Here is a 72089-nt window from a genome sequence, read left to right on the forward strand (position 1 = left end):
GCCTGGCAGAGGCGGGGCCAGCAGTGTGGGGGGCGGGCGGCAGAGCCTGAGCCAGCAGGGCGGGGCAGGGAGGGCGGCAGAGCCTGAGCCAGCATGGCGGGGGAGCCCGGGAGAACTGGGGCTAGCAGTGCAGGGGAGCATGGCAGAAGCAGGAAGGCCGGCGGGTGGGGCTGCCTGGCAGCGGGGGAAGCCCAGCAGAATCGGGGCCAGCAGCGTGGGGGAGCCTGGCGGTGCGGGGGCCTGCAGTGCCGGCCAGGGCGAGGAAACGCGGCGGCGGTGCAGACGGGAGGGGGCGGCCGGCGAGCCTGGTGGCGGCGGCGGCAGCCCTGCCGGCGGGGCGAGCGAAAGCGGCGCTCGCGAAAGCGGCGCTCGGCGAGCGAAAGCGGCGCTCGCGAAAGCGACGCTCGTGAAAGCGGCGCTCGCGAGGCGCGGCGCTCGCGAGGCGCGGCGCAGGGCGAGCGAAAGCGGCAGCGGGGCGAGCGAAAGCGGCAGCGGGGCGGGCGGCGAGCCCGGCGGCGGCAGCCCTGCCAGCCGGGCGAGCGAACGCGGCAGCGGGGCGGTGCTGACGGGAGAGGGGGGCCAGCGAGCCCGGCGGCGGTGGCAGCACCACCCGGCCAGCCCCGCCGAGCCGTGGCGCTGAGCTGGGCCACCCGGCCCCGTCGGCAACCATGAGCGGGCCGAGCCTTCCTGGCCCCGCCCCGAGCCAGTAAAGCCCGCTATGCTGCGATCCTGTTACTAATTGGCCAATTTGTGAAAGCTGCGCACGGATTCTCGCGACGAACGAAAGTGCGGCTAATATTCGGGGTGCGGCTTATCTATTGACAAAGACAGCAACATTGTCGAGGCACCGGGGGTGCGGCTTATAATCCGTGCGGCTTGTATTCGTGAAACTACTGTACTTTTAGGTCATGTGTAGTCTGAAATGTTTTGGACCTACTATAAAATATGCATCAGGAGATGCATCTGTTCACCTTTATGGGCATAAGAGACGACCTTGGGAGTTCTAGGTGCTTTGTGTTGCCCAAGGTCACAGATAAACCTCATGGAATATAAGCACAGCACAACATGGCAATTGCATGACGTTTTATGACATGCAGATAAACATTAAGTAGTCCTTTTCCCAAGTGTTATCTGCTCTTACAAGCTATGCCTTCCCCATTTTATAGATAGGAAACCAAAGCTGTTAGAGATTAAATCTCTGTAATTCTCTGATGTAGGCCACACTTTGAGTACACACTACTTGAATCTAAAGCTTCAGCCAGCAGTTCTGCTTCCACCTAGGTCACAGGATAATATGTGTTTTAGTGGCAATATTAACAGACGTAATGGTATGTTGTAAATGCACTGTAAAAAATGCTTATTTGAATGAAACAGTGTAGCTCATTTCTCTCACTTTTTTTCTTTCTTTCTTAAAAACCATTTTACTTTGGATCCCTGGCCAATTAATTAATTAATTAATTACAGTGTCACTGTCACTACTGCTGTTTAAAGGCTAGTTAGCCATGGCCTTCTTAATACACTGAATAAGGCATAGTTAGCAATGAGTTAATTTTTTTTAAGTTTTGTTTTGTTTTGTTTTTAACTGGCTCTTCCAATTTGTGGAAATGTAGAATTTGTTTCCATGGTAACTTTCAGACTTCAAGGCTTGTGGGAAGAAGACTGGTAGGTGTATGATTTAGATTATACTTGCTGGGTTTCATTGTGTTTTAAATGTATTTAAGTTGGAACAATTCAGAACGGTGAGCTTTGGAAGGCCTGACTGTAATATTTTGCTAGTATCTTTTTTTTAATTCTCAGGTAGAAATAATGCCAATGAAAATTTGACTCAGACTAGATTTCGTTGGGTTTTTTTGATAGTTTCAGTTTTTAATGAAGGGTGCTTATTAACCAATAGTTGCATTTGTGTACCAAAATATTATTTGCATGCTGCTATTTCAGAAAATAAATCACCCTTTATTTTAGGAAAACTGAACTTTTTACAAATAAATATTGAACCTGAGGCTCAATTAAATATCTTGTATTTATTGTTATTAGTTTTATATATAAGATATTTATTTCTTTACTACTAATTGAATTGTCCAAATTACCAACCCCTGGATATTCTTATAGCATTTCCCCTCAAGGTTAAAGTAGTCTAAAGGAAGATCTTGAAATCTAAAAATAGGGCTACAGGCCCACAGTGATTTCAGTATTATTAAATAAAAACCTGAACCTGTTTTTTATTGAGCTTAAACTATGTTTTTTGAGTATGGTTACTATGTATTTAAACTTTATTTTCTTCTATTGTAGGCATTTTTAATACCAAACCCACGTAGTGGCCATCAAGATCATGCATGCATATATGTACTGCTGGTCTTCCAGGCAGGCTTCAGTTTATCTTCATTCAGGGAGCACCTTGCATCTCTGGTGTTTAAAAAAATTATGAGCAATTTCCAGAGATGACAGGGATTTAGGATTCAAAATGTTAAAGACCCATGATGTATGTGGACTATTGGTTATTTTCATTATTCTTATGTAAGAGATTTTCTCTGACTGAACAACTTGATCAGACCCAAACACAGCATCTGAACTGTTGTAGTAGGAGAAATGTTTGTTTTGCTGTAGTTTACTTTTCTTTGTTTAGGCTAATTTTTAATGGTTTTCTTTAGTTTTCATGAGAAAAAAACTTGTACTTAAATGCATTTGTTTGTGGTTTGGAAAACATTTATTCATAAAACTGAAAGCCTTGTGAAGAGTAAGAAAACATAACATATTAAGATTTTGGAAGAGAAATCATTCTGCTGAGGAGGATTTGGCATTGCCTGGAGTTAATGAGTCATGCAATCTTACTTCTAATTTTGTTTAGATCCTCTTCATAGAATATCTTTACTTTCTCAGGTTTTTGCAGTCATGAATATGCATGTGAATCTATAGAATGGATACCAAATCAGTCTCCTTGCTACTGAAACATACAAGATTAGGACAACTAATAGACAACTACTTAGATAGGATTAAATATGTCTAATTGTATGTTTTCGTGGGTTGATCTTGGCTGGATGACAAGTGCCCACCAAAGCTGCTTTATCACTCTACTCCTCAACTGGACAGGGGAGAGAAAATACAACCAAAGGTTTATGGGTTGAAATAAGAACAGGGACAGGTCACTCACTCATTGCTATCACGGCCAAAAGAGACTGGACCCGGAGGAAATTAATTTATTGCCCACCAGCTCAGAGTGGAATAATGAGAAGTAAAACTGAAACTCCAAACAGCTTTCCCTCACCCCTTCCTTGTTCCTCAGGTCAGCTTCAGTCATGTTACTTTATCTCCTCCACCCCAGCAGTGGAGGGGGACAGGTGGATGGGCTGTGCCGGTTCATCACACATGGTCTCTGCTGCTCCTTCCTCACACCCTTCCCTTGCTCCAGCATGGATCCCTTCCAGGAGGTGCAGTTCTTCCGGAACAGGCTGCTCCAGTACAGAGTCCATGTGAGGCCACAAGTCTTGTCAGCAAACTTGCTCCCACATGGGGTCCTCTCTCCATGGCTCACAAGCCCTGCAGAAGCCTGCTCCAGGGTGGGCTTCCCACAGGGTCACAGCCTTCTGTCAGGCATCCACCCGCTCTGGAATGGGCTGCAGGTGGATCTCTGCCTTCCCAGGGTCCTCTATGGCTGCAGGGACACAGCTCCCTCACCATGGTCTGTACCACGAACTGCAGGGGAATCTCTGCTCCAGTACTTGAGCACCTCCTCCCCTTTTATGGCAATTTGTTATATGTTTTAGTGGGCATGGGAATATGGTGTCAAAAGTTGGACTTGATGATCTTGGAGATATTTGCAGCCTTAATGATTCTACAATTCTATGATTCACTGACCTTGGTATTCACAGGGCTGTGGCTCTCTCACTCTTCTCTGGCTGCAATTGCTTCTGCACATTAAATTCTTACCCTTCTTAAATATGTTATCCCAAAGGTGCTGCCACTGTCACTGAGGGGCTTGGCTTGGAGAAGGTTGGCATTGGCTCCATCAGACATGGATACAGCTTCTGGAGTCTTCTGGAGTCATGGAATCACAGAATCAACTAGGTTGGAAAAGACCTTTGAGGTCATCAACTCTAACCTCTGACCTAACATCGTCATATCAACTGAACCATGGCACTGAGTACCACGTCCAGTCTATTTTTAAACACCTCCAGGGACAGTGACTCCAGCACCTCCCTGGGTAGCTCGATCCAATGCCCAGCCACTCTTTTCTTTATGAATTTTTTTATGACCTCTAGCTTAAACTTTCCCTGGTGAAGCTGAAGACTGTGTCCTCTCCTCCTGTTGCTGGTTGCCTGGAGGGACAATAGGAAGACACCAGGTATGGAAGTGAAATTTGATATGATGTATTTGGAATGAAATGTAATAAGTTTTTAATTGTTTGAGGCTTTTTGTTACAATCAGAAGCATCAATGATGTTATTTTAATTTCTTTCAAATTCTTTAGACTTGAGAAACTCTTATTACTGTAACTGTGTGATGTGCTGTCCTCTTTGCTCTTAGAGTAAGGGAATAAAGATAAATCACCATAATATGGTAGATTGTGTGTCAAAATCAGTAGGTCTCTGAACCAGATCTCTGAATTTTCAGTATCTCCCAATCCAGCGTTACTTCTCTATTCCTTTCCTTCTTTTCCTCATGTTAGTACGGCATTAACTTTTAAGGCTATAGTTTTCATTTTACTGTTCAAGTAGACGGAAAAAATAGCTAAAAGAAATGAATAATTTCTACTGTTAACAATAAATTAGCTGTCCAACTTAATTCTTTTGTGTAATTTGCTTGCTCTAGAATCAAAATACACATGCAATTAAGAGAAAGGAGGCTGTGACAGAGATGGTTAGTTATAGATGTTTCCAACTTAGTTTCACATCAGCAAATAGTGTTATTTTGTGGTTATGGAAAATATTGGTGGATAATGATTTTTTTGGGTGGATAGTCCTATCTTAATTTACTGAACACTTGAGGGAATGTCAGAAGTAAAAGTCAGTTCCTAAGGGTTGGTTTTCTGTTTTTGGTGGGGTTTTAATGGTTGTGGGGCTTTTTGTGCTGATGTTCTGTTTTTATTGATAGATCAAATTTCTGGGAGAAAGGAGGCTTCAATGTAAGTAATGGATTCTTTCAAATTGAAAAATATGAAATGTGGTAAAAGTTTCCGGGGACCCGGCTATGAATAATCAGTAACAGGAGCTCTGCCTCTCTGTAAGACCCAGATTTGCTTCCCTGTAAGAGTCTATTGGTTATTAGGGCCTAAAAGAAGCAAATGTTGACAGCATGCTTAGATCAATGTGGTGTTTATTACTTCAGGCGTGTTTTTTTTAACTTTGCAGAGGCATAATGGTCATGCTGCTCTATAAGTTTTTCTGTTCTTGTCATACATTAGATTTTCCAGGTGAATAGGACTTCAGGCACTCAATTGACACAACATTCACCCAAGAAATTATATAAACAAGTTGGACTCCTCTTTGAACAATTGCAAAAGAAACTCAGTTTCTCAATAAAAGCTTCCTGCCAGTAAACACTTTCATGCTATTGTTGCACAAACAGTAATGGATCATGCTGTCCAAGTTTATGTCATGTTGGTGGCAGATGGCACGTAATAAACAACCCACTGTTTTGATTTCTGCATGCTTTGATTGTTTGTCCAAATGAGCAATAAGTGTAGCTAATGTTTAGGCTCCAAAATATCTTTGACTGTGAGTGGAGAATGCTTCACTTGCTCTGCTGAAGTAGGTATTCTCTATTCTTGTTTTCCTGTCAGAGTTCACTAAACAATTATACTCTTGGAATAGCTGCAATATTTGGTTCTCTGACCACTTGACAGCATATTAGGTGCATGCTAATAAAGTATTCAGTGTCTCATGTCAAAGCTAGAAGGAAAGATTAAGTCAAGGAGACTGCTATTTCACTTTTTTCTCCTTCTTCCTACTTCCAATCAAGAAAAAAGATAAAATTACTTTTTATTCTTGTTCTTTCTGAAATAATAACCAAATCTATACTTTAAAAAGTCTTTGGATTATCCTGACCCGTTCTTTTTCTTCTGCTTTATTCCAAAATCAACGAACAGGGAAATTTAATTGTACTATTATTTGACTTCCAGATAAAAAATTACCTTGTAAAAGCCAATTCCAGTGGGTGCTGATGTGTTTGCTTTTTGAAATATTGAACATATGAATGTTTGATTGCTCAGGATCAGATTGGATGCAATTTCCTTGGCTTCTTTGATCTTTAAAGACAGCAGGAGTCTACCTTTTTGAATGGCACTTGAATATAGGTTAAAAAACGAAAAAGAAAAGTAGCATGTGTGAATATCAGGACAAATTATATCATTATATCCTGAATGACATGCCTTGGTATTACAATGCTAAGCACAACTCTCTCTGTTCTCAATAAATAGAGTTATTTAATTCAAATATGTATATGAAAATTGCCATTTGTACGATTTAACTCATGACCATTTAACTATTGTAATTGGAATTGATTGTCCAAGTCTTTGTAACTCGGTTCCATGGTAACAGTTTGGATATTAGTGTGCTACAATAAAATTGCCATGACTGCACTGACTGAAACCTTGATCTTAAAATGAACTTCACATGAAAACAGGGATTTGCACTTGTCTAACCACTGTCATTTTCATACCCTGTTGAAATCAGTGTGCAAAACACTTGCGCATGAAACACTTAAATCTTAGTTACTGTGCTTTAGCGTCAGATTAAGGTGTTTTTTGGAATAGTTTTGTAAAAAGTTAAGAAATTTAGTAGTGGCTAAATTGAGCATTGAGCTGATGCTTGTGTTTGTAATAAGTAATGACTGAGAGCTAAAAGGGCAAACCTTTTTGCCTAATATGAATGAGCAAGATTTCTGAGATCTATAGGCTTCCACAGACTGTAGATGGCCATTGATGGAGCCTCCACCACAGCAAATGTGTTCTTTCCTAGGCTGCTATCACAGGGTGTGAAGTCCTCAAAGATCTCCCTTTCTGACATTCAGCCCAATTTTTCGTGGCTAGGAAGGTGAGACATTTGTTAAGGATGAGTGAATATACAACAATCGGGTAATCAGAATCTATAAGGAGTCTTTCAAAGTGGCACTTGGTAAGGTTCCTAAAGGAGACAGTTACAGTCTGAAATGTTGGCTTACCACTTCTTGCTGGTGTCAGCATTTGATATAGGAAATGATATATGATAACCCCTGAAGATGGAATAGGATAAAAATTTAAGCAATCATTTAATATATATGTATGTTTAGCAATTGCTGGTTAGTTAGGTCTAGTTATCTTTGCCTAGATTAATGCAAACACAATGACCATGGGATGTGAGGTACGAGAGTTAAGGTGAAGCTTTACATAGGCAAGGATTGGATGAAACAGCTTCAGTGTGAAGATAACAAGATTAATTTTTTGGGATCTTGTTTGGTTTAGAACATTGCAGGCTTGCATCTGACTACCTTATATAGGTATTGGACATCTTTTAAGACAGGAAGGTAAGATCCAGCTTTAAGAGAATGGTGCTTCAAAAAGCCTTATTGAGTAGCTTGGGAATGAAGGGATTTGATTCCTTCAAAAGGAAAGCTACAACTGGTAAGAGCTTTGGTTGGAGGAGTAGGACAGGTAGAAGGTAGAGGGGGTGTGTGTGTGTATTCTACATTTGTGATTGTGATGCTATGATGCATAATTCAGTGTCGTGTTAAGCAAAAAAAAGTGAGTTAATCTAAGTCCTGTAAATTTTACAGCTGCATCAACAGTGTTTAATCAGTACTGTTGAGCCAATTATTCCTTCTTCTCAGGGTGAATACAATTACTGCAAACCGAGCTGCCTTCTCTGCCTACCGGTATTCTCTGCCTTGTAAGTATATACTCATGTGCCTAGACAGGTATACCAGTATACTTTTGCATGGTGTGCACTGGCATGAAAGATTACATATCCTTGATAATGATCTTGCCATGGGAATAATGATTGAGAACATAAACTCCTGAGCTGAAGAAAGATTCTCCCATCCCATCATGCAAAGACCTTTAAGAGGAGGTTAAGAGAAACTCCTAAGAGGTTATACATATGATTCAAAAAATTGTTTTAATTTCTGTTTCCTCACTATTTAATTCTAATGCAAGAATCTTACAAGTTTTATTTGACTGAAATAATATCCTTTAAATTTAATCTCTGCAATTTATGAGCTTGTTAGCCACATTCACTTTTCTGAAAATTTACAAGCTGACTCAAGTCAGTCACCATTTGAAGTAATGGCATTGCATGTGAAACATCATTTTTAGATGTCCCCAAAGCCTCAGTGACTGTTAAGTGACTGTTAAGTGACTTATTAGCAGACTATCTTGTTGGCTGGTGTAGAGTTGCTTGTAATACTTTTAGATTTCCTGTCAAGTTATAGCTTATACCATTAACAACATGTAGAAAATAAGAATAAAAAAACCCTGAAGTTATTTCAGAAGTAGTTCGCAATGACAAGCTGATAACAATTGTCACTGTTTCGCAACTAAAAAAATTCCTTAAAACCCTGTTTTTTCACCATTTTCTGGAAAACACTATTGTCTTTGAGCATCAAAATTAATCTTTCTGTGCATCAACACAACAAAGTGCTTGCCAGGAGTAACAGCAAGTCAAAACATTAACTGTAAATAAAAGGGAATATTTAAATTTTTGCAAGTAAAACCTTCCAACACTCTACAACATTAAGTGTGGTTGTGCATGGTATTAAATCTCATTGACATGTTATGTTGAAGTCAAACTTAAGTGATTTCCTCTGTTCAAGTGAACATAGGGAGCTGTTTATTCAAAAAGGCTGCAGACTTTCTGGATTACAGACTTACACTGTGCAAGTGCATCAGATCTATTGATCTATTATTGATCTATTTGATCTAGAGATCAAACTATGCTTTTCCCTTTGCTGGGATGCCATCAAGCAAGTCTTTAGGCTTAGATCACAGGAAAGGGAAGAGGTAGTCTTCTGCACCTATGAGTTTCTCAGGGGATTTGGTGTCCATCCCCATTCTTTACTCGCTGAACAGAGCTCACACAGCCTTTACTGACTAAAGGCCTTTTCCCAGTTCGAGGGGCAAGAACACGGATTAATGCAAGAGAAAGAATTTTTTTTGAAAGATGATCAGCTAGGATCCTTCAACTTTCATGTTGAGAGCTGAGATTAATATCTACCCATCTGGTTAACTTCAACTTTGAAAGATTAAGTTTGGGCCTAATTATGTTCTCTCTCTGCTCCAAAATCAAATTAAATTTATGCAGCCAGATATACTTTGTTATCTCAAGGCTTTTTTACTTTTTTGGTCTAGCTGATCAAAAGTGATAGGAAGAACTCAATGAAAAGCTGACCTAGACCTTTCAAAGTCAAGGACTCCTTATCCTCCTATCACAAGTTATAAGCATTTTGCAGAGAGGTGGGAGGATTCCTTTTGAAGCAAGAGGAAACAATTTGTCAAGATGATTTCCAGAAGTCCTCTTGGTTTAGCACAACAGTTTGACAACAGCAAGGTCAGTAACAGTGCCTTGCCAAGTGACTCTGCATCTACTGTGGCTGAAAATGAGTGACGAATTATGGAAATTAGTAATTCAAAACTTGATGTCTACAGTGCGTAAATATATTTCTTCTCAAGATAAAAATAGGATGTGAATATAGAATGCAAAACTAGCTCAAGCTGAATATAAACATGCAAATATTTAGTTTAGAAAGAGAAGTGACAGGAAAGTTTAGTAAGGAATGGAAAATCAAGAGTTGCTTCATATCATTCAGTACATTCATATTTGTGAATGTATACCCTTTCAGTGTTGGATCATTTTACAGTGATTTTCTTTTAAAATGTTAGTCCTGTATTTTATCAGTGGATCAAACACAGGAAAGTCTGATTCAAATCTTGTCAGCAATTTTTTCAAATAATGGATTTGACAACTCAATTTTCCCATTATTGATTTGCTTTAAGAACTTTCAAGTCACCAAAGTGTATTTGTTATTCCTGTGTTTGTTTTGACCCATATTTTAGTTGTCAAAATGCAAGCAGATTCACAATCTTAGTTACATTTCAACACAGTAATTGCTAAATCATTTAGGAAGGAGGAAATAAAAAAGTCCCATAAGCAGTTGTTATTATGCACGTGTATTTTTAATATCTGATCTTCAGCATAACCTTAGATTACAATGCAGGTTAAATTTCCCTTGCTGATTTGTAAGTATAATGTAAACTCTAGGCTCAGCTAATGATATTGCAATATAAAACTGTTCTGCTGCAAAGTAAAGACCTTGCTTAGCACTGCAAAGCTCTGGGTTCATTTCAATGTGATCATTCAGGCGCTATGGAGGGATTATGCTTTTATTGTATTTTGTTTCATGAATACATGAATGAATAATAAGTTCAACAAACAAGAGTTCCCTACTGGCTATCTCAAAGAAATCATTTTGCAACATGTTATGAATTTCAATCAATCATCCTCAACAGTCCTTGTCCTGCTGAGGTCTGTGCTTTAATAAAGTCAGCATTTTGGAACTATTGTAAATAGCTTGAGATCTGATCAGAATGTCCAAGATCAGGAAGTTGAAAAGGAGTGCTAGAGAGGAAGGAAGCATCCTGTGTATATTGCAGATTTTTTTTGTACCTACCTTTCCACATTTTACAAATATTGATTATGTTGTTGTTGCATGTCCAGGACTTGTGCTTGTTTTGTGTGACTTCTCTTTCAATGAACCATTTCCCTTAAGAAAGAACTAAAAAAGTAATAAACCAAAAATACACGTAAATGCATACACATACATGTAAGCTTGTGATTCAGAAAAAGCAGGAGGAAAATGCACCAGAATGTGAACTGTGTTTAAAAGAGTACTGTTTTATTCCATCTCTCTGGAACTTTATCTGTTTAATAAGGTAAGGGTAAAATATTAATTTAGATTTTGACAGGAAGAGTAAGCTCATTGATAAGAAGGTCAGAACTTTGCAATATTTGCATGGAGGATGGTATCAGTATCAAATTATCATATCTGATTTGTTTATATCTTTTACAATAAGTAGTAAAATAAATAACACAGTACTTGATAATACAGTACAATGTATGCCTTGTTCCTGGGGCTAAGTGTACTGTGGATACATCAATTAAGAACTGAAAAAACCTGAAGTGTTTGTAGGATTTCTGAAAGGAGAGATGGGCAAAAACAAAGATCTATTCTGATGGAATCCACACTCTAGTATAATGCATTTAATTCTGTGCCTTGTCCCAACTTCATCCCATCTCTTTTTCTGAGAGGGATAATATTTTTTTCTCTCTTCATCCTCTATACTTCTCCCTGCCTTTCCTTTTTCAGGTTATTACTGAAGTACCTTTCTTGGTGTTTATTGTTATTTTATAAGAACAAAACCAACTTACACATCATAGTTTTGCTTTAAATATACATTTGCAAACTTTTGTAGCTATTCTTAAAAAAAACACTTTGCCATGTAAGTACCAGCTGTAACTCTGCAAGTTGAAAATGTTGGCTTAACCTTTACACTTATCATAGACAAACTACACCAACAAGTAGTTATTTGGTGGCTTGCTGCTGTTTACAGGTTGTTTTCTCTCCTTAGCTGGTAAGTATTTCTCTTGTCTTCTCTTATTTTATTAAGAAGTGAGTATGGGCCACAGATCCATTCTTTAAACACTTTTATAGAGTCATATAATTTGGAAAGGCCTCCAAGTTCATCGAGCCCAATGGTTAGCCCAGCACTGCCAAACTAAACTAAGTGCAATATTTACATGTCTTCTAAATTACCTTCAGAGATGATGACTCCCTGGATAGCTTGTTAAAGGGCTTGAGAACCCTTTTAGTGAAGAAATTTTCCCTAATATGCAATCTAACCCTATCCTGGAGACACTTGAGGCTATTTCCTCTTATCCTGTCAGCTGTTACTTGGGAAATGTGGCTGACCTCCACCTCGCTACAACTTCCTTTCCGGCAGCTGTAGAGAACAGAAGCTTCACCAGCTCCATTGCCCTGGATTCGCTTGAATATCTGAATGTCCAGAACTGAGCAAAGGACTTGAGGTGTGCCCTCAGTAGTGCCCAGTACAGGGGTATGGTCCTGCTGATGCAGGCCAGATGCCCTTGGCCTCCTTGGCCGCCTGGGCACAGCTGACTCATATTCAGCCACTGTTGATCAGCAGCCCCAGATCATTTTCCACCAGGCAGCTTTTCAGCCACTCTGAACACTGCCTGGGGTTGTTGTGACCTCACTGAACCCCATCCACTTGCCCTCAGATATCAATCCAGCCTGCCCAGATCCCTCTGAAGAGCCTTCCTGCCTTCCAGCAGATCAACATTCCATCCCAACTTACTGTCACCTCCAAACTGACAGAGGGGGCACTCTATCCTCTCATCCAAGTCGTGGATAAAGATATTAAACAACACTTGCCTGATACTGAGCAACACGACCATTGACCGGTTGCCAATGGGATGTGGCACCCCTTCTGTGGCATCTCTACTCTCTGGAGTGGTTTCACCCAGTGGACAGTGCACTTGTCCAAGCTGTGAGCAGCCAGTTTCTGCTGGGGAGTGTTGTGGGAAGTGAAGTCAGAGGAATCAGCAAAGCCCAAGTATACACATTCATAGTCTGTCCTCCACAGCCTTTCTGTCATCCATTAAATGAGATACCTTGTCGTAGAGGGAGGTGAATTTGGTCAATCATGACCCACCTTTCACAAACCCCTTCTGGCTTATCCTGATCTTCTGGTTGTCCTGTTATGCTGCATAATGGCACTCAAGGTGTCTGCTCTGGGATCTTCCCTAGCACTGAGGTCAGGCTGACAGGCCATCTGTCTCTCCTTGTAAATGGAGGTCATGTTTGCTAACCTTCAATTGGCTACACCCTCCCCTTTCAAAATGTCTTGGCAAACACTTTCTCCAGCTACGCCAGTACCCCTTAAGCCGGAGAGGTCAGTTAAACTAGATAGTGAAAATGTTGACTTTATTTATAGGCTGTATAACACTTGTGTGTGAATGCCAAGAATGGAACTTCACATGAAGACTGTCTTGTCTTTATAATCTAAGCTCCAGTGACAATGCTCTTGTTTATATTTATGTAGTAAACCATGAGGATGGCCTTAAGATCTAGTTCTAAAATTCTGGTTCTTAGGTGTAAATGCTGCTAGCTTTTTGAGTTCCTTTGTCTCATCTTAGGCAATTTAAAAACATGTGGGTGTTTGCTTGGAAATGTTCTGGCAGATAAAGCATGTAAACCCAATGTTTTGGATGTACATGTTTGACCTGCACTGAAGTATTTGCAAAGAGGTCCTTACAGGTGATACAGTCATATTGTCTGAATAATGAGTAGTGTGTTTGTCTTTCTGATATGACTTCTATTTTTTTCTTGCTTATGTTGTAGAGTTGATGTTTTGGTACCTACTTGGCCGAGAGCATTATGGACTCATGAAAAAAACATCATTTACTGAGACATTGACTAATTTAGTCTCGTCAAAATTGTCAACTCCTCTTCAAAGTGATTATCACCACCTCTTTGATTTGGCACTCTGTTCCATATACAGCCACTGTTCATGTAAATGGTGTCACATGATGCTTTTTTTCCCTCTGCCATTTAACTCCAAAATATCTACTTTGGCTTAATTAGTGATCAGTCAATTTTATAGGTTGACCTCATTTCATGTTCTCATAAAGTTTGCCACCTGTGTCGTTCCCCTTAATTGTAGAAAACCTCTTATATTCTTTAATATTTTTGGAGCTGTTTCCAATCTTATTGTTATCCTTTTTGCAATATATTGACCAAAACAGGTAAATTAATTCCAGAACACATTAATCATTACAATAGGATTTTCTTCAAAGGATGTCCTTCCCTTTGGTAATTTCTTAGCCTTGTTTACTGATAAACTCCTCTATTCAAGAATAATGCAGAAAGAGGATTTCTTCCCAGTAGGGGAAAAAGATGATATATGCTGGTAGGTAATACTCTTAGGTGTTACAAAAAACTGCACACATGCCCACTGGGTGTGCTGTGATTTTAACCTCATTAGAAACATCTTTTCCTCAATTTTACATGGCTTGTATAAATCCATAGTACTGGAGGAAGAGCCACTAGAATTGTGGGGTACATTTGCTGATTGAATTTATTCTTCTTCTCTTATGTAGACCATCTAAAAGGAATCACATCTTAACACTTGTCAGTCCTTTTAAAGCACTAGCTAGTCACATAAGTCCTTGAAGACTTGGGCCCTTCTCTCTACAAAAACTTCATTTCCCCCAGAATATTTCAGTGAGTTGTGTCATGCACTTTGAGATTTGAACATCTTCTTGGCAAATGGATTAATACTGCCAATGTTTATTTTTTCCATCTAACAATAGAATCATAGAATGGTTGGGATGAAAAGGAATGTAAAGACCATCTTCTAACAAACTCCCTGTCATGGAAAGGGACACCATGCACTGTAACACGTTGCTCAAAACCCCATCCAACCTGGCATTGAACACATCATGGATGGGACAGCCACAATTTCTCTGGGAACATGTTTCCCACCAACCCCATGCTCAAGAATTTATTAGTGATATCTAATCTGAGCTTCTTCTGGGAGTAGGTTTAAAATAATTTAAACCAAAAATAGTTTAAAACAATTCAAACCAAAAATAGTTTAAAACAATTCTTTCTAGTCTTGTCACCATATGCTCTTGCAAAAGGTGTCTCCCCAGCTGTCCTGTAAATTCCCTTCTGGAAGGCCACAATTTGGTCACCATGAAGCCTTCTCTTCTCTAGGCTGAACAATCTTTATTCACTCAGCCTTTCCTCATAGTAGAAGTACTCCATCCCTCTAATCATCTTCCTGGTTGTCCTCTGGAGTCACTAAAACAGGTCAATGTCTTTCATCTGCTAGGGACCCCAGCACTGTACACAGCCCTCCAGGTGGGGTGTCACCAGAGCAGAGCAGAGGGGTAGAACCCCCTCCCTCCCCTGCTGCCCACACTGCTTTGGATGTAGCCCAGGACACGTTTGGCTCTCTGGGCTGTGAGTGCCCATGGCTGGGTCATGTCCAGCCTCTCACCCACCAGCACCCTCAAGTCCTTCCAACTGGACAATACCTTGCACTTGGCCTTGTTAAACCACATGAACTTCCCATGGACTCACTTCTTTTCCAGGTCCCTCTGGATGACATCTTTTCCTTCAGGTGTGTCACCGCACCACTCAGCTCAGTGTGATCTGCAAATCTGCTGGGAGTGCACTCTGTCCCTTTGTCTATGTCATTAATGAAGATATTGAATAACACTGGTCCCTGTGCAGACCCCTGAAGGCACCACTTACCGCTGATGTCCACTGGGACTCTGAGCCATTGACCACTACCCTCTGGATGTGACCACCTATCCAAGATCTCCAGGATATCCCATTTACTGTTTCCTTGAAGAGATGGAAGTTTACTTTGTTGAAGTTCAGGGATATATCTTTACTTGACTTATAAGCCTGAGGACTGCAAATTCCACCTGTCATCACTGCAGGCCAGGCTGTCTCCAATCTTGATGTCGCCAATTAGCTCACTTACACTGCCAACCATCAGATCTGGAAACGCATGCCTTCTGCTAGGACTGTGTACTCTATGACCTCAGAAGATATCCTCCATGGAATCCAGGACTCAGCTGCATTTCCTAATCCTTGCCATGGTCATGTCTCATTACCTTATGCAAAACTAAGTGCCTTGTGTTGCTGTATTGAAGAGTTCACAGCCTTGTGGATATGCCACTGAATGGAATAAGAGCATTAGTGTTATATGGAGGAGGAAGGAGCTGACGAAAATGGAGATTAAATGACTCTCAGTAAGAAATCTATCATAAAATTTTTTAAACTGGATAAAATTCTTCCTGAATAAGGCAATCTCACAGGCCAAATATGCTTCAAATTGTTTTCCCTTAGAAAAAGGTACCAAATACTTGTTGGTTATAGGCTCCCCTTTAAACCACTTGATATAACAACTGCTTCTGGATAATGCCCTGGTGGATTCATGCAGATGACTCCTTTTTTGCAAGGTGCATAGGGTATACTGTACTAATTTACGAGCATGGGGTTAATTAGATTAAAGTACCTTTTTGCACTGATCGTTTTTGAACTCATCTTCTGGTTCATTGAATTACATATTTGTTTGTTTTTGTGGCTTGAGAAATCCATCTATTCTTTTTCATATCTGAAATGGTTCATACTAAAACTCTCATAATACCCTTCAGTTTCTGTGTTAAATTGATGTTTAAATTAGAATGAAAGTAGGAATCTTGGCAGTTTAGATAATTTACTTCATCTGGTGGCCAGCTATGTTAACAATCACATCATATGCCAGCATTTACACTAGATGAAAGAAGTCCCTGGGGCACTAGAACTGCATTTTAGAAGCAGACTGAAAATACAGTTATGGTCTTTGTTTCATTATTTTATTCTGTAAAATAGAAAATTATTTTAACTGGAATTTTTAAGTGTTAAAAGCTTAATGTAAAGGTTATATTGAGCCTGATTTGGGTGTATTTGCCTTGGAAGCTGAATGACAATTGATCAGTATTCTGGACAGGAAGTGTTCAGCACAATGTCAGCAAATTATGCCTTTTTATTCTGATGTATCAAGCACTTGGAGGAAATGGTGTATTGTTAGCATATGAATAACATCAAAGCCCCACATTGCAAGATGTATTTCAGTCTTCTGGAATAAAATGCATGACCTCTCCTTTATTTATTTAAGTGCATTGTAATATAGTGCATGCTTGAACCTGAAAGCTATTTCTTGTCAAACATGGACAAACTGAATTTCAGGATTCAATTGCTGGCGCATGACTGCACATTCCATCACTTGGCAAAAAAACTGTAATATCAAATTGGCTTCCTGCTTGAAGAGTAAAATGTGTTTGATTAAAAATAAAGTTCTTACAGGGAAATTGTCTGTAGTTTTTTTTTTTTTCCTTTTTTTTTTGTTTCTTTTAGGAGCAATTCTCAAAGAATGCATTTGTCTTCTGTATTTCCTTGATACTAGTAGTGACTATAAGTACAGTAATTTCACGACCATAAGGCTCACCAGATTATAAGGCACACCTCTGGGAGCCGGTAAATTTCGCAACTTTGTACATTATATAAGGTGCACTGGACTATAAGATGCACTTTTTTTGCAGCAAGGAGCTGCACTGTGCGCAGCAAAGTAATGAATTACTGGCAGGTGCTCAATTTGCAAACATTTTTCACAGATTGGTGTAGCTTTTAAACACAGCCCCAGGCGTCCTCCTCGTGCCGTGGGCCTCGGCACTCCTGCCTGCCTCTGGCGCCAGCTGGTGAGGCGCAGCTCGAGGCGGCTGCGGCTCACAGTGGTTCGGAGCCAGTGGCTCCCTCCCTCCCCGCGTGGCTCGTGCCAGGCCGGGGCCAGCGGCGGCTCCCTCCCTCCCTCCCTGCATGGCTCGTGCTGGGCTGGGGCCGGGGCTGGCTTCTTCTTTCCCCCGGGCTGGTGGCAGCACTGCCTGGTTTCTTCTTCCCCCCACGCCCGGGCTGGGGCCAGTGGCAGCTCCCTCCCTCCCTGCACAGTGGCCGGGGCCGGGGCCGGTGGCAGCTCCCTCCCTCCCCATGCAGCTCCTGCTCGCTGCGACCGCCCACTCCCACCCCCTCTTGTGACTCCACGCTCCCGTGACACTGCCCACCCATTGCAGCTCAAACTTCCGGTTTGGCAAATTTCACAACTTTGTCCATTATATAAGGCGCACTAGACTATAAGGCGCACTTCCGGGTTTGTGTCAATATTTTAGTCAAAAGGGTGAGCCTTATAGTCGTGAAATTACTGTACCCTGCATGAAAAGTGTGAATTTAAACAGTACATTACATCTGAGCTTATTCTGGTTTTGCCTTCACTATTGTCTCCTGTGATTACATTTCCTAAATTAACTTGAATTAAGAAAATAACTAAAAATAAATCCCAGAGATTTGCTATACTACTGTTCTTAAGGAATATGCTTGTCCTTCTTTTCATTGTCCTCTAATAAAAACAAGCAAGCACTTTTTTGCATTACTGTGCACCAAATAAATTCTTCTAACTTGAAAATCTCAGCTATAATGTAATTGTGGGATAAGTACTTGTCTGGCAGTCTTTCACAGACAAAGAATTTTCAAACACTTGAACTATTTAGTCCATAGTTTAAAACCTATAGCTAAGGAAGTTTGTTTACAGTAACCATCAACTACTTATTTAAAGATATGTTTGGTTTGTGAAAATTTCGCTATTTTTCCATAGTAACTTTGTTGACTGGCAGTCTAGAAAAGCCCTTGTAAATGAGGTTGGTAGAGATTGGAGGTTACACACTAATTAGGAAATTTTCAATATTCTGAATCTATTCCAGTTCACATCAAGGGTGTTTCTTGCTCTGATAACTTTGTGTATCAAGTTGATTTTGGTCTCTCTGCTTTTTAGAATGAGTTACTTCAAATTTCCTATTATTTTAATTATACTTTTTAAATTAACAACCTGATGTATTTCACAATTCCCTTTGCACTCAAATTTATTGTTAAAAAGTTCAAAAACCATTGTACCTGAAAAAACTATATTACAGTAATTTTACGATTATAAGCCGCACTGAGTAAAAGCCGCATCTCCGGGTGTCGGTAACTTTTCGTTCTTTGTCCATACATAAGCCGCACCTGATTATAAGCTGCACGTTAAAATACAGAGTGTGATAAAAGGTATCTATTCTATCAGCATCTGTTGAGGGTGGGGGCAGTGATCCTTATCTCCATGGGAGATATTCTGCTAATGAGCCATCCATTGAAACCAGGTGGGGCATTGTTCTTTATCTTTTCACAACCCATCATTCCTGCAGCGAGTCATTTTCTGCTGATGGCCATTGAGTCCCACTGTGTGACTGATAAAATTAATTGATCCCATTGGAAGTTGCTCCAGCCAGGGGGAAGAGCCCAACAATTCTTACCAAGATGAAAACAGAAGTTTTGGGACACTAAGGTAGCCCCTTTCTCCACTGGACTCCAGAGGAAAACTGGATTTCTCCACATCACCACTGGACCTTTAGAGGGAAACTGCACCTTCTGCAGGAGCACTGCTTCAACTCAATCACATCTGTCACTGCAAGATGACTACAGCCACCATTTAATGAGACTGCTACCAACACCCTGCCTGATGGGGTGTCAGGCTGTACTCTGACTTTGTCAGACTTTGGAGTCCGTTTCTTTGTAGTATTGTATTTCTATTTTAATTTTCCTAGTAAAGAACTGTTATTCCTAATTCCCATATTTTTGCCTGAAAGCCCCTTGATTTCAAAATTCTAATAATTTGGAGGGAGGGCGTTTACATTCTCCATTTCAAAGAGAAGTTCTTGCTTTTCTCAGCAGACACCTGTCCTCCAAACTAAAACAGCAACTTTACATTCTTTGTCCGTATGTAAGCCGCACCTTGATTATAAGCCGCACTTTGGGTTCGGACCAAAATTTTAGTCAAAATGGTTTGGCCTATAATCGTGAAATTACTGTACTACTATGCAACATTTCCAGCACTAGAGGCTCTGGCTAGGTTCTGCTTTGCTGCCCTTGCTCAGCAGCGCCCTGAACCACCAGAAACACTTGAGTACGTTTCATGTTGGGTCCATGAAGAATAGCGCTACTGAAGTCAGGGAGACTGCAAAATTTTAAATGCTTTGTTGGACAGGAGAAAACTGTGTCCTTCACTTAAAATGACAGTACAGACAAAAGAACAGAGGATTGATTTGTAACATGGCTACTAAAAATAGTGTTGCTTAAACTATCACCTATTTACCCATTTGAAACACCACTGAGATACTTAAGAAATACTTATTAAATGAGTATTTTGAAAGAAAGTATAGGTTTTTTTTCCCAAAACTGTTACCACATGATGCATATTTTAAACTTACAACTAGACACTTGTAAAACTAAACAACTGCTGTAGTCGCACACACAAAATATCCAGTTCTTGTTTCATGCAAGGCAAATAGAGTGAAAGAAAGAAAATTAAATACGGAAAATCCATTAATTTGCTGTCCACATCAATTTACTGCCATGCTTTAAAATAAGGTTTTAACAGGCACTTTTGTTTTCTCAAGTATTTCTCCATCACTTAACTGATGAAGAGATAATAAACCTTTTTTATTTTTTTAAAAGGACACTTGGGAAAAATAGTTCCTTGAAATGAATATATAATTTTAAAGGGTGAATCAGCCAATAGTGTGATGACTGCATATTTGGGATTATTTCTGGTCTTGTGGCAGTTAAACATGTGCTGAAGATTTAAAGACATCCCCGGTGGTCTAAAATTCTTACCACCCAGTCTGACTTTCATTTTGGTATACTATAAATATCTGTCAGAAACCACACATTGTTATTAAGCAGTGCTGCAGTAACTCTTAGAACTGGCAATAACTAAGTTGGTGGAAATGGTGTGTTAAAATGAATGAAAATAAGACAAATAGACTCATGCTTTTAACAGAATATCTCCCCATCACAGAAGCACAACACTACCTCTGTACATCATTTGTTTAGGAAAGGTGTGATTAAAGATTATGCTAATTGGCTGTCAAGTGTTAGCAACGCTTGAAATTCACATGAAAGCAGCAAATGAAAATACACAAGATAAAGTCCTCTTTAGAATTAGAAACATATAATATTATTTGCATTGATTTCCAAATCAGATTTGTGGCATAGGCTCCTGCAAGAAATGTACAGGTATTTTCAACATGATCTTGAAAATTGTTAGAGATGGTTTTAGCTTTAAAAGGGTTGTAAGCTGTTAAACAGTTACTTTTCCTAACAAATCCCAGTCCCGGAAACACCTGTGCTGAAGAGGTTTGTGCAGATTTCCTGTGAGAATTGGCAGAACACTCCTATATTTGCTGAGTAAAACCGGGGTGAAAATCTTTCCAATTAATTATTGAGGCAATTTCTTTGAGGTATAATGCAACAATTCTCATAGCATTTGCTAAATGGAAATAGATAAAATACTGCAATTGAATTACTGATAAAATGAATATAATAGGATGAAAAGGGAACTAAGAACTTTACTTGTCTTCAGAAGAAATAGAAATAACTGTGCAGACTCCTTATGCATGTTTAGTATATGCCAAAGATTACTGAAGGAAGAGTTACGGATTAGAAAAGGTACATAGGGCTACCAGGAGCATCTACACTTTGCTGATGGAAATGCTTATTTGTGCTAAAAGTTTACAGAAGAAAAGGAGATGACAATACTTTTCACTGAGTTTGGGGACCAGTTTCTATTTACCATTTGTTTAAACCCCAAAGTACCAAGCTGGAGGAAGGGGGAGATGGGAACAGACAACAAAGACGAGTTCATACCACCTAATTTTTATGTGTAACCACACTCCAGACTCCTCCTCTCTCTGTGTTTACTTGCTCACTCAGAAGGAAAAGAGTTTTCCTTAAATTCTGTTGAGAGCATGAAAAGCCTGAAGGAGACTGCAATCTTGTTAAGCTTGTTGGTGTAGAGTACCTAACAATCACCCCAAGGATTCTGTATTTGTTGCAGTCATTCATATGATCTTTGAACTATTCTTTCTATTGGTTCCTGTTATTTGAACCAGCAGGAGACTGAAAAGGACAAGACTATAACTTACTACTTACTGATGTGTTCGGAGGGCTACAATCTTGTGAATACTGTTTCACGCTGACATGAAGAATAGGAAGAGAAGAGCAGAGTAGCAGTACAATATATCATGATGGTATCAAACCTCTGTGCTCTGGATGGTTTGTTTGATCACCTTTTAAAGGATCTGTAAATTTAACATTATTGTGAACCCCTTCTGTAGGTCAGTTGAAGAAGACTTCTGTCCTTGCTCCTACCCTCTTATCCTTCACTGTTATCCAAATGCAATGGATTTTTTCAGGAGTGAAGCTAATGAAAGCAAAGCTCTAACAGGGAAAAAGGTAGTGAGAAGTTGGGAAGAAAATAAATTAGAAAAACTCCACAAATTATATTAGAGAAACTCAAAGGTTTCGTCCTTTCCATTATATTATAGTCAAAAAGTGTATTACTTGTGATGAAAGATCTGATTAGGCTTGCAACCTTTCCAGCTTCATGGGCCTAGGAAAAACAAAAAATACAGACTTTTTTTATAATCTGAAAATATTCTTAATAGTAAAGTGCATCAAAATTGGTATTCATTAATAGAGTTCCCTTTAGATCTCAAGTATGGCCTTTTCATTACTTTAATTTGACTGTATTCATATCGATAACCTACACATAAGATCATGAAGGAAAGCAACACTGAATCACTATCTCACTTCTTAATTCTTGGCAGTTAACTCTTCTCATATGTGCTGTAATCTTGGGTCTCAGCCTTGCACAGAAAGCATAAGCATTTCTTGATAAAATCTTCAGGTGCACTAGATAGTTCAGAGCAAGCAGGGGAATTTAATTCCCAAATTGTGAATGTTTCCTTATGGTCATCATGTTGCTATGGCAGACAAGACCAAGCATATAGAAAAAAGATTCAATATTGTAAAATTGTAGATATTCTGAAGACTGTTTTTGGCTTCACTGTATGTATTTATGAGTAAAAATAATATGCAGGGAATCTTAGAGTCATTGTAGCTCCTCTAGTGCTGAACTTTGCTTATGCCAAAGCATAACTCAGTGGAGGCCATATTATGAAATATTTTGAGTCTTGAGATAGTCATAAGGTATTTGTTCTTTGTATAACATTTCATTAAAGCATTTTGCTGGGTTTGTCCTAGGTAAACATTTAGCTGAGTAAGTTCTTCCTGTGGCTCTTACTTGTGTTCTTGAACAACTTTTTACAGAGAGAAATGTTAGCTATGTGACAGAAATCTGAATTTTGACTTGCATACTCTGTCTGCAAGTCATGATTTTATTGAATAGAATTTAGTTGCTGCATCTGTAACTACTGCTTGCATTTTATTTATTTCTGCTGCTGGTGTGTAAACTACAGGTTTTTTAGTAGAATCAATCAGTAATGGGACAAATGGGAGTAAAATATGTGTTGTGATCTTTCCCTGTCAGTTAGTCCTGTGTACTTGGAATATGTTTGTTGTTGCAGGTGATTTGCAATTACCATGTGATCTTTTAAAAGTTTATTATATTATTACAGGAATATGCAGGTAAGTTGATTTTTAGAAAGCATTCTAAAAGGAGTCATATTCACTTTGCAGGTAATTGAATTGGTGCAACAACTTACTTTTTTTTCTCTTTGAACTTTTCAGTTGATATTTATTTCTCACATGCTCCAGTATGCTGCTGATGGTGTGCGGTCTTGTAGAACTAGTTCCTGAAGTTGCTTTATTTCCTGAAGAGAAAATAGAAATAATTTTTCACAGATATCAGGTATTTTATTGCTAACTACAGTCTAAGGGGTGTTTTTTCATACCAGTTTTCTTTAATGAAGTTTGCTATTGATAGCTAATAATTTTTTGTTTGTTTGGAAGTTTTTTGTGTTTTTTTGGTTGTTAGTTCAGTTTGGCTTTTTTGTTGTTGTAATTTTGTTTTGTTTTAGCTTTTGCTGGATTAAATAACTGTCTTACTAAATTGTTAAGGCTGGGTCCCATAGCCATGAACTTACTGACTTGTATGTGTGTGTGTTAACAAACAGAACATGTTAATCAATTAAAGAAGTTGGTTTGATGACGTATTGGTTGCTTTACTGATAGTTAAATGACTTTCAGAAGGACAATTTTGGCCACTGGTTAATTTGGCAGGTATATTTTGATAAGTCTTCTTTTAAATCTGCTTAAAAATCTTGAGGAAAGTGACTCAGCGACTGTAAATTTTGGAAGAGGTAAGAAGAAATGTTGCTGAAATAAAAGTAAAAGGCCTATGTATCAGGTGGCTCACATCACTATGTATGATGAAGTAGCTGAGCACTGGATTTTATTGCATGCAATATTGTATGAAAAGTACACCACTAAAAGACAGCAGTTAAGGCATATATTTCACTACTGGTAACACATACAAAATGCAGGAGCTCAAATGTTACAAGGTGGAAATTCACATGTATTGGTGATCTTCAGACAATGGTGGTACTGTGTCTAATAAAGTCTGGAGTTTCTGCTGTGAACTTCCATAAAGCCTATTGGTCTTTCACGCAGTGTGTCCATAAATCAGTGTGGTTTAAATAGTGCTGCCCTCTTGAACACCTGCTTATTTGCCTTGAAAAAATTCTGCAGCATTTTAAACATCACTTTATGACACTGTAAGTAATGCCTGCTCTAGAAACACTTGCAAGAGCCATTAAAGTTAAGGGTCTATCAGCATTTCATTATAAAGCTTGATTTCAAGGGGTTTATAACTGCCATTTGAAAACACATTTGACTGAAACTTGTTATATAACTTATTGTGTTTTGTAGTGTTGGACAAATCATTTCAGGTGGTCTTTTTACTTGTGGAAGGAGGAGTGGGCAAAGACTGTAGGCATAAATAATTTTTCTTACAGAAGAATATTTTTCTTATAGAAAACAACCTTTAAATGTAGTTACTTTGTTTCCATCTAAATTATGGAAATGGTCTTTCTGATTATGTACTTTGAAAGATCTTGTAATATCAGCTTTCAGTTATTGCACTCTATAAGTGCATCCTTAATGAATATGAAATTTCTTTTCAAAGAAAATTTTAACTGACCTTATTTCTTGCTTTTGGTTTTAGCAAATGGTATTATGTTCTTTGTGTAATGAAACACTAGATTGAACTTCTAAGTTAGGGCTTCTCATGGTTTTGTTTATAAACTTCACTGTTGGTTTAAAAAAAATGCATCTATCAAGCAACATCTTTATTGGCTGCCAAGTACCTCAGTACTATACTTTGCTCACTACCCATCTAGGCAGGAGATTGAAAGATGACATGTGAAACACACAGGCTCACTTTTTTGAGGACAACAAATCAGAGGTAACTTTGTGAAGGAATTGGTTAACAGATTTTTGTAAAATCCAACAAAATGAAATGAAATTTTTCTTACTGCTCTTTTATTGAGTTTAATGTAAAGGTAATGCATACTATTTGGGAAGGCATGCAAAATGGAATAGTGGAAGAAACAACTTTGCTCTGAGGTGCTGGTAAATATTCTAAACTTTAGAGATAAAACAGCATTTGAAATCCGGCAGTAAACTTACTGAGGGTGGTTGTTGTTCCAAGATGTAAGTATAATATACCTGCAATAGATTTGTATGCCATCTTCAGTGTCAAAATTGTCTGGAAATCTCTTGAAGGTAGTACAAAAAGTCTTATATGGGGATTCCTCACCTGAAGCATAAAGAAAAATTTTCTTTTTAATGAGGTATTTTGTTGTACTGTTACTTATGACTCCATGTTCCTTAATATGATATGTTGACAAGTGACCCTGATTATGCATGAATGGGAAGACTTTTTTTAGTTTAGCTTGGTGAAAGTTGATTTAAAACTTGCTTAGTATTCATTCTCTCTTTTATTTGCTCTTTAAACTTAAAATCTAGGTAATTACAAGTCAAAGCAGATATTTTATCTTTATGCATGAAAGCGAATTACTTAAAGGATACTGTAAGGATTTTGCATTCCCTAATGGCGACAAAAGGAATGTGAAGGGGAAGTGGTGACTTAAGTTGATCTGAATTTGTGTTTGAATTCAGTAAGCTGGATGCAGAGCTTTAATTCAGCCAATAATATTTTGCCTTGTTTTAGCTTCCATAGAACACATCCAAATCTTACAAAATCTAAGATTAGGGAGAGGCTTTGGTACATATTTTGTCTAATATCAGTACTCCTAGGAAGTTTCTGGTAAACATATCAGATGGGACCTGATTCTGGATTGAGAAGATATTTTGTTTTCTCTTTTGTGCAGTATCAGAAGATGAAAGTTCCAGCACAAAATGACACAGATGTGTGGGTGGATGCATGCATACGTGTTTATATGTATTTCTAGGTAGTACAGAGCTATATTACGCATAGTATAAATATGCCTCGTTTGTATAATGCAATTTTTAAATTATCATAGCTCCTTTCTTGCTGAGCTATTTTTGCACATGACTCTGACCATTCATCCAGATTCAACTTTGCAGTCAGCACCTGTAGAGGTTGAAAAAAGAAATCATTCCTTAGAGGTTAGAGATTGCTTGTGTTTTTCTCTACTGGTCTTATATTTTTGACAGTCCAACTGAAATCAACTCGTGTTCTCTCATTCATCTGTTGAATCTACCTGTCATATTGTTGTATCATGCATTGATTACAGAGATTATCAAGGCTATAGAACAATGGTGCCCCTATATCCCAGAGTCCTGTCCATTTAGAGACAGGCATTCAGTGTTGCTGCTTCTTGTGGCCTGTGGTGTTTTGCACTGCACAGTCCAGCTGAGCTTGAACACAAAATGTGTCATTGCTTCTTGACTAGGGAGATGTTCTAAATGATCTCCAGAAAACTGTTTAGTCCTTTATCACTGTGAGCTCACTGTTTGCCTGTGAAGGGTGCACATAAATTGAGTCAATGGGAACCAGATCAAAGTAAAGGACACTGAAAACACACTACCGTTTCCATATTGACCTGCACTGGTACATGGCCTTTCACATTCCCAGAAACAGAACTGTGTACCTCAGTTGCCAAGTGAACGAAATACAAATTTTGTTTATTTATTTATGTTAAAAAAATCTCTTTATGTAAATCATATTTTAATCCAGATCATGACAACCGATGTATGAATGACCTCAAGCAAATGACACAATTAACATTTAAGTGATGCTAGGTTAATATCTAGGGTTAGATTGAAGCTAATACTACTGTTGGATATAAGGCTAGCAATAAATCTGTGGGAGAGGGAATTAAGAATAAGAATTAACTGGTTGCTACTAGCAAACATACTTAAAACTGGGATTACAGGCTTAGCAAAAGCATGAATGCATAGCTAAATATATATCAGCTGCTTAGTGTTTATAACTGTGATATTGCCACTAGCATTGCAGCAGTGTCCCAGACAGAAAGTGTTATAAATTCTCCATTACACTAAATGTAAAGAGGTCTTTAGTGCTGGCAGTGATTGCCTTTACATATACTTTCTTCATAGCTCTTCCTCATTTAGGAGGAGGGAGAAGTAAAAAATGCTAATTCAGCAATCTGTTGTTGGTTATATGACATAATAGCTGTTCTTGTTCTTGACCAGTGAGATTTTCCTCTGCATATTCAGCAAAGGCAACAGTAATATATTTGATGCCTACCCTTCTAACTTTCTTTTAAGTTCTTACTCCTAAATCATCTACAGTTAATGATTTTCTGTTCAGTCCTCGGGCACTGAAGTATCTTGGGCTGAGGTTGTCCATTTTCTACTGTGGGTCTGGAAGTGAAGTCATGCTCACCTACCATGGGCTTCAGACTGGAGTGTTTGCTGCCACTGCAGCTCTCTCAGTGCAAGACCACAGTACAATCTGGCTGTATATTTTTCCTGAAAAGGCAAAGGGGAATGGAAAGCTAACCAGTTTCTGTGTGTTGGTGGCTAGGATTGACATGGTTTCTGATCAGGAAATGCATAGAGGTGAAATACAGGTTTAGGTGTCTGAAGTTATAATTCTTGTCTTTGTGCCATTGAATGCAAGATGAAAAGAAATAATAATGATAAATGCTCTGTCATTGTCTTACCATTGACTTATTCTCTGTAACACTGGGAGGGAAAAGACACATCATTAACTGCCAATTAGGCTGATGCAAGGCATTGGAAAAATTTCCAGTGGCCAATGACATATTCTGGTTTTCATATTTAGAAGCTCTTAGTATGAAGACTCACTTTTGGAAGCTATACATATGAGCCAGTACTTGGTCCTCAGCACCATTTACTCCTCTGCAAATATCAAATTCCGTTGACATGGAAGCTAAAGTCCCTGTGACAAAGATTCATTGTAGTTCCTATTTTTCAGTACCTATAATTTTGCTGCCAGCTGTTTTTATCTCATCCTTAATTGTAAGGTGAGTGTTTACACTCAAAAATGGAACAAGTCAATTATTATCTAACTCAAATCACTGAACTGCCTTCACTGACATGCAAAACTGATCCATTTTTCATAAATCTTTTTCCTGAGATTGGAGTGCAAAAAATACCTTCAATATCCATCTGAGTGAAGTGTCTGACTACTCTGGTTAAGTTCTTCCTTTTCTGTCATAAAAAATCATCTGACTTCAGTTCAGACATTTATTTGTCAGCTAACAGTTATGCCCCATTTTCAGAAACATTAAGAACAGTCACAAATGGGAGTCTGAGAAGGCTATAGAAAGATGAAGGAATGGACTGTATTTATATTTTTCTTGTCCAGCATAAAATTGGAAATGCTTCAAGTCAGCACTTTAAACAAAAACCCTATTTGGAATGGTGATGTGCTCAGCAGCAGTTCAGGAAAGGTGCAAATGAAAATGTACCAGACGGCAGAAGTTGCTGAATACTGAATTCTGAATTTACTTCATTGTATGCATATGCATTCACAGGTCATTCTATAATTTTATAAATAATGGAGGAAATTACGTATGTTTCCTTACATAGCACACCAAGAACATGGAATAGTCATTACATCATCTGACTTTCTGAGTGCAAAGCACTTTATAAAAATAAATGTGCCCGTGGGAGACTCCCACTTTATACAGGCCCTTTTAAGGGGTTTTCCAGTTGCTTTTGCAGAAATGTATTTGGCTTTTTTTGAAAGAAAATGGTAATTTATTAAAAAAAAAAAAAAAAGACAAACAGAGACAGTGAAGGTAGGAACAGAAGACTCAGTTCTCATTGTTAAGGATAAGACATGCACTGGGTCATGCAAAATGGATAAAGCTTTTATGACTTGCTGGGAAGATGATGCAGATACATGAATGTGATATGTATGCAAAAATTGCAAAGTCTTATATGTCAACTATGTACTTTACTCTCTTATTCAATGAATACTTCTAATTGTGGATCCAGAGGACTTATCCCTACTGCTTTTCTTGCCAAGGTGAAGTACAGTAATTTCATGATTACAAGTGGCAATGACTATAAGCCACATCTCTGGGTGTTGGCAAATATTTCATTCTTTGTCCATAAATAAGCCGCACCTGAGTATAAGCTGTTCTGTCGTTCGCAGCGAGGACCTGTGTGCAACAAAGTTACCAAATAGTAACAGAATCACGGCAGGGTGGGGTTTACTGGCTCGGCTTGGGCCATGAGGGCTCGGGGCTGCCGACAGGGCTGGGTGGCCCAGCTCGGCGCTGCCACTCAGCGGGGCCGTTCGGGGCTGGCTGCCGCTGCCGCTGGGCTCACTTGCCCCGGCCTGGCGCTGCACCGTGGTGGCAGGGGGGCATGGAGCCCACCGACACCCACGGCAGCGGTGGCAGGAGGGGACGGGAGTCCCCGCCTCCCCCTGAGCCGCGGGGCCAGCAGGACGGAGCCCCTGCCTCTCCCCTGTGCTGCACTGCCTGAAGGAGGGAGCTCCCCTGCCTTCCCCACCCCCCGCACTGCCTCCATGTAGCCTGGCTCCACCTGCAGCGCAACGGAGTAACCAGTGTGTAACAATTGGGTAAAGCCGGGTTTTACTGGCAGGTTGTTCGACTCAGCACCTCGATTTGCACTTCCGGGGTTGGAAATGTCAGAAAATTATTCACATATTAGCAGCTCCTGAGCGTAAGCCGCATTTCGAGTGTGGGAGCAAAATTTTAGTCAAAATGGTGCGGCTTGTAATCGTGAAATTACTGTACTCAAAAAATGGCCCAGAGGAGCCCTGGTAAGGAGCATTGTCAATGCTGGAGAGAAAGACCAAAAAACCGCAGGGTCATAAAGTACTAGAATGCCCAAATTTCTTTTCATCCTTACTTATCTTAGATGGCATATCAGAAAGTGGACAAAGCCCTGACCCACATCAGGTTCTTGCCCCTCTTTCTGCTCTTCACACCCTGTTGAGCCCTGAGACTCTTCCCTCCTATGCCATCTCAGCTCCCAGGGGAGTAGAGCGAAACAAGAAAGAATCTTCCCTATGACTTCTCCATCCTGGAGCTCTCAAGATGATTTTTGTGCAGTAGGGACAAGCAGAAGCCCCAAAGAAAACAAGTTCAGGCATTTATTTGGCATCATCGTTGCAACTTTGTGCAAGGTGGTAGTTGGCAAAGGGACTGACCTGTCTCCTCAGGATGGCTTTTCTTTGCAAGGACCAAGGTGTCAGCTGTCCCCTGCTGTAGTTTGTTGCTTGGAGTGCTGCACTGAAGAGTAGCAGCCCTCCACAGCCAACCTGGCTGCCCTCCCTGCAGAAAACACAGACATTGGCTGGGAAGGTGACCCTGCAGAAGTGTGAGCCTGATGGGGTTGCCGGAGGCAGACTCTGGGACAGCACAAGGAGTGACAGTGTGCAAGTGAGGGTCTGCTCTAAGCTGCACCAAAGTGAGGGTCTGCTCTAAGCTGCACCAAATCTAGTGGAGAGCATTTAAAGTGCTTGTACACCATCACCCACAGCATGATGAGTTAGAAAGAGGAACTGGAAGTTTTGGCTCTCTCCCAAACCTACAACGCTGGGTTAACTGAGATTTCGTAGAAGAGTCCTCTGGCTGCAGTGCTGGGGTGGGCTTCAGGAGAGACAGGCAAGACAGGCAGGGCAGAGGGGTTGGACTGCACGGTGTTTGCAGCTGGGAGTGACACAGTCGAGAACTGTGGGGTAAGGATTAAAGGAAAAGCAAATAAAGCAGATGTTGTTGGAGTTTACTACAGATCAGCCAGCCAGGATGCTGATTTACTAGTCTATAAGGACTCAAACTCCAGCTCTAAATCAATTGTCCTTGTTCTGCCACTGCAGACCTTGGTTAAATTCTCTCTTCCTTCTTCTTATGAGCCCCTTTTAAGTATTTAGTCACAATAAGGTCTTCCAGGAACCTTCTCTTCTCCAGGCTTAGCAACTTCAGTTCTCAGCATTTCCTCCTCTCTATAATCATAGTCCTGGTTGTGCTCTGGACTCACTCCAACAGGTCTGTGTCTTTCCTGTGCTAAGAATGCCAGAACTGGACACAGCATTCCAGGTGGGGTCTCATCAGGGCAGAACAGAGGGGCAGAATCCTGTCGCTCACCAGACTGCCCACACTGCTTTGGATGCAGCCCAGGACATGTTTGGCTTTCTGGGCTATGAGCACACATTTCCAGTCATGTCTAATTTTTCATTCACTGGCATCCCCAATTTCTTTACCTTCTCTGGTCTCAAATCCTTCATCCACCAGCCTGTACTTAGGCTGGGGATTCCCTTGGGCCAGGCACAAGATGTTGAAGTTGTCTTTTCTGACCTTCAGAAAGTGCATGAGGCTAGTCCTCTTGTACAGGTCCAGAAGAAGTCTGTATGAAAGATAACTTTTGATAAAGGTGCTAAGGGAACTGAATAGGGAAAATGCACTCCTATGTCTGTTGTTTTTAACTGGAAATCTCATGGGTGAAGTGAGGATTGGTGGCTGTCTTGGCCACCGTGATTATGAATCTGTTAAGATAGTTGGTGCTGCGAAAAAAACTGTCAGCGGAGATGCTACTAAGAACAGGCTTTTGGCTGATCAAGGAACTAGTTAGTAGGGAATCTGCTCTCAAAGGTTTCTGAGTCCATGAATACTGGGGACTTTTTAAGAGCCACCTTTAAAAAGATCCAAGGAGAAGGGAATTCCAGTCTTTCAGAAATCAAGGATATGCAGCAGAAGGTTGGGTAGGTTAAATGGGCAATTGAACACTGAACACTGGATACTGATTCTGAATATTTGGGTGGAAAAGAAACTTCAAAAGTGTGATCAGGTTACACAGGAGGATTACAGAGGTGCTATTTGTCACTAGGGAGAAAATTTGTATGATGAAAGCTCAGTTGGAATTGAAATCAGTCAAAAAACGTAAAAAAAGAGGCTTGAACATTCTATGTGTTCGTTATCATGAACATTCTAAAGGCATGTTTGTGTAAAAGGAGGGCTAAATAAAAGATTGGTCCGTTACCAGATGATATTGGTTTCCACCTCACAAACATGGGTGAATGAAGATAAAACTGAGCTACAGTAAATTCACGAATACAAGCCGCACGGAGTATAAGCCGCATATCCGGTGTGTTGGCAACATTGATGTCTTTGTCAATAAATAAGCCGTACCCGGAATATTAGCCGCACTTTAGTTCGCTGCGAACTTTCACAAAGTCGTCATTTAGTAACACAATCGCAGGATCGCCGGGGCTTACTGGCTTACTGCTGACCTCGGAAACATTGTTTCCAAGTGAAAAAAGACACACCCTTTATTTACAAGCCAAAAAAGACAGGAACAATAGTGTGGTCATTTTGCGAGCATTCCCAATGGATCCGCGTTGCCTTTAAACAGCCGTTCAGCCACGCGGGCAGGCAGCTGAGCTCCGAGCGGAGCCACATCTCCGTGCTGGCACAGGAGCGGCCGCTCTGGCCCTCGCAGCCCCGCAGGGGGAGTGGCCGTTGTAGCCCTCGTGGCCCGCGGGGCGAGCGGCCGTTGTAGCCCTCTCCCTGCGAGCCGAGTGGCCGGTCTACCCCTCTCCCTGCGGGCTGAGCGGCTACCCCAGCCCTCTCCCTGCGAGCCGATCGCCCACTTCATCCCTCTCCCTGCGGGGAGAGAGGCTCCCCCAGCCCTCTCCCTGCGAGCCCAGCCAGCCCCAGAGCCACACAAGACTGAAAACACTTTAAAAAGTACAGAGAAATATCACACACTTTTATCGAACTGCCGAGGTAACTCACCGAGGTAACTCACCCCGATAACAACCCCCACCCCTCAGTAACGCCACCATTCACAGGCAGGCAATAAGCTGTTCTCTGATTGGTTCATCGTCGGAACAACAGGAAACCATGGATTTCAAACTGTTTCGGCTCGGGACTGGACTGGTATGATACTAGGTAAGGGTAGATATCACATTTTTGTTCATAGATTAGCCGCACCCAAATATTAGCCGCACTTCCGGGTTTCCACCAAAATTTTTGTCTAATTACTACGGCTTGTATTCGTGAAATTACTTTAATTAATGCCACATTTGCCTCTATACTTTGACATCAACAATGGGTCCTGGAACACATGAGCTGTGTCCAGGAGCTGTGGGTCTGAGCACCACAACTGGGAGAGGGATAGACTCACAGCTCTTTATGCAGAATTTTCTGCTGCAACCAATTGTACATATTTCTGTGGGGCCTGATTGGATTCATCCCAGGGTACCGAAAGAACTGGACATTGTCATTGTAAAACCTCTCTCAGTTATCAGTTTTTGGAATCTGAGGAGGTCCTGTCCCTGTTGAGTGGGAGGTAGCAATTTTCAAGAATGGTTAGAAAGATGACTCTTGTAATTCTAGGCTTGTCACTCTCACTCCAGTGTCTGAAGAAGATTATTATGGGAGCTGCTGAAAAACACTTGAAAGACAATGCAGTCATCAGTCAAAGGCAACAGCAAGTTCATGAAGGGAAAGTCATGCCTTACTAACTTGATAGTCTTTGATGATAAACTTTTCTGCCTGATGGAAAAAGGGAAGGCAGTGGATGTGGCTTGTTTGGTTGTTGGGTTTTATTTTATTTTATTTTATTTTATTTTATTTTATTTTATTTTATTTTATTTTATTTTATTTATTTTATTTTATTTTTTAAAATTTAGTTTTGGTTTTTGATACTGTCTCTCAGAGAATCCTTCTTTGTAAAATTTTCAGCACACAACTGGACTTACACATATGATGGGTGAACAGCTGACTGAATGACTGGGCTCAAAGAGTTACAGTATTTGGGAATACATCTAGCTGATGGCCTGTCAGTAGTGGTGTTCCCCCCAATTTTAGGCTTACTTTTGGGGTCAGTTCTGTTTGGCGCTTTTATTAATGAGCTGGACATATAAATTGAGTACACAGTAACTTGTACCCTCAAAGGTACAGGGACCTTGGCAATAGATCTTGATGGATTAGAATGCAAGACAGTCACAAGCTGTGTGAATTTTGGCAAGAACAAATGTCATATTCTGCACCTGGGAGGGTGTAATCCTCTAAGTGCATATGGTCTGGGGGACAGGTGGTTATAGCCTTGCAGAAAGGGATTGGGGGTTTTGGCTCGTGGCTATCTCAATATGAGTCAACGCTGTGCCCTGGAGGTCAAAAGGACCAGACATATCCTTGGGTACACTGAGCACGTTATAGCTAACTCATCAAACGAGGTGATTGTTTCACTGTTCAACACCGGTGTGGTCTCCTTTTCAATACTGCCTGCAGTTTGGGGCCCACAGTGTAAGGATACAAAAATATTAAATTGTCCTGTGTGGAGCTAGGAGTTGGACTCTGTGATCCTCATGGGTCTCTTCCAACTCATGATATTGTAAGTACCTGTACTGTGCTGCCTAATTCATAATTGAGATTTGTGGACACAAAAAATGCATTTTCCTTTTCTGCTTGTACCTATGTGACAAAAACTGCCTTTATTTTGCTGTTCTTGAAGTGACTTAACTCCAGGATTACATTCTTGTTCTCTGGGATTATTCATTCTTATTGGACCATTCTTTTGAGTCTGCAAGCCAAGCTTTGAAAGGTTAATATGTCAGCCATTTCTGTTCCTTTGTGGCAGAGCACTACTACACAAGTGGCTTACCTTATTCAAAATTATTTAAAAAAAGCACCTTAATCTTTAAAGCTGATCTTGCATTAGAGTTTGGCTATGAAACCATATATTCATCATGCTTTCTGAGGTTTTGTTTGCCAAGTCTGCTGTGAAAAATTGAGGCACTAACCTTCAGTGGCTTATATGGGTAGAGTGTTGGTTTTGACGTTTTGAGGAGGTATTTGTCTGTATGTTCACAGGTTCTTGTTCATGTGGATTGAGATGTTCTGCTCTATACTTCTGGGTTTTCGTATTAGGAAGTAGTGCATTTAAAATTCTGATTGGAAGGGAGACACTGATGCTTGGGTTTGATTTGGCTTATTTTTTGTCAAATGCGGATTTATTTATATCAATTCAGATTTCAACTAGGACATTTGAGGACTTTTTATATGGAAAGACATCTGTAGTGGTGGGAACACCAGAACAGGACTTCTCAATCCTGGTAAACCTACTCATTGCTTACGGTGAGATAAACCAGGCCTGGAGGTAGTTTAACTGGGACTTAAGGATCTCTGTAGGTGCAATACCTCTCCTGCATTATGGAATAGACTTTGACAGGTCTCTGAGGGAGAGGCAGTCTTTGAAATACTCTTTTTAGCTTCTCTCTACACCAAGAATGTGATACCTGGTGACTAATTTTTAGCATTCTAATTCAAACTGTTATGTGTTCAATTGCTGTTATGTACTTAGCTATGGCTACAAACCAGTGATATTTAGGATACAACAGATTGAACAATATGGTTTTGTTTTCATTCATCAGGGCATTTGAAAATTAATTCTTTATTATTCCACAATCTTAAACATAAATGCAACCAGCCTCTTTTTTTTCTAAACATGGTAGATGATTGGCATGTTGCTGGTGATATAGTGAGGGATAGGTGATGCATGTGATGCATTCCAGATCAGACAGTTTAGCTTCAGCTGACTTGCTTAGCCAAATCAGGACCAAGTATGTCTTTCGTTTCTTGTGTTTGTTTCCTAGACTTAAAAGAGTAATTATAGAAACAGGTTTGACATCATGTTGTAGCTTTAGGTCATAACCTGTCCACATTCCAAAGCCACACCAGGGCACATCTGATTTTAACTATGTCAGGCACACACTCATATCAAGTCTACTGGAGCTATTGTGCCATCAGAAGCACAGAAATGAAAACTGTGGAAGGAGCAGTTTCTCCCATATGTATATATTTTAATGAACTAATGTGACTTAAAAAAATAATTGGATATGAGTTTTATACAAATTATTTGAGGCACTGGACATGAATATTTGATTTTTCTTTTAAATTTCTTTTATACAGACTTGGAAGGGTAATTCTTGCTTTCAATCTATTCTTTAATAGTCTGACCTACCTCCCAAGCCTGGGAAATGTGGATCTGAGCAGCTCTTTCTCAGAAGAAATTTCAGCAGGAGACAGTAATTCTGAATCTGTTTTTGTTCTGTTTGTTGACATGTTCTCATTACAGCTTCCACAGTCTCTAGGTGCACTGTGAAAGGGAGAATCATGCATGCTGTTACCTTGTACCTGTTTTTCTTGGACAAGCTCTTAAAGGCTTGGTTTCATGTTGGGCTATCAAAAATGTAGTGAATAACTATTGGAAGGAACTGGGTGGAAGAGTTTTCAGAGTATGACTTTCTTTAAGTCTTAATTCAGTGATGTTCACCTTTATCTAGTAGAATAAATTACCAAGATTTTGCTTCCTGCCTGTATTAAAATTCAGTGCAAAAAATAATTTCTAATAATGAAATCACTTCTTTATATATTAGAGGCTGATGTCAATTAAGTGAAAATATGACACCTCTGTCTCCTGATCTAAGAATTATTTTGTGTTTATTATTTTGTGCTCGACTTTCCTAATTTTTGGTAATTGAGTCTTACTGTTTGACACTTTTAACATGTTGGCATAAGAAGCGTATGTATCTCTGTACCATACAGGCCTAGAGGATCCTTCTCTTAAAGTAAGTTTTACTGAGCTTTTAGAAGCTTGCTGGTCAAGCCAAACATTTTTCTAAAGTATTAATATTTTTATGAGAGTTTTAAAATTTCCAAATATTTGAAGGTGTTTACTAATCTGTCTTTTCACATTCTGGTAAATACAGAACTTCCAAGTCTTGTTGCTTAAATTACATCTGTCAGATTATCAAATCATTCAAGTCTGGACACAATGCAGACATTTTATGCATATTCAATTGGCAATTGGCAATATGCCAGCCAGTTACCAGGAGCTTTTAACACTGTTGTGCGCTTCTGCACAGAGAGGAAATTTGATCCACACATCCTAGTGTTTCTTGCAAATTATTGTATCTGGTACAGCGTGTGTGTGTGTTTGTATGTGTGTGTAACATATTCATATTTTTTACCTTACTGAGGGAATTAGGATTTAAAAGATTGATTTGCCACATATTACAGAAAAACACTCATAATTCTTATGTAAGGAAACCTTTTGTGTTCGAAAGCTTTATTAATCACAGACATCTCTCAGCAATTTTAAAACTGAAGGATTTATGGGAGTCATTCTTTAAGAATGGTTGGAAAATATTGACTCATGTTTATCTGAAATAACCTGGTATTTCCCTGGTTTTGTTTACTTACAGGTTTAATGGACGTTTTAGTAGAAAGTCTGGATCTGCTCTGCTAAAAATATGACTCTAATCTGTCAACCCTTGTTCATGTGAAAAAATCTTGTTGAAGTGATGAGGCTCCGTGAAATAATAACTGTGGGAGCAGAGGTTGCCACGTCATGTCTGATCTGATCTGGGCTGCGGCATTTTTTTCCTTCTAGCTATATGCTTTGTTGAAAGATCAAACGAAGCCATGAAAATGATGGTAAGATACTGTAAAGGAGAGTACGTCTCAGTATTTCTATCATCTTGTATCATGTGCAAGAGCGACAGCTGTTTTCTCCCCTACTATGAAGACACAGATGCATATTAAACTATGGTTTCTGGCTGCCTTTCAGAACAATAAGAAACTACACACCTGTCAGCTCTTGGCAAGCAGGAATGGTAAAATTACTAACTTTGTTTCCACAGCATTCTCTCACTGACAAACACACCACTGGCTTAATTTTTCTCTCCATCACTTCTCAAAAGGCTTAGATTTCTCCCCAGAGGCACAGAAGAATTAAGCAGTTTTACTACTGCTTCTCATAAATGACTTACTTTTTAGAGAGCCTAGGTTTTCATGCTAGGTTTGTTTTATTGAAGCTTTTCTTCTGGAGTAATTTTTTTTTCCAATCAGTGTTTTGCATCTGTAAGCCTTCGTCCTATATAGCACCCTCCTTTCCTAAGGCAATCCAAAAACCCTCAAGCTAATGGCTCATTTAGTGATCAATTTGTCAAATAATATTCACAGATGTTTTTCTTGTAGTATGGTGCAGGTAATACCCATGTGTATGATTTCTTCTCCTAAGTGGCTAGGTAGTGCATTTGTTTTGTACAGTGCTGTATGGAGTTCTCCAGCAGCCAAGTTTTCCTTTTGCCTATCAAGCTTTAAAACTAAATTCTGTTTGAGATATAGAAATATGAATGAACATTGGATAAAATTTCTGCCCTTAAGAAAAGATCCTTAAGCACAGGACCTTAAGGAGCTGCAACTGATTCTTAATGTGGAATTAAGTGTTGACTTTCTATCTTGACTCCTCATTTCTAGCTTTTGTTATCTTGGCTACAAGATTGTAAAAGTTATAAGAAGACTGGTAGTCTTTTTGTTATTTGTTTGGGGTTTTGTTTGTTTGTTTTGTTTGTGGTTCCCTCTCTGCCCCGTCTGCCTATATTGCCAATAAAACCAAACTGAAGAAAAAGATTGTTCAAGAAATTTTTTTTTAAAATTATTTTTTAGATTATTTATTTATTTATTTATTTTTAAATGTTAAGATGGTTCAAGACACTTTGCAGAATGATTGAAAACTTCTCTAGAACATTCCTGCCCTCTCTTCTCAGTTCTTACAGCTCCTTCACAATGCCCCCACACAGTTAAAAGCACAAACCAGGAATCCCTCAGAAAGTCTTTTACAAGGCATGTTGAAAACTTTGAAGACATTAATCTGAAATGATCTGTCAAAGATCCAGGGGAATGGAATCTAACTGAACTTTAACTACTTTATCCTACTTAAGCCGGAACAGAACTGCTGAGCTGAGCAATTTAAGATTCCCACAGCTGCACTAGCAATGTTTTCGTTCATGGTACTAAATTGTTTCCATTAGCCTGAAAAGGGTTATAAAACCTACAATCAATTTACTTTCTGGGGCATTGTGTTTTGAATACCGTTTAATAGGGTGTGACAAAAACACATAATTTCTCCACATGTTCTTACATTGCAAGCAGATTTTGCTTGGTACTAGGCAGTGAACCAAATGTTCTGGACAGACAAATATTCAGCAGAGAATGCACTGGAATTGGAAATAAAGGAACAGTATCAGACAGCTAGAATGCCCAGGGCATGACAAGAATCTTAAGTGGAAGAGAGGAGCACAAAGGAATAATAGGAGTTTTTATCATCCATTTGCTCATCAGCTCCACATTTGCTATGGATAGGAATCATTAGATTTGTTTAACGTAGGGGAAAATAATAGATTGAAAAACTGGAAACATGAGTGAACCCAATTGGACAGGAGTATATTTAATACTAATATGAACAACCAGAGATGGCTAAATATGATGAACAGCTGCGGGCAGGAGGAGGATTCTCACTTTCTTCCAATGAACTCAATGACTTGTATTGCTTTCTCAGCCTAATACACCCACAGCATTTTTGTTACATGAATAACCACATTTATTTTAAAAAGACTTCTTGATAGGGGAGGACAGATTGATTTACTTACCTTTTCTAATACACCTAATCTGTTTATATCCTGTATCTCCTTTCACTGCAAGCACTTCAGCTCATATTTTGTATACACAGTGTTTCTTAAATCTTATTGAGCAGGAAAATAACACTGATTAATGAGGACCTGCGAATAAACATATTCAAACAAGTTATATTTCTTAATAGTGATATGGAAAACCCCTCACATTGTTCCATGACAGCATGTCTCTAAAAATGCATTTTGATGGTTCAGTAATTGTCTAATTGTGTGCTGAGGTACACTGTAAAATATGTGAATGCTGACCGTCAAGAAGGTACTTCATTCTATTTCTGACAGCAGATGAATTTAATTGTCCTCAGTAGGTATTTTATTGTCTTTCAATTTAAACAACTATTTTTAAGATAGAGTGAAAGATAATCTGACAATTTTCACTCTGAGTCTAGAGTTTTTGCAATATTAGCAAGCCAGTTCCTTGGTAAGGAATAAAGCATTAATCAGGACAAAATTGAATTGTTCAGTTCTACTACACTGATTTCAGCACTTTTGTCAAGGTGCGGCTTGTTTGTTCTTGTAAGTTCTCTTAAGGGATCCTTCCACCGATCTCCAAAATTCGGTGTGAATTTTTTCAGATTGAATTTTTAACCACAGAAAATTAGCTGCTGTTCATATAAATTTTAAAGTTGCTTCTCCATATGCTGTGTTCTGGTTATTAAAGAGGTAAATGGCGATAAATATTTTCACTATTATTTTTTTGGATTATGATAATAAAAGCCATATTTACTTTATCTGATATACAAAAGCAGCAAACATAAAACCATATTGGAAATTGCTACCTAATAATTTAATGAAACAATATTTCAGATCCCAAAAACCTTTGTTCCAGTGTTCAGCTCTGTGGCTTGTCTGAAACTAACTGTCTTGAGGCAGAGAGAAATAGGAATCTACTGCTTGAATGGGGTTAGAAAAGCTGTGCACCCCACCTTGTTTTCCCAAAGCCGTACAAAAAGTACATCACACTTAAGGGTGCTTCTCCTTCTGTTCTTACATGTTACCAAGTGCAGAAACATAGCAACCTTCTTCATTTGTTCCAGTTCTTCTCTGTGTTTTCCACTGGACATGCTTTTTTCATAGCTCAATCTCCTCTACTATCACTCAACTCTACAGTTTGTCACAAACTTGGCAAAGTTCTTTGCAATTGCATTTTGTGAAAGCGAATTACATCAAATATCCTCTCTTTTCTCTCACAACAGTCACCCCCATTATTTTGTCTCCTAATCATGCTTTAGAATAAATGAATAATTTGAGTTTGAAAAGTCCCTCAAGATCATCAAGCCCAACCATTAGTCTAACACTACCAAGTCCAACATTAATTGATGCCCCTGTGCACCATATTTAAGTTTTTTAAATACCTCCAAGGGATGATATCTCCACTGCTTTCCTGGACAGCCTGTTCATATGCTTGAGAGCCCCTTTGGAGAAGATTTTTTCCATAGTATATGACCCAAACCTTCCCTGGCACAGCCTGAGGCATTTTCCCCTTGTCCTGTCACTTGTTTCTTGGGAGAAGAGGCCAACCCCCATCTGCAAACAAGCTCCATTTACACAGTTGTAGAGAGAGGATAGCTTGCTTTATACCTGAAATATACTTTATTTTAAAGGAACATCCAAATTTGTAATGTATTTTCCTCCCACAGGCTGTAATCTATTGTTTGTCTGTAATTTCCTTTACCAAATTGAGTTATTATTTTGCTTCTTTCCTCTCATAAAAATGACTATGATTACAGTAAACAGTGCTAAGTACTCCTAGTAACCATCTGCTTTCAAGTGCTAAAATTCCTTTGAAAAAAACAGTAAACATAATGTCTAACTTTAGTTTTCAGGCTTACTTTCTGTGAAAGTGTTTTTAGAGCAAAACAGTTCATCCAGTTTTGTGGACAGTACCCTCTTAAATAATCTGTGATGTTTCTGGCGTTGGGATTGACCTGACAAAGTAAATAGGGACATGGATGTGTGGATGTAGTGTGATCACTTTTGCCATATGCAAAAGGTAAACATCAGCATTTTAAATCATCATACCTATGTAATACATCAACACTTTTTTTTTTTGTTTGAGTAAACTATGCAAAAACCAGTAATAAAAAAGAAGGTCTTATGAAACTGTGTGACTTTGGAAATGTAATGAAACAAAAGAGGTAATTTGAGCTTGTGTCTATTTAGAGTGCAGGAAGGTTCTTTTTAGGAAAGATATTTTTTAAGTTTTAAAAATTGTCTAGTCATTTGACAAAAATCAATCATTTTACAGCATGATTGAGAATGAAACTTTGTATACAGATTGGAAAACAATCTAACTACTATTGAAGTGCTGAGGAGAAAAACAGGTGACTTCACTGAAATGTGTTGGGTGACATTGCTTCTAAACTGCTATAAAATTCAATTCCTACTAAATCAGTAGAAAAGTATTGGAAAATTTTCAAAATGTTAAAATCTTCTACTCTAAATCCCCAATGACTGCAGAAAACTTTAAATTTTTGCTGGGCTATAACTGAACATTGAAGTATTAGTGTTTTGAATAAAATTAAAGGACTTTGTGACTCCATAGTAAAGAAATAATCTGAACAAAAATGAGATCTGATAGTGGTTTAATGATAACCAAAACAGCTGCATTTTTTGTAATAACTGCTGCAGATATTAGGAAACTATGACAACTTGGGGTAAACCCTGAAGGGTCAAGAAAGAGATGACACCTGAAAGACTACTTCTATAATACAAAAGAGGGACAGAAAAGAAGTGCCTATTGTTCCAAATGTGAACTATGTTGGAATCCAAATAAATTGAAACATGAATATTTTGTAGGTGAGTGCAATGAGTGGAACTGGCAGTGTAATAGCAGCAAAACCACGTAGAGCCTTCCTGGCCAGTTACAGAGCTTTTCAGTGCTGTAGAAGTCCATTCCAAAGAACCTACAATATTCTGAATCTAGAGCAGTGGTTTAACTGTAAAAAAGTCCTTTTGTTAGACAAGACCCATGACAGTTGGAGAAAGGAACTCATTCTTAAATTCACAGGGAGGAAATCTTCTGGTGTGCTGTGGTGACTGAAATGGAGCATATTTAGCATAGCAAGAATCAAAACAGAGCAAGACCCTCTATCAAAAAGACAGTAGTGGACATCGTAGGAATGTGTGAACCTCTAAGCTGTCATTTCTGCTTGGTGGCTGAAAGTGAGCAAAACCCTTACAAAATACACTTAAAAGTCCATATAACACATTTTCTGAAAAAGCCGACTAAAGTTGGCACCATAAATTTCTGAAGATATGTTGTGGTGGAACTTGGGTCTGATTTTTGCTGGCTGTAAAGATATTGTATTCATGTGGTTCTGACTACGCAGGTCTCAGCTGAGTTATGCATGCCTATCAAACTGGTGAACTAGCATCTGGTTGTATGTATGAAAGAGTCCTTTCAGAGAAACTTGACAGTAATATATATTAAGTCAGTTCTACCTCAACTAAAACAGCTGACTTTTTTCCCAAGAAAAAGTGTTTCTGTGCGGGGAGATTTTCAAGATTGTCTCATTGCTTTCAGTCGTCATTTTCCTCTGTGTTTTGGCTAGTGCTTTTTCCTTCTCCTTAGTGAGAAGCAATATAGAATGTGCACTCAAATTATTTCAATTAATGGGTCAATTTCAAGCATACTCTCTTAAATTGTCTGCTACCGTTGTTTGTGATATCCTCCAGTGGGTTTAAACTGCATAATACAAAGCACGGTATATCTGACTTTTAGTGTTTGAAAACCCAGGTTCTGTAAATAATGCAGTCAGTAAATGTGAACATCTGTATTAAATAGCAATTTGCAGAAGTCAGGCTCTGAGTATGACTTCATTAAACTGCAAATGGCTTGCAATTAAGTTATTGATCATTTTTTTGCAGGGTCTTAAGATTCTGCAGATGAGACTGAATCCTTAAATGCGCTTCAAGAGGCATCTGTTTATGCTAGTCTTTGGCCAATTAAAGATAGTAGGAAACAATACCGGAAGAACATGTAAATTCATTAGGCTCTAAGTGTAGCATGAGTGCTTCAGGAACATATTTCACCAAGAACTTGAAAGCTCAAAATTATGACATTTTTGTTGTTCTGCTCCTCATTCTTTTGGTATTTCACTCATTATTACTGAATCAAGAGAAATTATAATTTTTTCGCTATTACTAGTTTCAGACCCTGCTGTCATTTTTGTTTTTGTTCAAAGGGAACACATGGTCTGCAGACCACAAATTTGTGAAGTAATTCTTCTGGCTTAATGGATGTCTATGGATACCACATACACGGCATACTGATAGAGCAGTGAGAGACACTGAGAGCTTGTGGTTCCTGTTTCTGTCCTCTCACCTGCTTTTCACCATCAGAGTGACTCCATCTCTTGAAATGTAACTTTTTGTGAGGATGCAGAATGGGAAGGTATCAAGAAGCTCAGAGGACAGGGAAATATAATTGACAATTAAGAGTTCTAAGTGGCTTCTCTTTTTGAAGCACATGCCTCTCTACTGAATATTCGCTTGATAAAATACATTATCAGGCTTAAAAGACAATAGTGAACTAAGAGATACAATTTGATGTTCTCAAACACTGTGGGTGGGTAGGCCAAAGGAAGATCCATTCCAAAGCTTCTTCTGACCATGACTTGATCTCACACCTATAAAATAGAAGGAGAGAGGTCATCAGTTTCATGGTGGAGGTAGAATTGGCATCCATGGAAAGTTCTCCATGAAGCACAGTCTCAGGAACAGGTTGCTAGGATTAGCTCAGTTAATTAGAGCATGGTACTAATAATGCCAGGGTTGTGGGTTTAATCCCTGTGTGGACCATACACTTAAGAGATGGACTAGATGATCTTTGTGAGACTCTTCCGACTTAGAACATACTGTGACTCTCTCTTGGGAATTTAATAAAGCGTTATGTGAACTGTACAGAAAAAATTTTAAAAATATTTTTTAAAAAAGACAACATTTACTTTTAACTCACTTTAAGTTCAATGTATTTACTTCTGTGAAGCATTCTAACCCATCAGAATTTAGTCAATTTTAATAATGCTGCATGGGATGTTCTGTGATTGAAATGGGAATTTTTTAATTGATAGATCCTGTTCTTCCAATGGAGATAAAATCATTTAGCAGAACAAGTTAATTGAAAACAATTGCCTAAATTTTACTTCTACAGAGGACATCTTTCACATTGGACTTCCTTTAAAAAAGTTTTTTCTAAGATCATGCAGACTTTCTGTTTGCACCAGCCATGGAAATTTTGTGCATTCACCACAATACATCAAATATCTCCTTATAATAGAAAATCTCCTAATGTGTAAAATTTTTTTGTTGTAGAGGTCCTGTAGCAGTAGCAACCTGTTTTCTTGAAGCCTCCTATTTGTTAGCTCATTGAAAGAGTGGTTCCAGTATTTAGAACACTGGATGCTTGCCTGCTCTCCATCAGCCCCCTCATTTATTCAAAAACGTGCAAATTCTTTTTCCAGAAATGAGACTGTGTTTGCTGTAATGTAATTCTTGCTTTCAGGCCTGCAGTTGAAACCTCACACTTTACTTTCTCCAAAAAAGTGGTTAGGTACTTTTCTATGGAGGATCAGACTTGTTTTGCTCTTCCCTGGGGCCTGACGGAAGAAGTCGGAACTTTTTGGGAAGGAAAATACTGAAGAGTAACTGATCTGTTTTTCTTCATAAATCTCAAAGGTTATTAACTCCAGTGCTTTAACAAAAAGACTCTTAATTGCATCAGATGTGTAAGAAGTTCAATTAACATGTGTTTGTTTGCTCTAATTACTCTGATCTTGATTTTATTATGTTGTAAGTTGGATCTGTTGAATCAGGGCAATTTTCTCCTCCAACTAGCTTCCTTAAGCCTACAGATGCTTAGGGTCTCTATTCCTTTGTACATGTGTTCTTTGTGCATGTAGTCTCTGGTTTTGCTAGGGAAATTGTTCTCAAAAAGCACTTTGGGGACATCTACAGTTTTGAGACTGTTCAAATATGGCCAGAGGCCCTGCTGTATCCTGGTGCAAAAATATTTTAAAGGGTAGGGAATATAACCGCAAATGGTCCTATCATCATAGAACCATGGAAAGACTTGGGTTGGGATAGACATTACAAATCATCCTGTTCCATCTGTCCTGCCAAGGGAGAGGACACATTTCACTAGAAGAGGTTGCTCAAAACTCCATCCAACTTGGCCTTGAACAGCCTCCAGGGATGGGCCCTCCACTTCTCTAGGCAACCTGTTCCAGTCCCTCACCATCACCACAGTAAGAAGTTCAGTCCTAATATCTACAGTAATTTCAGGATTATAAGCCACACCATTTTGACTAAAATTTTGGTCCGAACCCAAAGTGCGGCTTATAATCAGGTGCGAACGAAGAATGTAAAGTTGCTGTTTTAGTTTGGAGGACAGGTGTCTGCTGAGAAAGGTAGGAACTTCTCTTTGAAATGGAGAATGTAAACGCCCTCCCTCCAAATTATTGAAATTTTGAAATCAAGGGGCTTTCAGGCAAAACTATGGGAATTAGGAATAACAGTTCTTTTCTAGGGAAATTAAAATAGAAATATAATACTACAAAGAAACAAACTCCAAACTCTGACAAAGTCAGAATACAACTTGACACCCTGTCAGGCAGGGTGTGGGTAGCAGTCTCATTAAATGATGGTTGCAGTCATCTTGCAGTGACAGATGTGATTGAGTTGAAGCAGTGCTCCTGTAGAAGGTGCGGTTTCCCTCCGGAGGTCCAGTGGTGATGTGGAGAAATCCAGTTTTCCTCTGGAGTCCAGTGGAGAAAGCGGCTCCCTTAGTGTCCCAAAACCTCTGTTTTTATTTTGGTGAGAAATGTTGGGCTTTTTCCCCTGGTTGGAGCAACTTCCAATGGGATGAAGTAATTTTATCAGTCCCACAGTGGGACTCAATGGGCCATTAGCAGAAAATGACTCACTGGAGGAAAGATGGGTTGTGAAAAGATAAAGAACAATGCCCTGCCTGGTTTCAATGGATGGCCCATTAGCAGATTATATCTCCCACGGAGATAAGGATCACTGCCCCCACCCTCAACAGATGGTGATAGAGTGGATACCTTTTATCACACTCTGTATTGTAACGTGCGGCTTATAATCAGGTGCGGCTTATGTATGGACAAAGAACGAAAAGTTACCGACACCCGGAGATGCGTCTTATAGTCAGTGCGCCTTATAATAATGAAATTACTGTAATCCAAATATTCTCTCTTTCAATTTAAAGCCATTCCTCCTTGTCCTGTTACTACGTGCCCTTGTACAAAGTCTCGTCATTTTTCTCGTAGGCTCCCTTCAGCTACTAGAATGGTGCATTAGTTCGTTCTGGACCCCTCTGAATCATCCCAATTCTCATAGCCTTTCAACAAAAAATATGTGCTCCATTCCTCTAATCAGCTTGGTGGCCCTCATGGCCCTCTACCTTACAAACTGTGGCTGCATGTAGGGAATGAAAGGAATAATCTTTCCAGCACCAACTTGACCCTTGTGAGGTGCAGAAGACAAATATTGAAACTGCCAACATTTTCTACCTGATACTGTATTTGGTCTTTTTGTTAGAATTCTGCCTCTCCAGTCAGGGTGTTTTTGGAAGATGTTCTTTCAGCCTCTAAAAAGGGGGAGGTACCAGCAATCTTCTTCTTGTAGTTCATGGATCAATCCTTTCCTGCTTTTCAGTTTATACCTGAATTAAGCATTGCTTCAGAAGAAATTTTCTTGGTGCCTTAATGATTGAATGAAGTCAACTAGGAAGTTAAAGATACTAATCCCTTTCTGCCAATCAATTCAATCAGTCACTTGCTAAAATTATCTCCTTTGGTCTTTAATACCTGCTTGCACTTTACACTCCTGTGAGCCTTAAAAGTTTGCATCATTTTGATAGTGATGATTTAATGGGGGAAAGGTAACAGCTACAAATGCAATGAGCACCTAGACATTGAACCAAAGCACAAGTACTTGTGTAATAGGTGGCTGTATTTCTAGAGGGCTGCAAATAATCACTGAGACTATACGGAAGCCAAATTTATTTTGACAGCTACGGTTAGAAGTTTTCAGATAATCTTTATCCTGTGGCAGGCTGTGGATAACCTTCCAAAATTGTGATACAGGGACGTTGTAATTTGTGGCAGCAATGATACAGCAATGTTAGATCTTCCTATCATTTCAGAAGACTTTTCAGTGTTTCCAGTTGTGGGTAAATGTGTGAAGAGCTGGATTATGTTGTAAAAATAATGGCAGGCAGATATGTCTGGAAAAGCAAAGCTGTAGAACTATGGTTTTCTAGTCAGGCTCTTAAAGCTAATAGCAATTACAACTAAAAGCATTATGTTGACTCTTCCCTGACAAGGTGACAAGTCTTTCAAAATCACTCTCTGACAAAACAAAATAAATGAATACTGAAGTATAGTGCTTGTGTCATAGTTGTGTTTGTCTGAAACTAAAGTGAGGAAAAATATGGGAATTAGTTAAACTGAGTAATGCAATTGGAAAAACAGAAAATACATCACATATTTAAAGAAGGATACATTCTCCAAAGTTCAGAAAAACACTAGATGTTTCCTTAGTATGCTTAGGGAACAGGATGCTTAGGGAACTCATACTTTCATTTACAGGAACACATTTTTTTCTTTAAACACAGAGGTATATCTTACTTTGTGAATAAGGAGAGATTATTTAAGTGAGAGTGCCAGGATTTCTTTCTTTGTGTAACAGAATGTACATTTACACAAATGAATATTGTTCTTTCTGAAGAAAGCATATGAAATTGCTGGACGAAGAATGATAATCTGTTTAATTTATTTTCTGAGAGTGTAGCATACTTGCTGATTAACCTTATTGGCATCTTGCTTCCACTCACAGGATATAGCTCTGGGAAGGGATTAAGAGGGAGACAAAGCTTTAATTTTTTGAGAAAATGCTCATTCTGATTTTTTCGTTGGGAAGCAGAGATAAGCAGTACAATCCATTTGTAGGGGTGCTTATGCATGAATGTGAGCAGCATATCTATGTGCGTATGCTTGGTATCTAAAATCTTTAGGAACTGTGCATCAGGAGAGATGGATGTGACAGAATGAGGATCTCCTGATAGGAATGTGTCATAAACTCACAGAAAGGACTGTCATTTTGACTATGGATGACAACATCTCCAGATTGCAGATCACACAACTGGGATTTGTACATGTATTTGTTCAAAAATAGAACAAAATAGGGTGGCCTAGCGAAAATGTGAGCAATGACCAGTCTCTGTAACCCATATGGCTTTCCCATATTTTGTGCAACAAAGTAGCTATTGAAAGCTGGGCATGCAAAGCATGTAGTTGGTTTAGTAATGGCAAGCAATGTAAGTGTAATTAACATGGGGTGGTATAATTTATAAGGAATGTTCTATGCAGCTCAACACCAACACAGGAAGAAGGGAAGGAGTGATGCAAAATCAAAGTGTCTCTCCTTTTGATGCAAACATTTTATTTTCAAATGCTCATTACATTTTTGTCACTAACAAAAGGCCTCTGTCATTATGAGTTAACACAGTGGCAAGCAAGAGTGAGTCATGAAGATGACCTCTGTCCTTTTGCCTCCATATTAATCTGAAAGGGAAAGTCTCAGCAGACTGTTTTTACTGTACATAATTAAGCAATTCTGAATGCTCAGTGAAACTTGAATGGTATGGCATAAAGCCTGGTAATATGACAGTTAATGAGATGAGACTTAAACTGATTCAGCCTTTAGAATAGTAAGTGAAAGCTTTTGCCTTCAGATTGAGGGCAGACATATCCTGAAATATTAATTAAAAAAGCTAAAAACAACAGCAAGGGCACTGTTCTATGTGTCTTTATTTTATGACTCTCTCCAAGAAAGAAGAAACAAAATGAAATTATTTCTTAATTATACTTCTTAAATATCTATAATAAACTGACATTTGCATTCATGGTGGAGAAATTGAAAGAAGGAAACATTGAAGAAATTGCTAACAATACAGGGAGTGATATGTTGCTGTATCTTTCTTTCAGAGCCCAAAATATTCAGGCTGCATGAAGTTACATAATTAATTTCACTCCCTGTCTCTAATAAGAAGACAGTTGCTTTGGAAATACTTTTGTCTTTTTCTCTGCTTTATTTCCACATTCATATACTAAATAATTCAGTTTTTGTAAGCATTCTACTTGTCATTGGTGATTCTTGTGTGCTTGCAGCATGATGCTCTTTGCAGACATGTATAATATATTCTTGGAGAAGGGGCTTTCTGATGAATCATCTAACTTAGCTGATATTGATCAAATGTATTAACTGGATTTTAAAAATTGTCTTGGTTAATGCTGGAAAGCAAAAAATGTGTATTGATACAAAAAACCAACCAAACAAAACCCACAAGGAAGATATTGCAAATGCTTTTCTGAATGTTTATTTCTATACTAATAATACGAGAAAACTTATAGATAATTAGGGTTAGTCAGCTTGGTTATGCAGCTTTGGTTGCAATCACAGAATTCCAGAAATTTTCCCAGAGGAAAACAGTGACCATGTCTACATCTAAAAATGTAACTTAGGTCAGTGCCCTAAGCTTTAACCCACTGAGCCTACTGAGACAGTGCTGCTGTGTTCAAATTAGAGCTTTGTTCTTAGACTGAAGGAGGCAGCTGGGTTATATTCTTCTCTACATTGCTTTATTCCCCTGGTACCTTAAACTAACCCCTTTGATTTTTCTTTTAACCTGTTTATACTTCACAATCATTTACACTTTCTCTTGCCCAGTTTTGCTAGTCCTGCTCCAACTGGACAGATTCTGAAATGCTTCAAGGTGACTATGCAGCCCCAAGATCATGATCTGACTGCTAAAAAATGTTGTGGTTAAAGACTTGGTATCAGGCATACATTCACTACCTGTGTACTGTATTGTTCGGTAATTCAGAGTCCTCAAAATTCAGAGGAATTTTTTGTGTGTTCCCTGAGGTGGATACATGAGCTTACTGTCCCTGCATTTATTTATTTATTTTTAAAGAAGAAAAAAATGAAAGCCTGTCTATTTCAGGTGTTTTAAGCTAGGAAGAGATACTGGATAATAGGTGACTCCTAAGTCACACAGAGATTATTCTATAGGATGGAGTTGTGTCATGATCATGTGGTGGCTGGACAAGGGGAAAGGGCTTCAAACTGCAGAAAAATAGCTTTAGGTTAGATCTTAAGAAGAAATTGTTTACTGTGAGGGTGGAGAACAGGTTGCCCTGAGAACCTGTGGATGCCCTGTTCCTAGAAGTGTCCAAGGCCAGGTTAAATGCGCTTGAGCAACCTGGTCTAGTGGCAGGTGTTCCTACCCCTGGGAGGCAGTGTTGGAGAAAATGATCTTTAAGGTCTTTTCCAACCCAAGACATTCTGTGTTTCTATAATTTTATGATCAGTGGTTCATACAAAAGTCTTTTTGTCAATTGTTCCCAAAAGAGATTTTTTGAATGGAAACTCTGACACACAGATTTTTTCTGCTCCATATTTTTCTTAAATTGAATGGTACTTTTGCAAAAACTCCAGGAGGAGATGTGCCTAAGAAGCACTTTTTTGACTTTCAGAATTATATCAGTTCAGAGTTTTGTTTCACATTCAAATTTGTAATAAAAAAAATATTTGTTTTGTTACACACACAAGAATAAAATGAAAATATAACAAATGTATACATGTGTAGAATGTAAGTCTCATGATTTATTCTGTGGCAGAGGGGTATAGTTCAGAGAGGGAGCACTCTGAGGCATTAGTCTTGAGACCAGTAAAGTGGAACTTGAAGCAAGGCTCCTGATGATAACCACGTAAGTCTTGCCTGGGAAAGGCACTAGTGGTGTTGCAGTATTTGTTTTTCACTGACACTTGGTGTACACGTCAGGAGAGAAAAATGCTCTTTCCTGTTGAATTATTTTTTCCCCCTTGATTATTATAAATGCTGCAAACAGCAAGTAAATTTGTGGAGGAAGGGAACTGAGAACATTTTGTAGTTCTTGAAAGGTTAATTGCACTATTTATAGACCTAACTGCAAAGGGAAAAATCTCTCAGTATGACCCAGCAAGGTCAGCGTGGTAATAGCAACCCTAAATGGAGCTCTGACCAGTCATGAATTACTGTCTGTGATACTGGGAATGCTGACAGTTCAATCACAGCACTGTTTCAATAGAGAACTCCATATATTTAAAGCGCTGATACTGTTTTCCCTCTAAATGACAGGCTTGACAGATGGGCCGAAAGCACTGCAGACGTTTGAACAAGGAAATAGAGAGGGAGCCTGCTGGAAGCAGGGCTTCACGCAGCCAGCCGCGGATGATGAATAGAGTGTGATTGTGTCTGACAGGTAGTAATATAACTATTCATTCACCACAGAACACCTGGAGCACACTATATTAAATGGTACAAGATGGAGAGATTCTGTGACAGGAATGGGAAGTGTGAATCTCATGCTGAGTTTAGGTACAGCAATATAAAAGGTCAGAGGTCGTGCAATATAAACTCCCCGAGAAAAGGATGTAATTAAATTATTTGCTTACTAAAGTCTTTCTAATGTTTTGCTAACATGTTGCCAGGATCATTATTTCAGCATGTCTGTGCAGCTGAGAGGAAAATAGCAAATGGTGCTTGCTGACTACTGTGCTCCCACTCTGTGTTCAGAGGCTTGCTAATCAAAGTGTCATCATTATTGCACAAAGCTGCATTGTAGGGTGGGGGTGGCTAGGGGCAGAAATGTCTAATTGTGGCCTCAGTCTAGAAGCTGTGTGCTGTGTTTTGTCTTACATTTTGAAGCTTGTAGCTGATCATATTTTAGGGCATTTGGGGCCAAAAATCTGCTGTGTTCAGCAGGCACACGGAGAATTAAAAGATACTGCACTCGTGGATAATGTGAGCTATGTAGCTGTGTAGCATCACAAATCTGTTTTGTCAGAGCTGAAAGAAGCTGCCATTTGCACCCTGCTATGATAGAATTGTAATTCAAAGCCAGAGACACTTCATTTTGCTAATATTTGTTTTGTTCTCTTTCTGTACTGAGAAGTCAATCCTTCTTAAAGCCTAGAATTGTTTATATATAGAAAAAGAGGACCTGAGATTAGGTCCAATGTTAGTATGAGTGGGAACTGAGCTGCGAGGAGTAGATTATTATATTACTGTATGTCTTCCATGCAGGAGCTACTGAAAACCTTAGGAACACTCAACTTTTTTTAGAGTAAACCTGAGATAATTAGAGACCTTTCAGAAGATTTCAGAGAGCAATTTTGTGTGAGAATATGTGCTACCAATAAATAATATCCAAAAGGAAATCTTGCTAGCAGTCATTAGCAAATGGATATTTTACTACAGTTCATGTCTTGCTAGGCAGGAGTGTTAACCAGTTTGTTTCTGTATACTTGTCACTGATAACTCCTAAAATATAATGACAAAGTGCAGCATCCTCTGGAAAATAGAGACAGTTAATGCACACATAGTCCCTTCTCTTGGATGTCCAAATGAAGGGTTTACTTCTGCAAGCATAGGCGAAAGAACAGAAAAAAGACAAACAAGCAGATAAGTTTAAATTTTAGTTATTTATTATTTATTTACAGGGAATATAGAACATTGTGTAATTAGAAATGTGTCATGTATGTTATTGCTCTCCTTTGACCTTACATTATTGACAAATGTTGAGAAGAAAGGTTTACATTAAAAATGTATTACTTTTGTCAATTTCAATGTCTAGAGAAGGTATTGATAATTTTCTGTAAATACAAAAACATCAAAAAGGTAGTCTACCTAAAAGCACTCTGCTTTTTTGCCATTTGAAGCATCTACTTTTTTGTTAGGAACTTGAGAGATATAATCTAATTTTATGCCTCAAAATCCATACCTTATGCAATATTACATGGATAAATTGTTTCACATTAAAAATACATGTTTTCAAAGCATCAGAATGTGTAATATGAGTTATTTATTTTCTTTTTTTTCCCCTTCATTTTATAATTGCAAGTAGTTTTTAATACTTTTAAAAGTCAAAGTTACATTGTACCATAAACTGGATATTCCACTTTCCTTTTTTAACGTAAAATAGTTAGTGATGTGAACCTTGTATTCAATGTAGCTGTATACTTTGATCTCTGAATACACTCAATTTTTTTGCCTCTACTTTGTCCCCATATCTTGTTATAGCAATGATTACCTATTTCAAGTTGTTTTGAAATTTTTGTGGGAAATGTTAATTTTGATAGGTTTTGTCAAGCAGTATGGTTGGGTGATTTTTTTAACATTTCCTCTACTTAGACAATCACTTCAGATATCTCATGAAGCATAATCAAGAGAGCCATATTTCTAAATATATGCAGTGACATGACTGTTGACTTGTCTCGGGAAGTCCTTGTGAAATGAAGTATTTGATTTTCATAGGAAGTTATTCAGAAGCTTTAATCTCAAATTAATTTTGTTTGCCACTTTCTTTATTTGCTGAAATCTCTGGCTAGATCAGTTATTCTCTGAGTTCTTAAAACCAGGCACTCTTCTCCCCTCTGTCTTCTTCCATTGCCAAATCTGACAACATAAGTAGTAGTTAAAGGATAGCAGCAAATAACCAAACATAATTTAAAATAGAAAAGAAAAGTAAAATCTCCATTTGTTTATCATGCTTTTTCCTACAGGATTAGTATCTCTTTATCACGGAAATAAAATACAAAAATAAGTGTTTTACATGCTCAGAAAATTAATGAAACTGGTCCTTAACCTCTTACTGAGGAAGTTTGTAAGGTCTGGTGTACCTGGACTCTGTCAGGTGTTAGCCAAACGTACTGCAGCTCTTAAGACTTGCCTACTGCATTGTCAGGTTTTCAGGTGCTTATTAATTTTCTGTTCTGTCTCAAATCTTGTTGCAGGCTGAACTCTAATTATTTTGGATCAGCTGAAATGGATAATGAAGTCAACGCTTTATAGGCAAAGAAATTTATTTATTTATTTATTCATTTATCGCTTATTTGTTTGCTTATTTTAAACAAAATGAGCAGTATTGCAGGCTTTTGTCCTCCATCAGTCTGGGAGTATTAACTCAGTGTATTTGCAAGTCTACACTGAGGCTGTACCTTCCTTAAAGGCTTTTTAAGGTGCGTTTTTTATATGATTTATTTTAACAAACAATCTATCACGGTTTACAATAAATTATTGGAAGTATCTGTCTCTTACATTAATTTGCTTGCTTTCCTTAATAATAAAGGGACATCAGATTATTTATTGTATCAGGAACACGGGCAACACATGGAAAAGTGTCACTGAGCACGTGAGATCTGCAAAGATTCCTGCTGAGGGAATTGAAGGCAACTGTAGCCTTACATTAACAGAATATTAATTACCAAATAACAGAGTTTTGCCAGGAGCAGGGGTGGTTTTTGTCCCCGTCAGTGTTTGAAAATTTCTTTCTGTTTTAAAGAAGTTTACAGACATGGTTGAAGACACTACATCTGATTAACCCATAGTGTTTGGTGGATACTTAAAAACTCTCAACCAGGAAAAGACATCCTAAACTTGGTGATATTGTTAATTTAATGTTTTACAGTAGAATGATGTGACGAGAAGAGGAAAACGGATCTTTTATACTAAGAGTCTTACATTAATTTTGATTTTCAGTGTCTATGAAAAGTTACGGGGTTATGGTCACCAAAACAAGGATTTTATTCATATTTTGTAAGGATTGTTGTGGCTATAGATAATTAAAGAGTAAACTGTAAAATGTAAGTGTCCTCCCTATCTACGAGAGACTTTTCCATTAGGTAGAAAGATGTACTCAACTTTCATTCAAGTCAGTTCTTCCCTGAATGGTGGAAAGTTTAAGTCAGCTTTTGTCTTTTCCTGGAGCAGTTCTGCACAGTACAAACAAAAAATTGGCATATGTCTACATCACCCCATGTCCACCCCAAAGGATCTTTTAATACTACTTTGATGCTTCCCTAAAAAAATATGAAAAATGAGAAAAGATGAAAAAAATATGTCACCAGTATATCTTTTTCTGTGGGTGTGTATATTTTGTAAAGGAGAGCAACAATTCAAAATAATTGCCTTGTCTTCTCATTTTAACTCTCTGGTGAGATACCTGGTATCTTTGTCAGCAACATTCCATATTTGATGCATGAAATTTGAATATGTTTATTTTTCAAAGCCTCCATATATACAGAACTTCTTGCATTTATTTGTGTTTGCCGCTAAATTGGATGTTGGGATGCCTGTGGCATGTGCTCAACATTTTGGGTCAAGGAGAATATTACCACCTACTGAGTAGAGTAATGGCTAGCTATACAGAAGATCTGTAATTTCCATTACCCTACCAGCTGCTTACAAGGGTCATTGGACATATCCTTTGTTCCCATCAATGTTTAAAACTGTGATTGAGGAACTTTCTTTGCAGTGAGTGTTCATTCTTCAGGTGTCTGCCTCAACTGAGCATTTTAACTGTAATGATCTTGGCATGGTCAGGACCACATAAAATATTTTTTGTTTCTTTATGAAATGTATTTCTAACTAGTCTTCTTTCTGTATGGAGCTTAGTACTTAAATTTGCATTAAACTCATTTCTACTTACCTGTCATCAATGTTAATAAAATAAAAATATTTAATGTGTTCCATAACTGGCAATTAGAAATAAACCTGCCTCTGTCCATCTTCCTCTCTTCCAGACATCCACTGCATCCAAGTGTACAGTTGTGCTCTAACAAACTTTATGCAACATAGCAATACTACAGATATCTATGAATTTCAGCTCTCATGAGCCTTTTAACTGATTCCTGCTTCTAATCATTATTTTCAGAGCTCATTTACTCAGAATTCAGAAATCATTCTAAACCTGGGTTCTGGCTGTTTTCTTTGTTGTCAGATACAAGCTTCTGTATAGACAATAAGCGGCTGCAGTTCATCAAAACCTCTCAGGCACTGAGAATGAAAGTAAGACGATTAGAAATACATAAGTGGTTTCAAAACTATGACAAAATAAAGTTTTTGGTGTAGGGACATCTCAGTGGCATGGATTGTGCTAGTAAAGGGAGACAGAACATCTGCAGTGCTGCAGATTTCTGGTGTTAGTGTTCCTCTATGAGAAACAGCAGTTTACTGGATGTGTCTTCACTGTACTTGTTGCTGCTTTGTGCCATGTGTATGAAAGACTTTCATCTCACTTCTTATCCTATCATTTTTATTGGTCAGAAGTTTAATGTCTTTCAATATATTCTGACTCCACATGGCTGGTTAGAAGATATTTGCTTGTCGTTGCAACTTCAAGGGCTGCTGTCATGTGTTTTTCACCCTATGCTTTTCTCTGAAGGAAGTAAGTAGAAAATTACACACATTTAAGAAGAGAATTATTCATTTCTATGAGTGGTATTGTGAACTCAATAACATACTAGCTTAACATACTTGGACTGAACTTGGAACACAAATGTTTCAAACTCTTCAACTTTTGATAATGTCTCATCTTTATTGATTGGGAGAAGTGTTGAGGGTAAATATCTGCTTAACATAATTTGTGATTAATATTGTTATTGGGGAATCTTGCTTGTGCAAAATATGACTTTCACTGTTTATAGCCTCCTTTCCTCTTTGTAAGTTTCGGCAATCCTTCATTGTCCTCCGGACCCTTTTTTTCCCCTACTATATAATTTCTAATGCATTTTTCTGGAAGGGTTTTTTGGTGCTTTTTGTTAAGATTTGTCTAGCCTGACTCATTTTCTGTGTGACTAATTTGAACTGGTTTTGTTTTCATAAGCTTTCACTAGAAAGCCTTGTGTAACCCTTTCAGCTGAATTTTTTTACAGTAATGCTTCTATTTTGCTTTGTGATGGTATTCAGTTGTTGCTATTTTGTACAAGAGGACCTTTCTCCACTGGGATTTCATGCCTGTATGATTAAGCAACTTAATCCCATTTCAGAGAGCCTAAATTTCTCAGTTTTTGCTCCAGGATGTTCTTGGTTAGGTTTCTTGTCTGAAGTTCAGGTCAACACTTCTTGTTTTCAATATTTCCTTGTAAAAGAAAGATTAGGCAGGTTGTGGTCAGTATTACTTAATGGGTGATCTGCAAACCACTTGGACTTCTTCCTTCTCTCTAATCATAGCAACAATGGCTCTTGTACACCCCAGAGCTAGTTGTTCTGAGCAGACAAACACTGACATTGATACTTTAAAAAAACTTAGTGGTTCAGACAGAATTATCTTGGAAATCACAGTGGTAGGGACTGTTGAGTAGAGGACAATGCAATTATTTACTGCCTTGCTATGTGTTCTGGAACACATGAGTGTTTTTAATGTATGGGGAAACTTTCTTGGCTTAAATGTTGGAAAAGATATCCAGTGGACTTTTCTGAAGTAAATTGTCTATTGCATGGTGATGCCTATTCTAGTTCTATGGAGCTGATCTGAAGGTGCAATTTGGCCAGGTCTGAACTATAGCACGAGGTTTATTTGTCACTTCTTTGTTCGCGTCTACTGCTGTGATCTTCAGGTTTTACATGATCTGGAGATTACCAGTGATACCTCTAATAACTGTAACATTTTTGAAGACTTTGCCATCTTTTTATTGAGTAAAGGATCTGGTTACCTATCAGTGTGATATCAGTTACACAATAATACACAAGATGATGCTTTGATGAATTATTCTGGTATGATTCTGGTATGATGATATAGAACCATCTATATTGGCAGCATAGTATCACTGAAATGTTTCTGATTATCTGCTGCATTTCTATTTTTGATGGCTATGGAAAGTGTAATTTGTGTGTTTTGCAAGTGATTGTATTTTACCCCTTTTCCTTTTTACGCTGTGTGCATTGTTCAGCCAATACGCTTGAGATAGGAATTTATGCTCACAGACTATAAGCATGAAACATCACTACAATCCATAATAAGGCCATTAGTATTCTGTTCACACAAGCCAGTGTAAGTACAATTTTCAGTGGCCTAATGTAACAGGTAATCATAAATTAGTATTTGCTTTAAAACAACACCAGATTACGCAGACTGCATGCTTAAGAAGAATGACTCAGTAAGTAGTGCAGCTCTGTAATGAAGTGGGAGCTCATTAAACAGATGCTATCTACTTCACTGATCTACATAAACGGCAAACAAACCAAATGGAAATGTTTCAACAGAACACTGCAGTCAACCAGAACAAGTTCAGGTTCATTTACTGTGGCACTGTCTACAGGAATTAATCACAGTAATAATTGAATAGTTGCTTGCTAATTTATCATTTTACATTTGTTATTGAATTTGCATAATGTGTTGATTTTTTTATGTCTTTGGTTACATTAAATGCCCTCATCTGTGTTTACAAAACCAGAACACAGTGGGTGATTTTAAGATTCATCACACTGGTAGTGTTTGTTGTTCATTGCTTGGACTGTATTTTTTTAAAATGGCCTTTTTTTCCTGGTTTGTGTTACATTTCAGCACATGCACACTTGTAATTATTATTTAGGAAAATTGAAATTTTAACTTTTTTTAAAAATAAATCATAGGTAGAAGCATGCAGATAGGAGCAATGACTAAGCATTCAGTATTTCTAGGGTAATGCACCAGAAATGACATAAGATGTTTTCTCAGTAGGTGGAATAGGCAGAAATAACAGTTCTTTAGAGCTGAACTCTGTGAGTAATTTCAAAGATCAGTGCTAGTTTTGCAGTATATTACCTGAAGGATGTTCTGCTGACTTTAGAGGCTTTGCAGATGCTTAGGAGGACCAATACTGTATAACACTGTTATACAATTCTGTTTGACAGGAATGAAATGTAAAAAAGCTAAATGACTGCAATCTAAAAAATAATTTTGGACATAGTTTCTGATATGCATTAATTGCAGGTGTTACACGGTATGTGTGAAATATAGCTGATAAATCAGAGATAAATGGGTTCTAACTTTTCATGTGGTGACATTTTTTATTAGATTGTGTTTTCTGATAAGTGCTGATGCAGTGCAGTATTATTCAATGATACAACATCTAGAAGAATCAATTTTTAGTGTTGTCAGACTCTCTCAGAACTTCTTTTATTGTTTTAATGCATTGTCTTTTGCTTATAGTTCTTAATTTCTAGGAGAACTATGATCCTACTGATACATCAGTTGTCCTGTGAATTCTGATATGTTCCAAGTTTTTTTGTCCTCTGCAAGAGCCCTTAGCATTGTGAACATTTGTCAAAAATTGCTGTTTTACAAGCAGCCAAAGATAATGCTTGTGATCCGTATGCAGACTATGCTTGGAGTAATTGTGGTTTTCTTTGTGCGAATGCCTAGTCACCAAGAATGTGTGGATGAGCTCACGGATTCTGAGGAGAAAGAGAAAAAATTTCAAAACACTAGTGTTTAGCTTACAGTAATTTCATGAATACAAGCCGCAGCAATTTGACAAAAATTTTGGTGGAAACCCGGAAGCGCGGCTAATACTCGGGGGCGGCTAATATGTGAATAATTTTCTGACATTTACAACCCCAGACGTGCCAGCCAGGGCACCGAGCCAAGCACCTGCCAGTAAAAGTTGGCATTCCGCGATTGTTACAGTGTTACTCTGTTGCCCTGGCTCCCTGCAGGCAGCACGGGGGGCGGGGAGAGAGGCGGGAGAGCTCTCTTCCCTCCTCTGCCGCAGCCCAGGGGAGAGATGGGGGGGACCCCGCGCCGCCATTGCCGTGGCCTGGGGAGGAGGGGGGGGGCCCGCACCACCATTGCCGCGGCTCTGGGAGCAGGGGGGGGGCTCTGCCCCCGCCCTCCACCGCCGTGGCAGGAGCAGGGGGCGCTCTCTCTGTGCCCAGCTGGCACCGCGGCGGGAGCGGGGCCGGGGCGAGCGAACCCAGAGGCGGTGGCCAGCCCCGAGTGGCAGTGCCGGGCTGGGCCACCTGACCCCGTCAGCAGCCCCTGGCAGGCTGAGCCTGCACAGCCTTAGTTGAGCCAGTAAACCCCCCGCCATGCCGCGGTTCTGTTACTATTTGGCAACTTTGTTGCACGTGGGTCCTCGCTGCAAACGACAGAGCGGCTTATACTCAGGTGCGGCTTATTTATGGACAAAGAACGAAATATTTGCCAATACCCAGAGATGCGGTTTATACTCAGTGCGGCTTGTATTCATGAACTTACTATACATTAATATCAAGTAAAAACATGTAATCATTAATCACCTTCAGCAGGACTGGTTAGATTTCTTTCAGAAAACAAAACTCATACTCACTACTAACAAAGTGTGTTGTCAAAGGACAAAACTTTTATGTTAAATGTTTTCAAAAAATATTTCACTCACCTTTTCAAGATGTTCATTCATGTGTTCCCCAGAAATTGTAGACTTAGTGGACCTCTAAATTTGTAGCTAACCTTCTTCAATAACTTGCAGTGTTAAACAATTCTGGTGAGATATGTAGCTAGAAGTTGCACATTCTTGAACACACGACAAAGGAATCTAGCAGCAACAAGTAATAGCAATATTGTAGTCACTCTATGCTAATCTACTGATAATTTGTTTGAGTATGTTTTCAAGCACTAAATTAGATTGAATATTTAATTTAATTAACTGATTGTAAATTATTCAGTTCTCTTGAGATTTATCTGGGTTCACAGAATCACAGAATGGATCAGGTTGGAAGGCAGCACAGCGGTTCATCTGGCCCAGCCATCTGGTCCAACATGAACTTCCCAGAGCACATGGAACAGGATTGTGTCCAGGTGGTTATTGAATGTCTCCAGTGAGGGAGGCTCCACAGCCTCTTTAGGCAAGTTGTTCCAGTGCTCAGTCATTCTCAAAGGGAAGAAGTTCTTCCTCATGTTCAGGTGGAATTTCCTGGACATTAGCTTCTGCCAATTGCCCCTTGTCCTTTCTTGGCACCACTGAGCAGAGTGTGGTCCATCCTCTTGACACCCTCCCTTCAGATAGACACTGATGAGGGCCCATCTTGGTTTTCTCTATTCCATGTATGTGAAGTGTCTAAGTAACTGAAATATACCAGGAGTATTGAACCTGTGTTAAAGGAGAACCTTGCAGTCAATACACCTGTCATCAGATTGTGGGAGACAAATTAAAAATCATTCAAGGCCAAAGCTGTATAAGCCCTTTCCAGCTCATGAAGTATACCAATACATCAGAAGAAAGCAAGAGAGTTGGAAACTCTAACTCTGTTCATTCCTATTTGTTAATCTAGTTTATTTAGAGTATTTTAAAGATAGGTTGTCAAGTTTTCATGCTGTTTTGATGTTTTTCCAGAATTTCCTCTATGAAGTAGATGACAGTTCCATCAAACCGTTCATATTCTTGCATCTCTTAATATGTATAAACAGTTCTGCACTTCATGAAGATCTAGGACACGGCTGTATTGCATTTCATCACTTGTTTCATATTAACATTCAGTTTCATGTTGCAGTTTTGCACAAGAGTGATGAACATTTATTGACAGTAGTTGAATTTGTCCTTTTTCTGACATAAAACAGATTTCTGTTTCTATCATTATCCTATATAGTTAAGTTCAATCCATGTAAGTAGCACCTCATTAACAAGGGGATCTGATTTATCTGTGAAGATACTGGTTGAAGAGAAGCACAAAGAAATACAGGTTGAAGAAACTTTGTTTTAAAACAGTAGGTCGATATTAAATTTGTAGGTTCTTCCCTCCTTCTTTTGTTAGGTCCCCTACTGGTACTGTCTCTGGGAATACATCGAATAAACACTGACTCAGCTAAATATATTCACTAATTTTTGATGCAAAGGCTTAAGAAGTCTGCTTCTGAATTTTTCCCCTAGTCTGCTCCTTTTTAAGTTATTCAGCTACCCCTGAAGACAGTTTGTACCTCTGCCTTTCACCGCTACCCAGAGGAGTAGGACACAAGCTCAGGGGACAGAGACACTTTCTTTGCTGAAGGTCTATGCCCATCATCAGGAACAAGTAATGACATACAGATGCTAGAGGGTGTTTCTATTAAGTCCACTTGTGAATCACCAGTTTTCCCTTTGGAGAAGATAGCATGATGTCTATTTACTCCTTGGTTTTCTTATTTTGTTACCTGCCCCTTGTTTTCTAATCAAGCTCTACTGTTACTGAGAATTTTCGTCTGGGGCATATCTTTTGTTATGTTTGCTTTTGGTGTTGAGGTGTTCATTTATAGCTTTCCAATGCACCAACAAAACCGCATCCATAGCATAACCTATAATGTGGACCATGCCATATGTGCAGATCCATTTAAATACATTAACAGCACTGGTGGAATGGTGATCCCAGAAATCTGATGCTGCTTTGTCAACCACCTTTTCAATGGAAACTGTGTTAAATGAAGTGTTGATTCATATTTTCAGACAAGTATTGGAGCAACCACAATAAAGTAATACAATAATAATCAGACATATATGACCTTATGATTTCTACCTCTGCTCTTTGTGGTTTTCTTGATCTTAGCCTCTCTCTATAGTCTTAATATATGTATGTATGTTTACAAAATTTAACTCCACTCCTGGACATAATCAGCTTCTCTTCCCTCTTGCAAATTTTGTTTTATTTTTTTCTTATTCTGCTTGTACCAGTATCTATTGCCTAAATTTTGCCTACATTGCATTTTTGTCCTTGTCATAGACATCTGCAAGAGAATGGACGGACCTAACATCTTTCTGGGAAATAAATATTGGTTAAAAGTATTTACCAGGTTAAATATAGCAGCTCATGAGATAAAGCAACTAAGACATTCAAAACTGAAGCACTTTGCAAAATTTTTTTCTCTTATCCCAAGTGAAGAGAGTACAGAACCAGATCACCTTTTTGATAGGGTGCCTTATCTGCAAAAGCTTCTGGGTCAAGCTTTGTGGAACATGGACTGTTTGATGTATGGTGGGTGTTCTGCAGCAATTCAACCTTGAAATGTGTGGTTCAGGTTTACCACTGAGGATGTAATATGCTCAAGCACTTATGTTGTCATTCAAAGCATGAGTCTAACATTGAGGAAAAGGATGGTTTGAAAAATATCACAGCAGACAGAAAATGTTCACCGTTAACTAAGTTATTATCAGCTTAAATTCATTGTTAGCATAACTAAGAGTGAATCTAAGTCTTATGACAATGACCATGACTAAGGTTACAATTTTATTAAAGGCAGAGAATGCCTTTTGGAAGTAACTATCCATTTCCTTCTGTGACAGTCAACCAATGTGGAAATTGGACATAGACCACAGGCTAATGAGCTGCGTGTCTGAAGGTAAGCAAACAAAGCATTGAAAGCGGGTGGGGAGAGGAAGAACCCTCTACTACTCATGCTTTTCAGATAGCAGGAAAAATGTGAAATTTCAGCTAGGAGAGAGATGTCACCAAAAAAAAGGGATTTTGGGGTGCTGGTCTGTAAACCACTAGAGAAAAAAGAAAAAAGGAAACAAATTATTAGATTACAAGAGTGTAACAAGCACAGGTACAGGTTAGGTGACCTAGTAAATGTGCAGATCATGCTCATGACAGTCAAAATCAAAGGCCAGAACAAGACAGCAGATTTGTTTTTCTTAAAGAGCTGTCTGTAATTAATAAGAACTGAAAAAATTGGGCAAGTATAAGGTAAAGCTAATCGGGACCAAGATCTGACACCCTGTTTTGATTTAGGTATGAACCATATTTGTAAAGCAGCAATGATTTATGAGTACGTGTCTTGGTACCAAAAGTGAAGTCTCTGTGTGTCCTCCTTTTCCATTTCTTGATGCTCTTAAATTATTCATGCTGCTGCTACTTAATCTCTGTGAAGAGATTTGAGCCTAGGTCACCCAGAACAATGATCCAGAGAACTTCTCAGAGTGTTTTACCCGCATTTTAACTGGCTGAACATAACTCTTAAATGATTAAAGAGTTTGTCTGTCATACTCTATTTTTAGAGAAAGAATGTGCTTTTACAAAGTTTCCCTCTTTTTTCATCCTCCTCTGACTTTAGGTTTTCAATAGCAAATTAATTTTTTATTTTCCATCCAAAGACTCTCTAGTTTTTTAACATATTCTCTCCCCTCTTTTGTTACCCTAAAAATACTAGTCCAGGTATATCCAGCTGAATTTTTGCATAAGAATTTTCTTTGATAACAACATAAGAAGATCAAAGAGTAAGTGGTGGTTATTTATACTTTACTCTCACTGTATTTGGTTTGTGTGCATAGGAAAATCTAGGTTTTTTTAAGTTTGGGAGTGGTCACGAGACATGAGGAGAGATATTTCAGAGAGCAACTGTAATGGTTTCCTTGGTCCAAGTATCACAGACTGAGAAAGACTCTTTTGGCCAATTTGCTTCTTTTGAATTTCAAATAGAGAGAATTTTTAAAATTAGTTATTTTAAGCTGAAAACACAGGAAAACACTGTGTTTCTGAGGAAAAAAAAACCAAAAAGAAATAACAATACATGACCAAACGTAAGAAGAAGAGCTAGCCTTTAAAAATGAAAAAGGAGTATACTGCTATTTCACTATCAATCTCTGGTGTGTGTATACAACAAAGAGCAGAAAAAATGTATCATGAGACTTAATTGACTGTCCCTCTGAAAAATCAAACAAGCCTGAATTTTGCTAAAAGAGTCAAAGAGTATTTGGGTGTTACAGATACTCTGAGACATCATTTATCCTTCAAAGGATTGTCTACAACTTTGAGCTGAGGATAATGGACATAAATACAGAGGTAAAGAGAATAAACACAGCTCCAGACACTGCACACCATGTGGAACCCCTGTCATTCTTAACTCTTGCTCTGTTCAATAGTGTACCTTCTCAGTTCAGGCTACAAACGGTACTATGACACAGGGAAGCTGCTGGTTCTCTTTATTATCTCCCCTAGTCGGTGTTGTAGCTGATCAGTATTATGTGCCTGAAGAAAAATTTTCAAAAATTATCTCAAGTACAGACAATACTTTTATGTGAGAGACAGAAAAGCTTATTTTTGGAAGATAAGGGGAAAGCAAGAATAAATTGCCTTGGGTTTGTCCTAAGTGTATTAAATTGCTAGAGATGAAGAAAATGTCAAGAACAAAAATTAAAGTTTTATTTAAGTGTTGCAAATTTTGTGTCTGTCAGCCAGAAAAGCAGTGTCCATGGCTGTCACAGGAGCATAAGTGAACAAAGAAGACACTTCAGTTCAAGTGAGAAATTATAGGCCTGGGAACAAAGAACTAAGGAGGGAGCTGAAAATGAAAATTTAGCCCACACAAAATGGGGACAAAGGAGATTTGAGTGTTCAAAGTAGGTCCATTCAGAGTCAAATGGAGTACAATGATCAGTGAAAACTTCAAAGATGTGCTGTGTCCAGGGTTTGTTATTCAATGCCCTGATCTCATGCTTTGGAGCAGATTCAGAGGTGATGTGGATGTCAGACACCAGTAAGTGGGTAGAAGGTATTCAGCACTCAGCCTTGAAGGTTAGAAAGTGCAAATAAAAGAATGGTATGTTCTTCTATCCATCCCATCTCTTTATTACATTTCCTCTGTATACATGTAGAACTTGACCTGTTTATACCTAGAGCCTGAAAATTACCTGTTACCTAAAAGGAATAAGAGTTACAAGTGCTGTGTCAAGCTCTGAGCCCCTCACTACAAGAAAGTCATTGCGGTGCTGAAGCAAGTCTGATGAAGGCCAACAGAGATGGTGAAAGGTCTGGAGTGCAAGTCCTATAAGGACAAATCAAGATCCCCAGGGTGTTTAGCCTGGAGCAAAGAAAACTCAGGAAGGAACTTTATCACTCTCAAGTACCTGAAATGAAGTTGTACCCAGGTGGGGGTTGGTTCTCCCAGGAAGGGAACAAAAAAGTGAAAGGATATGGCCTCAAGCTGCACCAGGGGAGGTTCAGGTTGGACGTCAGGAAGAATTTCTTCATGGAATGGTCTTGGAATGGGCTACCCAGGGAGGTTGTGGAGTCACCATCACTGGAGGTGTTCAAGAAGTGACTGGGTGTGGCATTTAGTGCTGTGGTTTAGCTGTTATAGTGGTCATGGTTGGACTCAATGATTTTGGAGGTGTTTTCCAACCAAAATGTTTCTGTGATTTTGTGTTTCTGTGGTTTAGTAGTGAAATCTGCACTGTAACTTTTAATGTTTGTTTTTTATTGTTTGGTTTGTTTTTTTTTCAAAATAGATGAAAGCTCAGGAATCTTACGAAAAGAAAAGCTAACTCCAAGAACTCAATTTCTCTGACAAATATTTGAAGTCTTATTTTTATAGATTATTAAAAATGCTTTGAATAATTTTCCCATGACGATGGTTTTTTGTTTGTTTGTTTGGTTTTTTAGGGATATTTTAGGGCATTGCTGTCTGATGCGGTGTCACTAACTAAAACATAGTGATATGAATGAGAGTAAAAAGAACAAAACTGCAAAATTATTTTACTTGGGCTAGTTCAATGCACAATTACAGTACCATGCTAGGATTTTTGTTAGCTGTGAGTGATTGTTGTTTTCACAGTTTTTCCAAAAGAGAGAAATCACAATCCCATCCATTACAATTATGTGTGGTGACAATACCAGTAGTCAAAGTTTCATTTCAAACAAATATTGAAATAAATACAATAAAAAATAAATATATTATCACCATATATGAAAAATAAGGCCACCAAAGTTTACCAGTTTGACTTCTAATCACAGGTTTCCTAGGAGATTTTTTTTACAATTGAATAGGTGTAGTTTTAGTCAATACCAATTACCAATCCTCATGCCAGTCAGCTAACTGAACAAAATTTTGCAACACTATTTTGTGACGTTGCTTTGAATCATTCTTCCAACTTCAGTAGTATTGCATGCAATAACCATTCAAAAGTACAGTAATTTCACAGCCGCGCTGACTATAAGCCGCATCGTCGGGTGTTGGCAAACATTTCGTTCTTTGTCCATAAATTAGCCGCACCCAATTATAAGCCGCTCTGTCATTCGCAGCGAGGACCCACGTGCAACAAAGTTGCCAAATACTAACAGAATCGTGAGATCGGGGGGAGGGGTTTACTGGCTCGGCTCAGGGCGTGAGGGCTCGGCCCGCTTGGGGTGGCCCAGCTCGGCGCCGCTGCTCGGTGGGGCCACTTGGGGCCGGCTGCTTCCTCTGGGCTCACTCACCCTGGCCCGGTGCTGCCCCGCAGTTGCAGGGGGCGCACGGAGCCTGCCAGCACCCATGGCGGCGGCGGCAGGAGGAGAAGGAGCCCCCCCCCGCTCCCACGGCGGCAGGAGAGGACAGGAGCCTGCCGGCACCCACAGTGGCGGCAGCAGGAGGGGAAGGAGCACCCCCGCGCCCGGCGCGGCAGGCAGGAAGGAGCCCCCTGCCTCACTCCCCCTCCTGCACTGCCGGCAGGGATCCCGGCTCCACCTGCTGCGCAACAGACTAACCAATTTGTAACAATTGTGTAAACCCAGGTTTTACTGGCCAGTGCTCGGCTCAGCACCTCGTTTTGCACTTCTGGGGTTGGAAATGTCAGAAAATTATTCACATATTAGCCACCCCTGTGTGTAAGCCGCATTTCTGGTGTGGGAGCAAAATGTTAGTCAAAATGGTGCGGCTTGTAATCGTGAAATTACTGTAAGTGTTGAAGGGTCTGATGTAATTCAGTGTCAGAAGCATATTTTTCACATGGACAGGCATGTTTCACGAACAGTAAAAAGCAATTTTATTACTGATGTAAAGCTATGGGGTTTTTGTGGTTTAAGTGTAAGCATTTAACAGTGTTCTCCCATGCTACCTACTCTTTCTCATTTTAAAATTGAACAGCAGTCTTCCCTAGCCTGCCTATAGGTTTGGAGTCCACTTCACATTTGAACAAGATTTGAACAGTTCCATCTGCTTTGCTTTGGTTCATTTATTCATGAGCACCTGAAGAGCTGTCATTTTGAAAGCCCTTGCACCATACAGGAAGACAATTTTGTGTGTCAAGCATGTCATCATTAGAAATATTTGTCATCTTAGTGCCACAAAATCCCTCAGTGATAAGGAGACAGGAGGGAAGGGCAATTCAACAGTGCAAAGGGTTTATGTTTTGGGGTTATTTTAGACTTTGTACATATTTTAAGCTTAAACCATTGAGTCAATAGTCTGTATTTGGGTTAGTATTGATTTTAGGGCTACTGCTGATAGGACAAAGCACTGAGATACAGCTCAGAAAGGCACTTTCTTTTCTTCTGCAGCCCCCACATTAATATCTCCCATCACATAAATTTTAAGTATCACTTCCTGATTGATCTTCTTCTTGTACAGGAGAAATTACATGTATCTAGGACCCCCTTATATTCTCAACGTAAGAGAAACACCTTTTGGATCTATGGTAGTGAAGTCTGAAGTTTTCTAAGTAAAGAAATATTCTCCAGTAACTTTCTTCAGGGAATGTTTCTGCCATTCAGGCAATAAAGGTATAAGCAGTAAGTAGAGAGGGTCAGATTTCATTGCAGGTGATATGGATACCTTTAACAGCAAGGATTTTCTGTGTTTTCTATACGTAAAATGTTGTCATCACACAAATTGTGATATGGTCATTTTATACATCTATGAATTAGCTCTTTATTTCACTCTGATGCTACAGCAAATCAAAAACTAAAGTTAATTTCAAAACATAAAATTCTTACATACTTCTGGCATTCAATCTCAAATAAATGTAAAAGTATGTCATGTAGATAAAATGCAGTAAATAGACGGAATTAATTCTTGCAGGTCTCTGAGGGTTGTACTTAAGATGATGGAACTGGCCTCTGTGGACTGTGGAGGTAATAAAACTTAAATAAAATTTCATAGATGGAAACTGAGCTATTCTCTTCCAGCTATTTCAAGCTCTAAAGCTCTAACACTGGTAGGGAACAGATAGAAAAGTATTCCCCAGTGGAGGACATGAAAATGTTTCATTCTCTTTTGGTTGTTCAGTGCCAAACTAGAATTTAATAAGTGTATCAGTTGCTATTTGCCATTGTATAATGATATCATAAAAAAAAAAAAAAAAAAAAAAAAAAAAAGAGGAGATAAAATACTTTCTTCTCAGGAAAATGTACTCATTTTTCTGTATGTCAGATAAAAACAAAGTGCTTTTAGATCCCAGTGGGACTGAAAAGGTGACATCTCATAAAATCTCAGCTTATGTGTCTGTGAGGATCTTCTGCTGTGTCTCATGGTCTGAGTCTCTACACAACAACCAGCCACTGCTTTAAGCTGAAAAGAATGGGTGACAAAATTTTAGGAGCAAAAAAAGCCAATTAGAATTGAAATGAAATGCAGAAAGAAAATGTCTAAAAATACATCTAAAAAGATAACCCTCTTGCCCAAGCTAAAACTGTGTTCCTGTGCTGCAATGTGGTATGACAGCAAATACTATATTTTACCTCCAAACCAGCAATATTCGTCTCTTTTTTCCTACCTACAAACCACTTAAATTTTGTCAAGGCAGCAATAGATAGGATTTACCAATTGCAACAGAACTGGTAAAAATAAATTTAAATGCTCTAAGGCATTTAATGTCATCTACGGTTTAGGTTTTTCTTGATTGTAATTAAAAAGTTTGTTTCATTTTCTCCTGGTTATAGTACAATCCAGTAATTCCCTGGGGTGCCTTCTGAAACACAATGCTATCCAACAATTGTTAACAATTGATGGATTACAGGTTCTGACTTTTTTTTCTTTTTTCCTGAGATTATCCATGTCAGAGTGCAGTTTCAATTTCTCTGTTATCTTCAATTTTGCAAACATTTGTTTTCTATTACTGTTCTGTGCAGCAAGAATAGGAGGGACAGGGAGGAAACCCAGACACTAAGAGATACTTATTTTCATTAGGTTAAACATAATAAAAAATTAATTCAATTTGAAGGAACAGAAGAATGTAATAGTAGACTCTTGGAAAAAAATTAATGGAACTAGTTTTCGCCATACTTTTGCATCATCTGAATTGTATACATTTACAGTGCTCCATGCTTACGTAATCTCACCCCTGTTAACAAATGCAATGAATACGTTGATAAAAACACTTAAAGGATACACAGTCCTTCTTACATAGAATGTTCTCCTTCTGGAAGGATACTCTCTTGTATGTGGCATTAGTGTTCACCTTTTTTGTTTTGTTTTGTTTTAAAGGCATATGCTGGGTATCCAATAATTTGTTTTTCCTCTATTTACCACTGAGCTGCATGGCCCCACTTCAGAACAGCGTGAGCAGCAAGCACTGGCTTTGGATTTCCATGAAGTGTGTGTGGATAGCTGTGTTGTATGTCATAGCACTTATTAACTCTAGTACCACTGCTAATGTTTTAATGTATGCGTATATGTGCCTTGAGGGAGTAGTTTGTGTGTTTTACTAGAGTGGTACACCAAAATACTTCTTTCCTTTTGCCTCGATTATAAATTAATACATGCCATCAGGGGACCTCTTATGATGTAAAATTGTCATCTTGTGAACGGTACGGATGAGATCTCATGAAAGTGCAGCTGAGCAGCTACCCATCCTATGAGCAAAACAAAACTGTCTCCGTGCTCGCCCCTGGTGGCTTGCATTAATTTCTTATGAATAATTCACATTCCTTCATCACAGTTATTATTCCTTCCTCCCTCTTTTGTTTCCCAGTTTTGAAAGGCACAGCAGCTTCTGCTGTGGTGGAGTGCTCTTAGGCAAAACCTTGTCCAGTGGCCCCATGGCAGGGCTTGCTGGCACTGGGTAATACCTGGATGGGATGCCTCACTGGCACTGGGAAACACCCTGCAGAGTTCTTAAACCTGTCAGTGCCCAAATTAGTGTTTTAATTGAGAAGCTAATGGGTTAATCAGGATCCCTGAGCATGTGCTACTTAATGGATCTGTTGCCTGGCAACGACACCTGCCAAAATGTGGAGGTTTTGTGCTTCTGCCGCTGTGTGAGTCAGGCTCTTATCTTGTGAGAGTTCAGGAAAGGAAGCTGCTCATATGCAGAGTCTCTGTGCCTTTCTCCACCCAGCTGGAAGCTCTGCAGGGCAAATATCAAAGGATTTCCAAGTCTGACTTCTTAATTGTAAGGCTTCCAAAGTTCAGATGCATATTTGAACTTTTTGAAGTCTCGCTTTTGACTTGTAACCCAAATGGATCGCACCCCATTCCCTGTCTGTTTTCCTGACCTGCATTCATGTCCCTTCTACTACTTCTACATTCATGTCCCATCCAAACTACTGACATTGATTTATATTTTATTTTATTTTATTTTATTTTATTTTATTTTATTTTATTTTATTTTATTTTATTTTATTTTATTTTATTTTTTATTTTATTTTGGTTTTTTTTTTTGTTTTTCTCAGCAGGCATTCCCTTATCTAATTTCTTCTAAACAGCTGACCAAGCCCCCTCTCATTTGTTTACCCTCTACCAGGAAACATTATTCTCTCTACCCATCAGCTGGTACTCTGCTGGTATCTCTGCTCAAGGTTTGCTTTACCTTATGCATCCCAGGAAATATTTACCATGCCAGAGAAACAGCCAAGCACAAAGTTGAGGTCACCTGACTTAACACAGGTTACTTGTTGGCTTTGGTGGGGTTTTTGAGAACGGGAGGAGAAAGTCTGCTGTGCTTGTTTTCAGAACTTAGTTGTGTCTCCAGAGGCTTTGTAAATCTGTGGGGTTTTGAAAGTGTCTGAGCTCATGCCCGGAGCCAAGGCTGGCTCTCTTTGAACACTGGTGGAAATCTCATTAGGAAATCAACAAAACTCTGCTTCACTGGTTTGAGGCAACTCAGAGTTGCATAAATATGTTCTTTGGCATGTTAATATGCTTTCTCAC

General features: G+C 38.9%; 1 long non-coding RNA gene across 1 annotated transcript; it reads left to right on the top strand.

Annotated features, from left to right (window-relative positions):
- The first annotated feature begins 1599 nt into the window (after positions 1-1599).
- On the top strand, positions 1600-38333 carry LOC117010302. The gene is made up of 6 exons (XR_004420604.1): positions 1600-1662; positions 3950-4339; positions 5088-5118; positions 7800-7858; positions 23214-23334; positions 37147-38333. It is a non-coding gene; the product is annotated as an uncharacterized LOC117010302 (long non-coding RNA).
- Positions 38334-72089: the final 33756 nt, after the last annotated feature.

The sequence above is a fragment of the Catharus ustulatus genome, chromosome Z (genome assembly GCF_009819885.2).
Source record: "Catharus ustulatus isolate bCatUst1 chromosome Z, bCatUst1.pri.v2, whole genome shotgun sequence".
Taxonomy (NCBI): domain Eukaryota; kingdom Metazoa; phylum Chordata; class Aves; order Passeriformes; family Turdidae; genus Catharus; species Catharus ustulatus.